We start from the raw sequence: 72,089 nt of genomic DNA, 5'->3' as shown, positions 1-72,089 counted from the left end.
CTGCATCCTTGTTGGCAGGGTTTTTGACGGCCATTGCCCACAGGTATGTACCTCGTACTGTAGCGTTTTGTTAAATTATTTTTATGAATACTATGTACCATGATGAGGAGGCGTGGGTGGTTGCAGATCTGAATGCCCAGCGTCGAGGTCAAATTTCCGAGTGCCCGAGTGTCCGAGGCTCAGAGTTCACGTTTGTTTCATGTTTGTTTTTAACGCAATGGCGACGACGGTTTTGATGTTAGGCCGCTTGTAGTCAAATTGGTTTGCCTTTGTTTGGTCCACATAATGGTCTGTGTAAGGTAAAAAAAAATGAAGAAAAAAAACCAAATCAAAAAACCAAAAAAAAAAAACTCAAGCGGAGCCAAATGAAAAAGGGGAAAAAATTCACAAATTACTCTCATTTCGTTAAAAGGGCACAAAGGCTTCGGCAGCGGCGACGGCGGCGGCAGCAATAATAAAACGACATAATCATCGTCGCCGTCATCTTATCCGTGGTTAAAAAATTAATAATTTAAATTTATGGAAAAAGGAAAGAGAATGAAGCGACGAAGTCATCGCCAAAACAACTTCAAAGCTGTAGTCTATTATAAAGCAACATGACTCAAAACGGACACGACGACGACGAGCTCTCTTTCTGTTTCGTCGGTTTTGTCGGTTTCGTCGCAGATTGGATGTGTCCGTGGCACAGTGGGAGATTTGGCCAGTCTTGCGCGGAAAAAGTCAATACTAATTGTTATTTTGAGTGAGCAAAATCAGCGAACAACACACATACTATGGTGTAACCAGGGGATTGAAATATTCAAAAGATTAAAGCCCTTTCAGTTATGCTACTTTCAAATTTGAATACAATTAGTCAAGTTATGGTCTCTTTAAGTGCAACTTTGGATCACCAAAACCACTGAGTAACAAAAAATTAAGTCATGCATTGCAGATTAGTTGAGAATTTTCGATCGCATGGGTTGTCTAAGTACAAAATAGAAACGAAAACCAACTTTTGGAGGCAAACTTAAATCCTGGCCAAGTTATCGACTCGAAAAGTGCAGTTTATGGCAGCAGCGGCCAATGAAAACAAACCACTGTGCAGTGATGGCCAATAAATAAAGGGAATACTGATTGCACACCTCGGTTGCGGCATTCCCAGGCTCCCACATTGGAACATTGGAACCTTCCTATTTGCGATTAGATACGAGTCTTCAAGTCTGCCTTCGCGGCGTGGACATGGGGTATCTGGCTCCCATGGGCGGCTTATCAACGGGTGTTTTTTTGCGGAAACTTAATGACAAAGTCACACGCTTTGATTTCGCATTAAAACATTAAAAATAACAAAGCTGGTGGATGGCGAAGGGGGAATATAAATTAAAGAAAATGATTAATTGGTTTCGACGAATCAACGTAAGGCTACCAATAGCAATACCAATTTGCTCTGGTTTCATCTTGGGACCCCGTCCTTATCTCAAAAAGAAGCTCGGCTTCTCACACGAGACTGTCCTGAATGGGCAGTTATGAAGGCTTAAGACAGCATACATAATGGGAAATTGGGGGAACCTCTAGACTAATTTTCAGAAGAACATCACAATAAATTAACAAATAAAAGTCGGCCTTCCAAATGGATTTGTCCATACGTGTGTATCCTTATGTACAATCAAATAAAGGCAAATTTTTGTGGCCGTGTTCTTCCTTTTTGGCCTTGTCTCCATGTCTCCGTGTCTCCGTGTCTCCATGTCTCCAGTCTCGGTCCTCGTCCCAGTTTCTCAGTTCCTCTTTCCCTCGGACCAACTTGATTATTCCTCCAATAATACGAATGTGGCCAACGAGCAAAGGAAACAATCTGGCCAACATTTACTGTCGCCGACGTCTCGAGTTGGTCTCCTCCTCCAGTTTTTTGTTTTGGTTCTTTATTTTTTATTTTTTTTTTACCCTGTGCCATATACATACGTAGTATTATTCGCCGGTTTTAGGGACTCCATTAAAATAAGTGCCTAATTTCATTTATCCTTGCTGGTTTGTCCGCTGGTTGGCTCTTTGCTTGATTGACTGGATGGCTGGTAGGATGGCTGACTGATTTTCAGTCTGTCTCTCTGTCTGCCTGTCCATCCGTCCGTCCGTCTGACTGTCTGTCAAGTTATAAGTTACAAAAATCGCCAAAATGGATGCCTTTACGTGAAATCCGGACGCACCACCATCACCATCGCCATCCCCATCGCCATCACCATCAGCACATCACAGATAAGCAAAAAAATGTGGATCGACAAAAAGAGCAACATCCGTTGCATTCGAGGACCTCGTGTGTCTTGGTCACGAGAATATATCAAAGGGGACGCTATGGCTAAATCTGCCTGCTGCCTTCGGGGCTCATAGAATGAATCTTAATGAATTTCGATTCGAAATGTGCAGGAGTCGCCGCTCGACTGCCGGTGGGTGTTACCTTCTGGCAGTAAAGTCCAAAAGTGGCATCTAAAAACCCCAGACACATATGAGTATATATATATGTACATATGTATAATACATATATGTATCTGAATATATGCACATTGGTGGACACAGTTTTTAAGCGCTTTTCTCTGGCTCTTTCATCTCCCCATCATCGTCCAATCCGTGGGCCTTTTGTTGTCCTTCTTATTGTTATAGCTTGGCTTTTTTTAAGTTTTTTTGTTGCTATTTTTTTTTTTTCAACTTTTTTAAGGCACTTCAACCTCGTAAGCGCCGCCGCCGCCGCCGATCGATGATCGTTCCTCACATTCACACGGATCAAACAAAGACACCACGGAATTGAGGAGGACGAGTTGGAACCCTACCAAAAACACGCAAATTGCGAATGAGTATGAGTATGAGGATGTCTGCTAACCATGGCCAGGTCACGCCGTCTCCTTTCTCGTTTTTTGTCCAGTTTTTGGCAACAAACTTTACCAAAATCGTCCACTGCACGCACTGCTCGGGTTACCCAAAAAACCAAACACAAAAACAAAAAAAAGGAAGAAAACAAAAAACAATCAAATTAGAGGCAGAAACTCCGCGAACATTGTATCTGATGGCAAGTCTATCGGTGGAAGGAAATTAAAATGGGATGGGAATATGAGAATCTGCATCGATGGCATTTAAAGTTAAATTCATTATTTACGCCCTGAAAAAAAAGGAGCAGGAAATGTGAGGAAAAAAATAATTAAACGGATTCAAACGGTCTGCAGGAAAGTGTGCCGATGGAATATAGAATATTAAAATATCCTTAGAAATGGTAAATAATACGTAATAAAATAATACATAATATGTGTAACGAAAAACATTAAAAATAAGCTTGTTTATATGATGATCCCCCTTCAATTTGTTGAAGGCTGGTTATTTACGATTTTTTGGTGATATAAAGAAGTGCTGTTCTGTTGAAAATGAAGAAGCATGCCACGATGTTGCAAGCCTTTTGTATACATGTCGGAATTAATGTGACTAGCCATATATACGAGTATGAAGGTACAAAATTGTTTTGTCGGTCGGTCGTGTGTACGAGTGAAATTTGAAGTGTTAATGGCGCGTGAGTCAACGTATTCCTTGAATCAATAAACATACACGAAAAAAACAACAGAAAGATTAGGAAAAGAAATCATTTGCGTTTTATATAAACGAGCTACCGAAACGATTTGTAACGATACATTCCTGCGTGGCAGTAGCAACTGTGTATGAAACAGAATGTCTACATTTGGTCGCAAGTACCGACTACCAAAAATATCTTTAAGTGTCTTGTATTTGTTTACTTCCAGCTAAATGTTTACCCAAAATCGAAATAAAAAATGTGTAGTAGGCATTAAAGTTTTGGACCGCTATTTTTCACGTGGCATATCCCCACACACACACACACTCTCACACACACACAAATCTCCACTAACTCGAAGACAAGTGGAATGGGTGTATCTGGACGTTTGGACGTAAAGTTTGAGGGAAGTGAGACGATTAGAGATACATTCGTGGAGATTCTGGCAACGCCTGGCCGGCCACCACTGTGAAAAGAACCTGGCCAGATTGGCATTTACTGCTGGCACTCGCTCGCATTCACCCGATCAATCCCTGGCCATAAACAAAAGTCCAACACTCCAACATTCGGCTAAAAATACAAATGATGCTGCCCAAATGTACACATCTTAGCAATGCCCACTTTGAACTCGTTTTTTACATATCCACATTTACATAAGGGAAAAATCACAAGCCATTGGAATGTGCAGTTCCCAAACAATAACTAACAAACTGTTAAAATTGCTGCCATGAAATGAATGACATTCATAGGCCGTGTGTGTGTGTTCTTATTGGCTTGGAAAAATCCAAAAGAGATTTTCAAAATCCATCATTGCAACAGGATATGTATGGTTTTGTTATTATTTTCTAGTAAATTTCCACTTTCGAAGTCAAAGTAATTTGTGTGGCACATAAATACCCATTTTGGTTGCTTATTGTTTATTTTTTTCGCAACACTCAAAACCGAAAGAGATGATATTCTCTGTCAGGTGATAAACCGATCAACTTGTTAGCAGAAGGTGTTTCTAGAGTCCCAAGCAAATGCTATTGGTTCTCATGGTTTTCATAATGTTTTTAACATGAATTTTAATGCTTTGTATGTTTCTACCTCTGGAAAGCAGATGAAAAGGGTATATGGTAGTCTAAGGAAAATGTGGAAAAAGCTGATAAGGCTTCATTATGTTGTTGTAGCCTAAATAGTATTTTAAAGTTAATGCAAATTCATTCAGGCCTGCCAATCGGATAAATTTGAAAGAGGTTAGCATATCACGCCTTGAAGCAGGCAACACTTTCTGCAGCACTGGGTATCTTTCAGTCGGGAAACTCCACAGCATTGTTTCTTCTGGCTTTTCATTAGAATTGGGATTTATATTTTTCTTTAAATATTCGTAGGGTGTGGGGGTGGGCCAAAGAAAAATATAAACATATTGGAAAAGATACAAACAGCGTATTCTTTTGCCTGGCAGAACGAATGCGTGCACGTACTACGAGTATAATAAAATCTCATCGGCAATGACTTGAGGTGAATTCGCGTCGAAGAAGGGATATGGCGTACTATATGTACATACATATATCTATCTATGTTCAGATATTTCTTCTACTTTTTTTTTTGTTTGGTCTGGTTTTTGGGGGTGTTGGGGCTATTAGGTAGAGACCGCTATTTGCGGCGTTTTGTTTGCTTATTCATAATTGTTATTAGAGCACATTTTTCATCGTAATTTCTTTCACGCGAAATAGTAAAAAATAAAGACATCTAAAAAGTTCCCCACTGTGTTTTTCTGTTGATATTGTATTGTACGTTGTACGTTGCCGTTCTTCGCCGTACTTCTCCTTCTGCCGTTGATGGTGTTTTGCTTGAGTTGAGTGTGCGGCATTTGGCTGCAAAGGCCTATTAGTGTGCCTTGTTCGTACCGCTCCTATGATTTTATTTTCCACGTACTATGGCAACACATTCCCTATGATTTCGATTTACGCAGACCTTATGTCCATTATACTCCGTCGCCGACCTCGAGCGTTTTTCATTTTTGCTTTTAATTCATTAATGACTTTTGTAAGTGTATCCCTCGCAATTAGTCACCCATATATGCATGCCAGCAATCTCTGCGGTCCACCCGTTTACGATTATACATATACATACTATATAGATATCTGTGTACATATGTATAAATATCCCACCTAGTCGAATCGAATCGATTCACCGGACACACATATAGTATGTAGTACATGCATCTGTATCTGTGCGCAACACCGTGTGCAATTGCCTCAAAACAACAAAAGACAGCAGAGCACAATACCTAATTGTTAAGTATCAACAAAGTATAAATCTAAGATGCAAAGCAAAGCAAAGCAAACCGAAAACCAAACGAAGACGATTTAATTATATGAAATCCACGCATATTCAAAATTGCCTGCCGCGGAATAAAAACAAAATAGACAAAACACATTCAATCCAAAATGTATACAAAAAGTAAGATATTACCATTAATATAGGGCAGCGCGCCGACAGAGACCAAGTGCGAATGATGTGCAACAGATGGCCCCGCCGAATTCTCGCTGCTTGCGTTGGCGACGTTCATGATTTGGTGCACTCGAAGAAAATGTGCCCAACTAGTAACGAGTAACTTTGCCAACTTGCAGTGGCTTTCTTTTAGAAACCTAGCTACTGAACTCTAAAACATTGAAACAATCTAAAACTATATTTAAGATCATCCTTTCGTCTATCTTTGTATCTTTTGATAAATGATATGGATATAGCATCTATAGCTTATTTAATGAATGTAAAAGCAGGAACTCGACTCTTTTTTCCAGTGCAGAACACCAGAAGATGGCGGGTATCAGTGTGGTTTGAGAAAAGTCCGGTAGCTTTCACCGTTCGCATGCATCACTTTGCCACTCCGCCCCAGAAAATATCCCCCATTTCCCCAATGGCCACATCCACATCCACATCCACATCCAGATATCCAGAATATTGTCTGTCTGAATGCGAATGTTTGGATCTGAATGCTGATTCTCCAAAAAAGAACGTCGGCGATATAGAACCGAAAGTACAGAAGCATCGCCAGATCAGCAGGGGAGTACAAGTCGTGCCATCGGTCGGTGAGCACTTAGACACTTGAGTTGTCCAAAGATCCATATCCATGTGTATATGTGTATGCATGGGCATGGGAAGGGTTGTGCGGGGAAATGGATCTGAACTGTTTCATCTTGAAATGTAAAATGTACGAAGCCACAGCAGGTTGTCTTCAGGCCAGAATCGGATGCAGATATAAACATACCCACTCCCGTTTCGATATTTATACACTTTCCGATTGCCCTTCTATTTCCACTTCTCCACCAATAGATGGATCGATTTTTGGGCACACTGGGGATAAATTGTTTGAGAACTGACTGGTTCCTTAAGTTATTTCTACTGATTAAATGGGAAATCACAACAAATCACAGAAGTTAAGGCACGCGATTCGGCTGGAATCCTGCTGTTTTCAGCATTTATATTGTATTTTATCCCTTGCCGATTGTTCATTGATAACATTTCTTTGATGCTGAACATATTACAATTTGTAGACTATAAGCTACATTTAGGAGCCTGGTGATGGTAAAATGATGGTATTTTATAAACACTTTAGTTGTTTTGCTAAGCTGTTGCAGTATTGGTTACAATACAATCATGATTCTTACAAAAGCAGGCATAATCAGCTGTGAAAATGCTGAGATGGATCTTCTGGATCCCTTAAGTTCCATACGCTGTGATTTTTTTTGTTTTTACCCAGACCGTAAAAAGGTGGGAAGGTTGATAAATTGAATTGATTGATCGCGCTAGAAAGCGGCATGAATAACAGCAGTAACAAGCGGTAATCACAGAATAGTTTCCACTGATTTTGTGTTATGGGAAATTTTTCAATATTCCAAAACGAAATTACGGCTCAAATATCATTAATGGTGCGATGGTCATTCCAAAGCATTTTGGGCCTTGCAAGGTTAGCTCCCATGCCAGTTTGCTAACACTTAATCAAGGCACCGACCGCTGTACAGTGGGCAAGGAAGGCCAATAAGTGCACAAATCAACGACTTATTATTCGATTTTACTTCAGCTATTAAGTTGTGTTTTTTTTCAATTGACTTACTGCACTTATTGTCTTATCAAACAATATGCTGCCTACTTAAAAGGGCAAGGGCAAAATATACGAATCGTATGTTTTATTACTTTGGGTAAAACTTCTTGGTTCTTGGAGGTTTTTAAATTTTTCTAATATAATATATATAAATATAAGAACCTAACAAATATTCCTACCATTCCACAGTTTGATATTGGAAGATACAAACGGCAGAAAGACGGGTTCTCCCAAAACTCAATTTTTGCTGGCCATTAAATGTAATGACAACAAGAAAGGAAACTTATATTCCCCTGTAGTTATAAGTCGTATTTCCGTACATATGCTAAATAAAAGCCTATGCCGACTATAGTATTTCGCTATCATTGAAAATTAGCAACTAGTTTTTGGAAATAAAATGCTAGAAAAGAAAACTCTAGTACACTTTTAAATAATATTAAAGTTCATACAAAATGATGTTTCCAAAGTGTAACCCCCTACCGTTTCGTGTTTATTATCACCGCCAGATCTACAGACTCCTGGGGCCAAATTCTACCTGACAAATCTGTTGATATATCAAGCGGACACATTCGTTCGACATTTGACAAAAAGCCTTTGCGGTCGGTCGGTCGGTCGCAGCTGAGTCTTAATCACCTTGTAATAGCTGGTAAGTGCATGACTTCCAACATTTTTATCTGGATTTCCGACACGTCCCCATCATCTGCTGTGCATTTTCTCAACCGACAAGCCAACAACCAATTCACTGTGACTCTGTCGGGTTTTTAATTATTTTGTCACTAGCTTATCGGCGGGGCCATCGACAAATCTTGACAAAGACATGACATGGAACAATTTGTTCCGAGCGCCGTGCGATTGTGACAAATTATTGACAACAGTATCAGCGGTCTGAGAACGAAGGCGCCACCGCAGACCCGCCATCCAATCCAAATCATGCCGACCATACCAATCCAATCCAATCCCATCCGATCCGATCCGACCCGATCCGACCATCCAGTCAAATAGCCACCGACCAAGCCCGATTCTTGAGGTATAAGCCATCAATCTCAATCTGATAATGACGCCGCTGAAGCGCCAGAGTGCCCGATTGTCGGGCTAAAATACAAAAAAAAATAAACTACAAGAAAAACACACTGACGCACTTTGAGATGAAATCAAAGTCACTCACTCACACACATGTACACGGTCGGGGATCTAGGTTCTGAGATCTAAGTGTTCTATAAGGAGTGATTCCCAAGTCGACTCGTCTGGGATTCCGTCTCCTAGGATGAATTGCCAGTGATGGCAATATTGACCAATATTGGTTGATTTACTATGATTTACTACGAATTTATAAAAATTAATATTTAATAATTCTGTAACTGTAATTATGGTTGTTTTTAATAGTTTACATAATGAGACAACTTAATAACCCATTTCGTGCTCTCGAAAAGAGAGGGAGTCGTCGTCGGGAAAATGGCCATATTTTCAGTACTGGCTGCGATAGCTACTGCAAACCACACAGTACAGGGGCGGGCGATTCTTTACATAATTATTACGTTTTCCCTTGTGCGGGGAAAAAAGTGCTCGCTCATACACATAGAATAAATGGGCGGAGAAGGAGAGTCTGAGTTGCAGACACAATGCCATCACGCCAGTGGCCACCATCCAGGTCCAGGTCTCAGCGTTGTCCAGTCGAAAAGAGTGTGCGCCAAAAGTAGAAAGTAAATGCCGATGACTATGGACTAATCTTAAAAATGACGGGAAAATGTCAGTCACTATCACAGATCAAGCGTAGAAAAAATCATTAATTTAAATTGTGACCATCTACCTCGACATCGACATCGACTTCGACATCGACATCGACCACGGCCCAGAACATCGGCAATGCCAAACAGCTTGGCTACAACATCAATACCAAACGACCGACCGACCGACCAACCAGCCAACCAACCAACCAACCGACCAAAAGACCTACCAACCAGCCAACCACAACTACAAAGGCCAAGAGACGGGGCCACTGAAGACCGTCGATTGCCATATTGTCGAAATCAAATTGACCGACGAGGCTGGTTTTTGGGGCTGAAACCTGGGACTGGCACTGCGATTGTGGCCGAAATGGTGGGTCAGCTTGCTTTTTTTCTTTCTTTCCTTCTTTTTGGAGAAAGGCGAAAGTGTGTGAGTTCAATTTGGTGCGCGAGTGTGATTGTGATTGGCACGTAGTGGTCAGCATGTCCCATGCTGAGTCTTACTTATAAACAAATCTAACAAATCGATGAAAAATCATTTACGCAAGTATATACTACGAGTTATCGTAGTTATCTGCTAAAGCGACAGTCGTGAAAGTCTTACTCAGATAGATGTAAAGCCATTTGGGGGTGAGAAACGGGAAAATGGGCTGATGTAAGGACAGATACAAAAAAAACAGATATACCTAAGAATATTGGACAGAATATAGGATCGGATGTACAGAAATTGATGCCGACCAATGAATAGATATATAGATATAGATACATACTGACGGGTGACGTATATGCAAATGTACGGACGTATAAACGGGTAGATCTTTGTGTACAAATCTTGCAAATCTTCGATCTTGTTCCATTGTGAGTGATACCCAAGACCTACATTGGGTATATAAATGGAATTCTCCTGCAGAGAGATCAACCGGGCTGGGGTCACCCCTCCGTTCTCTACTATCATTAGGAGGAGCGTTAAAATGAGCCAGGTATATACAAATGTACATACGACAAAGCCGAAACTTTGCATTCGATGGAGGAGGGGGAGCGAGCACAACTTGTACAGCTCACAGGGCGCACAAGTTGGAGAAAAAGATTGCGTGGTATGGGTATGAGTTATTGTTCGTGGTGCTTCGGTAATCTGGAGGACTGTGGCGATAAAACATCAAAACAAAATTCCGAAAGAAACGATTAATCTTTTGGTCATTTTCATTTGATTGACGGATGGGAAGTAAATACGAGAATGAGATGGAAATATAAATGAAATATGCGAGATTTCAAGTGAGCCATAGTAAGACATATTGGATCGGATTGGATGTGATGGTATGGTATGGTATGGTATGGGATCGGGTCGTCGTAGATGGCCTGGCAAGACGAATTATACTGGAGCCCAGCAACTAGCACAGATGATCAAAGGGGGTTACGCGTCTGCCAGAAACAAATGCATTTTGGGCAAAGATGCTGAATGGTAGTTACCATTTACCAGTTACCAGTTACCTGATCTTTGAGACAACCGCAACCCAGTTTCTAGGCTGAGTATCGTGTGTATCGTCGATATACTCTTAGATGATCATAAACGAGCATACTCGTATGTATGTGGATTCCACGTAATCCAACCCAAAGCGAACGAAACTAAAACAAATTCAAGTCAAAGAGAAAAGAAAAGGAAAAAGGAACGCCTACCGCGGAAGCAGACGTTTGACTGCCCGAACCCGGCAATTATCAAAATATGTGCATTAATAATGCGTAGGGGAATGAATCAGCTGCCGCCGCGGTGATCTTAGGTGATCTTACCTTACCTCCGATGTGAACTGAAGGAGGTGAGGTGACGACCTCAGGAAAGACACCGAACTATCACTCTGGCTCGGGTTCGGGGTGGACGACGTCACCGCCATAGCCGTCGGATACGCCCAATGCAGATAGCCATCCGAGGGTAGACACTAACAAAAAATACTATAGCCCTTCGATCCTGTTCTGATTTATGGTGGTCTGTGCAAGGAATACTTCCTGAAGCCATATCCGTTTCTTGATGTTGGCCCATTTTGGGCACTCTTTTCAGCAACCTCATTGCACATGTTAAATGACAATGGGGAAAATAATATTTAAAATGCTTCCTTTCTTCGGTTTCTTCAATTCGATCAGCAAGTGAGTTAGTTACTGATCATCCTATGTGAAAGTTGGAGGTACATACCATTGTGTGTCTTAGGTATTGGCCGTTTTTTTTCTCAGTGCAGAAAAACCCGAAGGGCAGACCTTGTCTGTGTCCCTACCTTCTTCGACTAAAAGTTCCACGGTCACGGCCATGGTCACGAAAACGGCTGCGGAAGGCATTTCAATCTAGAGACTCTACCCGCTGTGAATGCGCTAATTAAAAATGTCCTTCGACAGGGACTCACCGCAAATATTGGTGGGCGTGGTCAAATATTGCAAAAAAAAAATAAATAAAACAACTTTAACGAAAACAATAAAAAATAATGTTGTTTTCTTTCGAATACTGAGCAGAGTTCCAAATTATGACCAAATAAAAGGGCATGCATTTGAATTACAAAATGCACTTTTTAGCCATGAAAAATGAGTTAACATCAATCAAATAATGTTATACACCGTTCTGTTGGCTGCAAATCTTTTAATCAAAGTTGAAGAGGAAATTAGTAGACATATCTAGCACAATGTAGAAAAAAGAAACCAAGAGTAATTAGACAAATTCAAGGTTCTGACTTGATTTTTCTTTGTGCACCATTGTACTCTGCGAATTTCAATAAAGTAGTTTTCGTCGTTGATTAAACCTCATTCGTAAGCTCATATGAAACCCATAGTGGCTGCCAACCAGATACAATATTATTAGTCATCGAGTAGCACATAATAATCGAATGCCTTCGAATCGCTAAGGTCCCCTGTCAATTAAAGTTTTTACATACATATTTGTACTGGACGCAGACCACAACCCCCACTGGGTCGTCAGTTTCGCTGTGGTTAGATCATTTACTTGTCCAGTGCTCGTTCGGTCATCAGATGACAGCCTCCACCCCCCACCCTCCAAAAAAAAAAAAAGGAGAAAAAAATATCAAAATCGAAACCAAATCGAAAATCCCAAAGACCGAAAATCAAAGGAAAACGAATTTTTATACGAGTACGAAAGCAGCGAGTCATGCGGGCCAAAAAGTTTCGGAGCTCTCCGTTTGATAATGTGGTAATGATGTAAATGATTAATTTCTTGAATTTCTTGAATAATTCGAAAAATCACGAAAACGTAATGAGAACAAATTATGTGGCGTCCGTCTGAGGCGAGGAGTCTCTGTAGAAGCCCCATTCCACCATTCCAATTCTTATAGCTGTTTGCTTTTGTGGTTTCGCTGGAAGTTCTGGTCAACCGAGAGCAACCGAGAGCAATGTCTTGGGCTGATTACGAATGTAAATTTTTAGAATTAAACACATGTATTTATGGACCGTGACCGTGACTGAGAAGGGAGGGAGTGGGGGGTGGGGGGTGGCTGCACCTGCCAATAAATATATGCAACTTCATAATATGGGTGACAAAAGTCTTACGGTGGCAAGTGCAATGTCTTGAACTTGAGAAAGAGGTCATTATCCACAAAAGACCCCGACTGTCTGTCGGTTTTTCTGTGCAGGGGTTGACAACATGGGCCAAAGTAGAGCTGCTGATTATGTATTCATGCATAAGTTAATATGCCTCGCTGGATGTGTGCACACCCCCTACACCCCCTCCTATTGCCCCTAATGCCGACAGGCTATATAAAGTAGTGGGCTTATGTTTATGCGCCGATCCCGAGCGTGTGGTTCGAATTAAAAGTCGTTGGACGCTCCCGTTGCCGTTTAGTTGGAAATGTTGCGGCGTAAAACGAATGCGCGAACTACTGCGGCATGAAATTAAATCCAACTTGGTACCAAAGTATACCACTCCATATGTATTTGTATCTCAGACGACCAAGACCAAAACGACGACGACGACGACGACGTCGTCGCTATCTTGCATATCCAAGTGGACTGCAGTCCAGATCCGCCAGATATTCAACAGATGCACATGCATGTGTGTCCGAGAAGCCAAAACCAAGCCAAAACCAAACCAAACCGAACCGAAACCGAGACAAAGAAAACTTTTCTCTCCAGTGCCGCACAGTTGTCCAACCGTGCCATCATCATCATGGTGATGGCGATGGCGATGGTGCTGATGATGATGTGGATATGGATGTGGATGTGGATTGTCCATGTGTCCATGTGCATAGAGAGGGCACTTGTTCACTGCCCCAGAAACGAACGGAACGCAATCCGAACGCAAACGCAAACCAAAAACGCTGAAAACTTAGCGCTAAAACGCTGTAACGCTGAAACGAGCCAACGATGATCGCCACATTTTCTTCATTTTTCGCTCGGTTTTTTTCTACTTTACGTGCCCGGCCAACCCTCCTTCTTCTTTTTCTTTTTTTTCTTCTCTTCTTTTTTCCTTATTAATGAGCATCGTGAAAAGTGCGACCAAATGTGACGTTTAAATATTCATGAATCACCAACTATATCGCACAGCCAGTTCCAGTTTCTTCACTCGGGGGTCCAGTTTATCTACCCAACGACTTCCGTCCACCGGACTTCAGACTTCAGACTTCAGACTTTACATATTAGACCAAATTGCCGAAAGCGTTTTCTTTCTGTCCCCCCAGCACTCTCAATTAACTTCACGACTATATTGTCTTTCAGATAAGCTAATAAGGCATTGAGACCCTCTGAAGACAAGGGCTTAAATTCGGGTTCATCACTTTATGTATGTATATTCCGAAACTTGGAAGCTATTTTAGATGAAGCCATCACCCCCAAGCAGTGATAACTTTTCTCATGAACATAGAACAGTAAGCTATCGTTGTCGATATGAATATGACCTGCAATTAACTCTGCATCTTGTCTTAATTTATCAGCAATCTTGACCGATTTGGCTTAAATTGTAAATAAAATGTACCGAGAAGAGGAGGGAGGGAGGGGGCGGGCAAATGTTCTAGATACGAGTATATGCTGCGATTGACAGATTCGTTTACACAGCCAGAGGCTTGACATTTTGATCGCTATCTTATATGCAAAACAAACAGGCCTTTGATTGCATTGAACATTATGCACCCCGACCATAAAGTCGGCTACCCCAAATGCCCCGTGGACGTGGATGTGGATGTTGTTGTGAATATGAATGTGAATGTGAGTATGGATATGAGTGTTGGTGCTGGTGCGGCAGGGCTAATGACTGCGGATTCCGAAAGCGCCCAAATTAAACCATCATAATTTGAGTAATGATTGAAAACCCTAGGGTATTTCGCGCATATACTTACTTGCGTACACACACTTACCTTGTAGCGAATTTTTGTTGTTATATTCATATTTTTCATTTTTTTTTTGTTTTGTTGTTGTTAGTGTTGTTGTTGTAGCGAAGTTGAGTCCTCTGCGTTGGGTTAATTTGCATATGTAAATGTGCGTTGTCCTCGTCGTCGTTTGTCCTCATCGCTGGTTGCACTGCCTTTGAAGTTCCCTGGCTGTGTGCTCGACTTTTCCCTAAATGAATTTCGTAATTTGCATCGCCCAAGTGTTAAATAAGTCGTTTATTGCGCATTAAAGGACAGCCAATTTCCACTAAATTATATTTGCATACCTATATACGTGCGTATATATATATAAGTTAGCCAGGAGCCACCGGCTGGCTAACAAGATGATGATGGATCATGTGCCGCGAAAGTAAACAATATTTTGCATCGTTTAAGAAAGCAAATGACACACCCTAGGCCATTCACCTAATCTGTTACATACCAATACCAATAATGGCGCATGGAATATCTAAATTGAGTAATTAAACAGCGGCGAAGGCATTTCGACTATTGACTTTATAAGTAAGAGGACCACCAACAAAGTCGCATGAGTTCAACAAAAAGTTGTTAGTGGCTAGTTGCTAGTTCATTTCATATATCACGCCAATATCGGTTGGCCAACACCCTTTCCTGGCCTGGTCAGTTGGCACACCGATTGCGTTGGTCTGGTCTGGTCTATTCGATTGTATTCGCCACCGTGTCGCCATCGCAATCGCCATCGCCATCACCATCGCGATGTTGCATCAAATTCGCTGTAATATACTGACGTCTTTTGGTGTTTGCTGCGATTTTCTGGCGATCCACTTGAGTTGCAGTGGGGCACAACTCCCCTGAGTTTTCAGCCGGACACTATGTGGTGGTTGGTTACTCAACCTCTGACGACTTTCCGACTCTCCGACTCTTTGACTTGCCAAATCCCCCCCATTCGAGCAATTAATGCTTTTGGGAAATGTATCCAACAATTTGGACACCCACATGAGCTGACAAAATTCGAAATATATGTATATGTATATGTATATACCATATGTGTGTGTGTGTAGAGTTTGCGGAATCCATCGGAATAGTTGCGAATTGTTCGGCGAGATGCGGAATTAATCATGGCAGTGATTCAGCTCGGTTCTGTCAAACGCAAATGTCACATTGATGAATGATTATCGTAATTAAGCGGATAACGATGCCAGATACTTAACAAGGACTCTGATATTGACTTCCCTGGAATGGTGACATGTGAAACAATCCCCTTGCTGCTCCTGCTCCTGCTTCATCTCCTTCTTCTCAATCAAAGGTCACAGACTGTTCTGCCAAGTCTCTTAAAGCCAGTGGCTTGGCCGAAAAATTCAAGACAACTCAACCCCAACCCCCTTCAAGTTTCATTTGTGAATTAATCTGGGTGCCTTTTCGACTGCATGCATATGTATACAAACTAGAGCGGAACGGGCCGGACATTGATGTCTAAAAGTCGGAATTTGTTGGATGTGCCATTTTACGGGTAAGCAGCTAGCAGCTAGCAGCGAGCAGCAAAGCCATCTGCAAATTAAATTGTAAATTTTCAATGCTCCTGGGACAAATTTCAATCTTTTATGTGTGTGTGCTACACGTCTGCGGCGAAGGCAGCACAACACGGAGGTTTCCAAATATGCCAGCCACGAGATACTACGACAGCCTTGCTCGTTTTGAGGTGCCACTGCCACTGCCAGTGGCAGACTTTCGACTTTCCACTCTTCAGTGGGTGGGATGCATCCCATCGCATCCCATCGCATCCATCGTATACTCGTATGCATTGTCTCCGCAGATCCAGCCGGGGACTCACTAACGGCATCTGGCGGAGTCGCATTCTCCCGTCCGGATGAGAAACTATACACAAATTAGTACACTGTGAGCAAATGCACCTCCATTCAACGGGCTGCTTGCAAACGCATGCTATAGCTCTTATCTAGTTATCAAATTATCATATTACTGCACTTGACATTAGGGAAAGATATTGCATTAGCTTTTTCTCTCAGTGCAGACATCTGGGCACGACGCCTTGGGTGCATTAGTGCCGGCGACGGAGACGAAGACGGAGACAAGCCAGGCGGATATGCGCGGAGGCTGATGGTGGTGGCCCTATCCCTGCACCTCCAATATGCTCCGCATTTTCGGGTATCCACGGGTGTCAGGGGGGTGGAGGGGGGCGACATGGGGGCCTCTCGACAAATGCCATGCAACGTGCGGGCGCCAATGGCAATAGCATCGGCATCAGCAGCAACAGCAGCAGCAGCAGCAGCATCAGAATATCTCGTTCAGACACAGATGGAGGGGCATGGAAGGGTTGTAAATGTTTATGGTAGTGTCTTGACATTTGACAGTTTGTTTATTTTATTTCGTCACATTTTTGTGATGATTTGTAGGCGGTTTAGCGCCAATTACTCCACCAAACTTTTACAATGCAGACTGGTAAACGGCAGTCTTTAAAAATAACACATTTGGCGCCAATTACCAAATGACCTAGCCACCGCCGAATGTTCTCAAATGTCAGGGGATAAATATCGCTACCTTCAGCTAGCTGCTTCTTTTTTTTGCTTTTGGAATTCACGCAAATATTTAATTGGAGTGCAAAGAAATTGTGGACATTCAATGGGAACAACAAAAGAGTCACCCAAATGGTTGTCTTGGCCAGCCTGTCAAGTCGTCTTAATGGGAATTCCAGCAGTGAAGTTGCCATTTCGCCTAATCCACCTTAATGTGGATAAATATCTCGTGTTTTTTCGGCTGGGGTGCACTTGATCGTGTCAATTTATCTGTCAAACGCGTTGTCGTTTAACTTCTGTGACAGAAACGCGATTACTAACGTTCCATTGTCATCCGTGGAGTGGTGGGGGCAACAAAATGCCTCGATTCCTCGTTGCTGGTGGCGTTGACGAGCCAGTTGGCCTGGCCATTAGAGATTCGATTCAATTCGTAGCCATTCGAGCCAAAGACAAAAATTGGTTGAGGTGACACGGCCGAAACAAAAACGACAACCAAAAAGAAATACCTTCACGGCGTGTTCAAGGCTAATTCTGTCACCTGTCAGCACTGTCGAGAGTCGTAATCGCACTCGAAATCGGGCTAAAATGGTTCGTATATATATGGTATGCGGCATATGGCACTCGTATATGTGTGGCGATTCTTTAAATTGTCACCGTTTGATGACTTTGACGGACCCGGCCCGAACGCAATTGTCTCGATTTTTGAGTGGCAGTATGGAATGCCGACCGAAGTGGTCGACATTTTGGGCGACAAAACAGGCGGTTTGTATGGGGTAATTTAAGAACTCTCCTATATGGACATCTTTACAACTGAAATGTGGGTCGAAAGCAAACTTTATAGTTTATAAATTATAATTAAGAAGCGATTTAAGTGTAAACCAAAACAAAACATACTCAATCAAAAGATCGAAGTAATTTGCGTAACACTTTCAGAACGAAATATAACTAATTAACGTTGAGGCAACATATTCAGCCGATTTCAGAGTTATATACTGACCTCCTTATTGGGACTCACCCTAAGCTGTGAAGAGAAAAGTCCTGGAAGTGCGCAACCCTTAATCACGTTTTCCTTTTATTTTAAAACCAAATGAAATTTATGAGAACGTTTCGTACAGCATTTATTTCAATTTAAGAACCATAAAATATAGTGCCCACCACTAGCTTCGATTCCGGCATACACTTTAACGATCAATCGCGTTTATTTGGCAGCTGCTCACGGAATTTAAAATGGCCTGTATTTTGCTTTCTTCCTTTTTTTTGTTTTTTATCTGAGTAATATGCGGCAGGGCGAGGCCTTGGCAATCTGTGGTCAGTCCGACAATCCAATAAGATAAAAAGCTACTGGAAAAAAAGAAAATAAGAAAAGGACATGCTGCTGCAGGACTCGGTCCTTCGGGCTAACTATGCAGAAACCGAGCTTAACGTTCCGTCCAAGCTTACGACACCCGTGGGAGCAGCCAATAATTTCAAATCAGACATACACACACCCGCACACTCGCACACCCACACACCCACATCCTCCACCGCACACGAACTCATAAACACGTAAGACCCCTGCCTCCCACCACTCGTATATATAATACGTATGTATATATATTTTCCAGATCTCATGAATCAAATGGCACACATCGGGCATCCTTGAATGGGACCCCCTGTTCGTTCGTTCGCATCCGAATGGAAGGATTCTGAATTCTATATTTTATTTAGTCACGTAACGGAGCTCAGAAGTTCTGTAATGCATTCCAGCATGTGGGAGATTTTTCAATTGAAATTGAAATCGGTTTATCAAAAGTTTTCATTCAGCATATTTATACGTTATACCATTGCCAAGTTGTTCACGTACCGCATCCATTTCAATGTATCGATTATGGTGGGGCTTTTATTTCATCCAACCACCTATGATTTCGGTCAAATTCAGCATCAAACTCCGCGTTTTTTAATGTTCGTTAATGTATCCTGGGTTTTAAGATACTAGCAGTAAACTTACCCTCGACTTAATGCAAGAAACAAACAACCATTCCTTTAATTGTTTTTTAAGTTGCTGTATTATTTAATGTTAAGTATATACCTATTTTAAAAGTTGTTGTTTCAGTATATGTTGGACTTATAAATTAAGCATGGCTTGCTTCTTTAATCTTTTGATTTTCGAATTGCAAAGCCGGGGGATCCTTCAAAAAGGACGAGAATTTCAAGTTGTGCTTCTGAAATGGAGCTGCACTGAGTTTTTTGAAGTAGTTTCCCCATCTGCGGCTGCTGATCCATTGGGCTCTTTAAGATTGCGACTTGCCAAAAGCAAGTGAACTCAAGCACATGTATGTACATATGTATGAGTTTGCAGCCGTTCATTGTTGCCCAAGATGGGCAAATATGGTCAAAAAATCATTTGAATGGACGGTGGTCCAGGAGTATCCACAGGTAACCAAGTATCTAGAGGTAACGAGTCATATATTGTCTTCTGTGGCCTTTTGCGGCTGCCGTCCGTTTTGTCGTTACACCTTTTCCCCGAAGCGAAATAAAATAAAATATTTCAAATGACCACGTCTTGGCTATTTTCCGTTACATTATGGTAAAATATTGCCCTGACTTACGGTCGATACAGCCGTCTCGGTTTTCGACTTGGGTTTCAGTTTTTTTTTTTTTTGGCTTTGGTTTGGGTTTTGAGTTTTTGGGCTTTGGGTTTTTGGGAATGGGCAGTCAGTCTGAGCTGAGGTGGTCTCGTGTCCGAAAAGCGGAGCGGTAGAGCGGATCGTTGTCCGGCGGAGGGAAAGCGTGAAGCGTATAAAGTCATAAGGGTTTATGCATGAATTGATTGCATCAGCGTGTGCTGGTGCTGGTGGTAGTTGTAATAACGAAATAAGAATTATATGCCTTGTGTAGCAATTCGCTTTAATAATCTATGAAGTGGATGGGCAGTGGCTTCTTGCCACTTTCGCCTCAAGTGTGGCAAGTGGCAAGAACTTTGTTATACTCCTGCACAATTTTTTCCCCCTTGGTTTTTCCCACCCCTCCGCCCCCTGTCCAGTCTGTCTGTGGCTTTCCATTGTGTGCGCTTCGGTCAGTTTGGAGTTGGGAGTTAGGAGTTCAGAGTTCAGAGTAGCAAGTCCCAGTTGCATTGACATGTGAGATATTTGACATAATTAAATTTTGATACGAGGCCATGGAACTTGAGGGCATTCCGAATGGACAAGTTGGACAGATTTACTCCTTGTTGTTTTCTTATGGCGTCCTTTCTTAAGACAATTCCCAGTCTCACGTACTAAATACCACATACTTCATACTACAGACTACTGCTGCTGGTAAAAAGGAAAAACGACAGCGGCATTCCACTTGTCATTAACCTTGTTATTAAAACACTTTTGTTTATGACCATAACATCTGATGTCCGATGTCCAAAGGGCGTTTCCTCGATGACGGCACGGGGATGGTGGCATGATGGTCAGTGGTCAGTTCGGCAGGGGGACAAGTCGAGCAAATAACTTACGTGCCTCTCATTTGTCTCTTTGTCATTGGATGTCCGAGGATGTGCGGCCAAGTCCGAGGATATTTGACCAGCACGCAAGCATACACTTGGGGAAAAATCAAAACTTGGGGAAATTTATCCGGAAATTCATTAAGCTTCGGAATAACCTAAAAAAGTGGGAGAGTACAAATTTGCACAGCCTTTTTGGTACTTAACAGATATTTGTGTAAAATTTAAGCTTAATCTCACAACTTTCTTGCGGTGTACCGATGGCAGGGGCCATGTTTACAAGCTCTAGTGCGGGACAGGACAACACCTGGCTCCCCACTCCTGGATCTCAGGACTCTGAGTCCTGTTTACTGCGTCCGCAGTTGGGTCGTGGGCTCTGTGTTCTGGGTTGGGGGCTCTGGTGTTCTGGTGTTATGGGGTTCTGGGGTACTTGGTCCTTGGGACAGGACGTGTGGCCGGCTTCCGTCAGTCGGCGACCATTTGTTTTCCGGTGATCATCGCAATGTAAGCGAAATGAGTTCAATTTGTTAGTGCTGCAGACACACACGTACTAAACACACTAATTTGCGGCATCGCTTCTGGACATATCAGCAATTTGTTTCCAGCAGCTGTCCTCAGCCGAACTTTTACAGGACTTTCGTAAATTTCTGGTCCTGGTCCTGTTCCGGTCAGTCCGGCTCAAACTTGATCCGTCGAGCGTTGACCATATTTCTTCAACTCGACACCCGCCAAGCAAATCGACAAAACCAATAAAACAAAACAATAAAACAATTTTGCGGCCAAAAAGCGAGAGAGCTTTTCTGGCCCGGGAAATACATAGGTGTGTTTTTATTGAGGGGTTGTTGAGGTTATTAAATGAGCACACACACACTGCTCATACATTTTAACCATCCGAGAGATGAGATGATGTGCCGCATGGAATGTGGCTTTCAATTTGTGGCTACCGACTCATTATGGCCCACTGGCAATGATGATTTACCCAGTCTGTCTGTCTGTTGGACTATCTGTCCTATTGTCCATTTGTCGGACAACCACTGAAAGGGTCTTGCTCCAGATAAAAGGAATATTGTCTCCATTGTCGCCCAGTTTCCGAACAATGAATGCTCCATGTCTCGGCTATAGAGCTTGAAATCTGACCCGCTCACGACCAACTTCCAAGTCCAACTTCCAAATCCAAGCCCAGGAGCTTGGGCAACAGAAAAGAAGATGAAGTCGGCTTTAAGCCCTTCATGGACACCCCAGCCACACGAATCGACAACCAAGATCTCTCGAACTCGGCGAAAAGACGATCATGCCAGCAAACTAGGGAATACCCTGTAGGTTTTCATTTCTCTAGATCGTTACAATGAAAAAGAAAAAACTTGTCTTTAAAGCGTATTTCCCTATCTATATTAACTAATGATATGTTGGGTCTTTGTAATAAAACCATTGCAACTTTTTTTGGTACACAACTTGTTGTAATATATAAAGTATTTTTGTAGTTGAACCCAATGAAATGATCGCCTTTACTAAAAAGCAGCAGCCACGTTTCTGCTCTACCCCAAACTCATCAAAGTAATGTCCGCGAACGTAGCGAGTACCAATCTTATCTGCGAAATGCAACAGTTGCAGCAGAAGTCATCCGAATGGTGGTCCCATTTGTTAGTGTCTTGAGCTGGGGATAGTGGATAGTGGATACTCATAATGGAAACGAGCAGGTTCCGCGACAAAGTGTAATATGATGCCACCGTTTTCGCTGGCTTTCGATCAGGACAATGACAAATCAGATATGTAAGTGGGTCTTCACGAATCGGTCTTCGGATCAGTGACAATTCCCTGGGAACGGACAACGATTTGCCCAGCATCCGAGGCCAATGGACTGGATCTGCTGACATTCCCTCTTTATCCCTTGATATCCCTAGCCTTACCTAGTTTTAATGAATTACATTTTAAATGTTATTTGTATACCAATATGAGGCTGAATAAAAAATGACCTTTAAACAAATGCTACCCTTTTTCAACGAACATAATAAAGTGTATGTACCATTTGAGGGCCCAATTCGCCCAGTGTATAAATTATAAGTTGTGCTGCGGCCTTTAATAATTCCGGCACTCGAAATTGCGTAGAAACTCATTAGCGGAGCTGCAGAAAAAAGGGCTCAGGATCAGACAGCGGGCTCAGCTCCTGCTCCAACTCCACCTCCAACTCCAGCTCCAAATTGAATTCGTGTACGATGGGCTTTAGTAGTTGTTTATGCAGGAAAGGCTGGGGAAGGGATATTATTTATGAACCCGATGGGAAATGGGGGCGAATGTGTCGCAATGCCCGCCCACTTGAAAGGCAGGGAAGGGTGCCTGAGAACCCGTAAGCCCAGGAGCCCGGGAAGCAGGATTCCGGATACGGCCAACTCCGCCACCCTCCTTTCCGCCTTTCCGGTGGCACAAGTGGGAATACGGCGAATACCCCGAGCACGGCTGCAATAAACGAAAGTGTTTTCCGATATAAGGAGCGCTTTTAGCCTATAATGTGGTAATCGCTCGCGTAAAAGGCGACAAATCATTTAAGCCCGGCCCAACCCTTTTCTCCATCCAAAACTGGCCAGTGAATGTGAAAGTGGATGTGGATGTGGATTTCTGGAGGCGGTGGAGAATGGCCTGGTCCGAGGATATAAGCAGCTCACCGTAACCGTCACAAGGGTGACAACATCAACATGAAAAGGGGCAAGGACTCTCCACCCTCAGGGATCTCGATGCGGGAAAATGTATATGAGCCAACCCTTTGAGCCTGCCCCGTAGCTGCTAATTTCAATGTGCCTCGATGTTGCGAGTCCTTTGAAATTGGGCATCATCGCTGGTAGCATCACACTCGTTTAATGCACAGCGACAAATAGGCAGTGACTTGATACCTGGACTTCACATATAGGATAAACATTTTACTTATAAATCAGAATTGGTGCAGCTCTTTTTCATGGAATGGATTATTAGACTAGAATTTATTTTTGTGTACCAGTTGAACCAGAGAATCTTTCTAATGTCTCTTTGCCTTTCGTAATATTTAATATTTTTTCAATTTTATAACTTCATAACTTTTTCGCTCAGTGGAGCACCCCAATTGCGATTTCTGCTAAGGGCCAATTCGATTGGGCCATGAATCTTTTCCGCCCGGTGGCCGTGCCAAAACATAAAAGTGGAATTTGTTTTTTATGACATCTTTATTCGTGCTAAATAAATACTAAGAATGCCGGGGGGACATTTGTCGAACCCAATTGACCCTCTCAACCCATTCACCCAAAAAGAAAAAAAAACGAGAAAAAAAAGGAAGAAAAACCCCAACCACATTGATTAGCAAGCCGTTCATGATAAATATACCATTATGCAGTTATCGTAATTGCGGGTTACAAATATCCAATCCATTACCGCACCGAGGTCGGTAGCCACCTTAATGATTTCACTGAATATTATATATATGTGCCCCACATTCATATGTGGCCATCGAAGCCCAGAAGTAAATTATCCGCAACTGGGCCTCCCTTAAGAATTCGAGTCAAGGAGTTTTAGTTCTTTAGCTGTGGGCTTTTATGTTCACCGGCATCATATGCAACATAGATAGATAGTTTATGTGTCCGGTTACCAAAACACTGGTTAAACAACTTTAAGTTTGAATAATTATCGACTTAATATCGACTTAATAAACACTTTAATGCTACAAGCTACAATGTTTGTACTATTAACAACGCTTTAATTTTTAGGATTTGTTCCAATAGTTACATAGTAAGAGTGGTAACTGGCAGTTTACTTGCTATTCCAAAACATGGACTAAGGCAGCTCTGCCGGACCATTGGAACCTTTGATAAGGCACTTATGAAAGGTACCAATGAGCCCGCAGTGCTGCAGTAATCAAAGCTCAGATTGACGGCAGGATTTGCAGTCTTGAGGATTAATGAGAAAAATTCCAGTCAAGCCAATAGGGGACTTCAGGTTTGTCCTGCGGGATCCCATCTTCTTGAGGACATCTAGAAATATTATATTAGTATGTTTGGACCACTCTGAGCACACATATTTTACCTGCTTTTGACTGCACAACGTGAATAAGTCTCTATTAAACTGGCGCTCTCTCAAAACTGTGCCATCGAAATGAAATTCGTTTTACGATAATTTACTCAGCTCCTTTCCGAACGGGAACGACTTTTATACTGAATGGCATCACGAAATATGTTTCAAAGGCTTTGATATTGAACCGCCCACCTACTATGTATTTTTAACATCCCAGTTATATTTGCCTTCTCACGGTGGCCAGGGAACATCTGTCACCATTCTGCGATTGGCAAGACAACAAAAGTGGCCAAAATGAACGCAAAGCCTTGTACTGTATGTCATCGCGGAAATATAAATAAAGTTATCCCAGTGAAGCGATGGAATTCGCCTTTGAGCCTTCGAGTTTATGAATTTTCGATTAATCAACGCCTGAATTTCGTGCGTTTAAGCGCGGCAGAAGTACCGATGACATATCTGACAGGAAGAAAGATTGTGTAAAGTGCCGGCCTGGCTGTTTCGACAATTTCATTAATGGTAATTTGCATGTTCAACAAAGGTTGTGAAATAAATAGCGACAAGAAATCAGGAACAGGCGTAAGAGCCATGTAAATTGTATCTGCCGCCCTCTGGTAATTGTTCCCGGTATCCGCCCCTCCGGGAATCAGATGGGTCGACGAGTCCTTCGCATTCGCAATCGCATTTGTATACTCGTATACGTATTCGGGTGGGCTGGTCCTGGGACACGCCCGTAAATGTCGTCGAGAAGGAGGTTGTTTTGCCGGGTGTTTCAAATAAGCGAGGAGTAGCGAGCACACCGAGCACACCGAGCACCGAGGTCCCAAGTCCCAAGTCCCATGTGAGCAGTGAAGTTTTTTAATCAAGCCTCCTGTCAAGTGTTTGCAAAACAAATATCGCGCTTATCCATCAATCAAAACACGCAATATGGCAGCGGCAGCGTGACTTTCCACAACTAAGCGAGGCACATCTACTACGTCCAGGCAACAGGAACGGCAGCTCCGGCCCAGAAAAGCAAGTGGTTCTGCCACTTGCTTGCCCTTCACTCCACTCCACTCCATCCCCATCTCCAAGTCCAACTCCAACTCCATCTCCATTGCCGACGACCAAGTGCCAAACCAAATGGAACGGAGCGGAACAATAAAGCGACACTGTCAAACATTTGCATACACGACACCAGCAACACCAGCAACATCAGCAACAGCAACAGCAGCAACAGGAACAACATCAGCAACAGGAACAACATCGGGATATCACGAGGGGAATCCCCATTTGGAGTTGCAGTACGGGCTCTATTTCGCCTCCCCCCGGAATCGAAACACTCTCACGCAGATTTAGCCCTGTGATGCTACGGCTAACAAAAAAATAAACCAGAAAAAATATGAAAACAAAAAAAGGAATGTGGCACACACTCCGGCAGACAAAGGTAATAATACGGGAACGGCAGTGGAAGCTGGAAGTTGGGGTATTGGCATTGGCAACTGATTGAATAATTTAATTTAGTTCTCATAAATTTATGATGCCCGGCTGATTGAGTTTTTCCAGGTGCCACAATTTGGCGGTACTGGTGGTGGCAATTATGATTTTATCACGATGCGAGATCTTATATTTATTAGCTAAATTTGAATCTGCATGGGAAAATCGGGGAATGGGAAAGTCATTTTACATGTGTATAACGTTTATACACAACATTTCAGGGATATTATTAAAGAGTATTTTTTATTTATTAAAATGGTACTCTTGATTTACCAGGTAAATTGGGATGAGGGTGTATAATTTACATAATTTATTGAAGAACTGAATGTGGAAATGTAAAATACTAAAAATCGCTAATAAGAATATACAAATCATACAATCTAAATAACAAAAAGGTTTAACATTGTATAATTTATCTTAATAATAATACTATACTACTTTGTATTACTTAATTTCTGTGTGCTGTATACAAGCATATTTAAAAATTATTTAACATTTTGACAACTTTGTTTCGCCTTTTTGTAGATCTTGTGTCATTAATATGAGATGAAACTGCGACTTTGCTCAACCTGCGAAATGAGCAGAATGAGTTATCACGGCAGCATGATGTCAGGCCTCACTTGTTATTAAAATCCGGAACGGCGCCTCACATCCCCCAGGTTCCCTCCCCCTGCCGTTTTTCAACAAAGTGAAAATTTATTAAACTTCTAAATAGTGTTGACAAAGATGTACGAGAGTATGACAGGCATGACAAATAGTTTACCACTCCCGGTGCCCAAAAAAGCACACAAGGAACACCCCGTAACACCCCGTAACACCCGGGAACACCCGGGAACATCGGTGAATCTCGTGCTCATACTCACACTTTGTCGCTTTGACAGCAGCAATTTAAAGTGATGCCGATGTTGATGCCAGTTTTCCCCCCCAAACCAAGTTCCCATTTTTCGCCGTAGTATTGGGGAGGGGGACTAGGGGTTTTCATTTTGTGCTCGGTTTGGGGTGCCACCAGTGGTGTGGCACTGGTGTGACAAAGTGGCGTGAGATTTTTGGGCCAAGTGGGCGGGACAAAAGAGCCGGGGAGGCGCCACCGGGCCACCAGGCCACCCACTGCGGCAGCAGCCTCAATTTGAACATCATTAAATGAGTTAATGCAATTTAAGACTCTCGACATCTGTACGTATCTGTATCCATATCGGCATCGCCGTCGCCACCCCATCTGCAACTCCTTTACCCATACACACATACACATATTTAACGTATATTTTTGAGCTTCTGGTAAAGGGTGGGCTGCGGTTGGACCCGTGGCCCATGTTGTTGTGGTCACTTTTTCCACATTGTTTTCCTACTGCCAATATGTATTCGTATCTGTACCCGCATCCGTGTCCGTATCGGTATCTGTATCTGAATGTGTATATGTATCTGTATCTGTATCTGTATCTGAATCTGCATCCTTCAAGCAACACATTTTTACACTGGCATTTAAATTTTTTTGATGCTGTTTAATGGGCTTCGAGCAGCAGTTGTAGCAGTAGTAGCCCCCCCAATCCAATAACCACCCACTGGTAACACCATCCCCCAGGAAAATATTGCTTTCCGGCAGCATCCGTTCATCTTCCTGGTTTTTGGGTTAGGGGTTGGATGAGGACCGGGGACCGAGTCAATCTCGCATCATTCTTCACAGCGTTTAAGAATCAATTTCCAACACAATACAACCGACAAGTATCAACAGCACATTTCCCCATTTTTCCCACCACCCCCGCCCGGAAAAACACTTTCCGCAAAGGGGTTTCCGTTTGGCAAATGCAAATGGCATTGTATCAATTTGCGAAAGCGCCGCTTTCTGACAAAGAGTCCTCAAGTGTGTCTTGAATGGGTTTAGGATTATTTTGCCACACAATATCTTTCTTGAAATGATACCAAATGTGGGCTAATTCTATCAAGCGAACTCCATAAAGTGTTTGGTAATTACATTTGAAAATAAATATTCGAAATACTTTGATAAAGTACAAAAATGCTGAAATGAATTTATATTTAGAGAAGAATCACATAAACAATTAGTTTCAATTTACAAATATCGAGGTTTTTCTCACATAACAGGTGCATATCAATTAAAACAAGCCAAGTGCATTTTTCAGAAGATTTTTTTCGTAATTGTTATTGTAATTGTAATTGGGGAACCGGGTCGTTTTTGCCATTTCACTGAAACCAGAGATCGTAGAAATATATTTTGCGAGGGAAACTCGCGCTTTGTAACATAATTGAATGCACCGATTGCGTTACACAATTGCATGCGAACTGCAACCGGCAGGATTTTTGCCGTTGGGGTCGCAAGCTGCATCCAAAAATACATCTGTTCGTGACTAAAAACTGAAATATATCAGAGGGGCCGTCGATTGATTCTACACCCATGTGTCCAAAGAGTCACGGTCTGGAGTAGCCGACCGATGCGGATTCGCTGGAAATAGTGTCCAGTCGACCCGTTTGCAAATATATCTGGCTCAATAATAATCGAATCGGATCGTATGGATCGCAGCACCGCATAGCTGAGAAGACCACCAAGAAGGGGTATGGATGGAACTTTTAGGGGGAATCCGTATCCGTATCCGTATATGTACATATGTATGTACTAGTTTGTAGTCGTAGGGGTCATAAAGTCGAAAGAAACCGCACGCAGTTTGGATTGACCGGTTTATGTATTTATTCAGCCGCTCGACGGCAAACTTCGCATTTGGTGGTCCCGATTCCGATTCCAATTCAGATTCCGAATCCAAATCCGATTCTGATTGTGATACCGATTCCAATTCCGATGGCAAACCCCATGGCATCTAGGCAGAAATATATATTTAAAGTTCGAGTAGTCCGAAACGCACACATGTCGATTTAAACGGAACAACAAAATGTATGTCCGATGTGGATATATGAATGCGACGACACGTCTAAAATCGGCGACTGTGACTAATGGAAAAAAATTCGATATTAAATTGATTGTATTGACAAGATGGGCGGAATGGGAATGCCTTCAAATCATAAATTCATAAGCTATTAACACACAAACAAATTGAAAGTCGCGTTCGATGTCAATTGCTGCTGGTGATTCACGGCTAAAATGGGAATGGGATTGGCAATGGAAATGGGCCCCAGGTCGCCGAGACGTGGCGACACTTTGGTAAAAGCCTTCTGTCACCACGAAATCGCTGAAAAGCATTTGACAACTAATTTCTCGAGGTGTCGACACCTTGCAGAAACGTTTTCCCCCCCTGCCAACACCCAAAAATAAGCCCCCAACCACCCACAAAACCAAACCAAACAAAACAAAACAAAAGGAAAAGAAAAGTGTAGAATAGAAAGGAAAATAATAGAATAGAAACGGAGCGAAACCACCCATTCTCAGTCTGACATCGCATCGCACTCGCACTAACTAAACGCACCGCAATCTAATTGTTGTAGGCAGCATCCACGGTTCTTTAATTGAACACATCAACACCAGCTAAAAATACGATAGATGTGTATGCTGCGAGTAATCGATGATGGCTAAAATGGAGTGGGTGGTGTTCGTTCTGTGGAGCTCGGTAGTTTGGTAGTTTCGTAGTTTGCTAGTTTGGTGGCACTCATGGGGCGGGGGCGCAACTTGCACCATCTCCGACGTAGACTGCTCTTGTGCCTCGTGCTGCAGCACTGAGAGAAATGACTGCCCGAAGGAGCTGCATTTAAATAAAGCAAGGCATTGGTACTAGTGTGTTACAAATTAGTGTATTTTCAAATTAGTTTGGTTATCTTGAATACGAAACCAAGTTGCGCTAAAGTTTAAGCTGTATACTTTTTACTTCATACTTTTTAATTCAGTTCCCTTAAAATGCAGCCAAATGGGGAACTTATTTTGTCAAGTGTAGAGCGACGCAGGCAAATGTGGTGTGCGCGGAAATGTATGACATCGCTGGCAGGAGGAGGGTTAGGATTTGGATTTGGAGTTGCAGTGCGAGATGGTATTGGAGCTGCGATGGAATGGGATGCAATGGGATGCAATGGGATGGGTTAGGAGCTGGAGGATCCCCGATCCGGCCGTGCGTTGTGGTGAACGTGCAGTGCAATAAACTGTTATTTGATGGGAGTTGGGAGTTGGGAGTCGTTGCAGTCCAGATGGTCGACGCTTCGTGCGATTCGATTTACTCCACTGGCTCAGCCGTTTATCTTTGCAGACCGCACTGAAAGAATTGGGGAGGCGTATCGCGGGTCAGGAACATGTCAATATAATTTACATGACATTCGCTCAGGAAGGCAGCTAATTACCTTCCAAGCTTGTGGATATGTACAAAAAGTTCTTTCAAATGGGCATTTGCCAAAGGAGACAAACAACTTGCTTAATATATGAAAAATTATAGTTTTTTCCAACTCGAGACACTATTTATTGGCCATCAATTGCAATCATTTCATATTTATTAGAAGTCAATGTCCTTTCCATTCTTTATTGCTGTACGGGGAAAAAGAACTGTGTTTAGTTGCCCATCGGTTGTTTGTCACTTTCGTTCATTTTTAAATGACAGCAAACGTAAACTTTTGTCGCTCGTGGTGTAAACACACAGCCCAGTATGGGAAAACAAATATTCGTATATCTAAAAGTCACATTGTTGACGTTGTTTTTGTGGATGTCGTCGGTGCTAAAACTGGGTGCTATAATGCACAGAGAGAAAACGGGTAGTCTGTTGAAAGTCGCCTATTTTGCATGTAACTCAAGTTTAAAGTTCGATTGTATTTGCATTTACGCAAAAACCCAAGTGGCAAAAGTCGGGCGCCAGGAACTCGTAATCCTGCGCTCCGCTTCCTTTGCCCCGATAATCGATGCATAATAAATGGCATCACTGTCCCATCGGAGAGATCATTATCAGAAGGCCAGAAAACTACCACTAAACGTCACTTTTTTTAAGATCAAAGTGCTGTTTGCGCGATTTAAGTATGCGCGCACGCATCTTCAATTAAAGCCATCGACGCTGGGATCTTCTTAGTTGGATCTGAAGTTGGAAATTAATCTGCGGCTGCGCTTTGCTGCAACGCGATTCTGCGCCAAAGAGTTGTGGGTCGGACCACCGAACCCGATTCCTCGCCAGCGATTCTTCTCGTGGCCCTGCAGATCGGATCTCGGATCAGCTCAGCTCCACTGACGACAAATTAATTTGGCAGAGGGCGGTCGAGTCGATTCAGAAACTCAATCTGAATCGGAAACTGAAACTGAAACCAAAACCAAAAAATCGCAATCGAACGAAAGGGAAGTCTGGATGGAGAGACAGAGTGGAACCAAATGCACTGCAAGTGGCTGTTGTGGTTGTTGTTGTGCTTGCTGAATGTGTGTGTGTGTGTGTGTTATCTAAATATTGTCATTGTCACAAATTTTTAAAAAGTTACGCTAATGGATTACACGATTTTCGCATTATCGCTTTGTTACCGCGCCGATCGCAATCGCATGCGATCAGCAGCGAGTGCTGATGCTCTGTGGTGAGTGCCCACCGTACAGATGCGATGCATCGGATGCATCATCGGTAGCAGTGAGATGCTTCTGCATCTCCGCATCTCTGCATCTCTTCTCAGCATGGCATTGTATGTAAAACTACCACTACTGCCGCAGGACAAGGACCGCCACCAGCACTTTGCGATATATATTCCTCGTCGGTTCGGATACGTGCCGAAAACCTCCTGGTGCAAACCGCCACTCGAATCGCGTCCAGATTAACGGGGGCCAACTTGAGCAACTTGGCTTTTGGATTACAAGCAGGAAACGCTGCCGCTGCTGCTGCTGCTGCCGCCGACTCGTTTCGGCTTTTAAAAAAATAAAAAGAGAAGACAAAACCAAAAAGGCGAAACAGCGAATATAAAAAAATAAACTGCCCATGAGCATTATGCCAGACACTTTGTCTTTGACAGCACCCAGGTCTTGGCTCCCCAATTCCCGATCCCCCGATCCCCCGATCACCCGATCACCCGATTCCTTGCCAAGTGGAGGTGCGAATCCAGTCCTCTCTTATCAGCGGCAAACAAAAAAAGGAAAAACTAAAAAGTAAAAAGTAACTGGAGAAAAAACACAGCACGTTCCATTGTCGCTCCGCGTCGATCTAATCTGCAAATTGCGGCCACGCCGGCTTGATCTCTCTTTATCGGTTGGGTTTCGGTGGGGATTCGGTGGGGTTCCATGGGGCTTGGAATAGTACACGATCGTAAACTAGCGATGCCGATGCCAATGCCGATGCCCCAATGGAAACCATGTGTCATACAATCTGCGTAATGGTCTTCTAGGACTCGCCTTTCGTGAGATACGAGATGTCAAGTCACTGGGAAACAAGTATTCATGTGGATTGAACTACGTGTATTGGTGAAGAAATGCAAAGTACGGCTAATAGATTGCTAAGAACATAATACTTACATATATTTTCATTATGTATAGGAACTAAACTGCCACTAGTTTTGTTTAATGAGATTAAATGCAAAAAGGAACCTTGTGAGCCATTGCTTTCCAATCTGGTAGTTATTTTTAACTAACTTAGCAAGGGAAGGCTTCCAATCGAAATGACATTACTTAACCCTAAGAAAACCCTTTACTGGCAAAGGATTCGGACTCCATTTAGCACATTTGCCATCAGCGAATAGTTGGCACCATTAAAGTGCAGTTGCTGCCCAGTTTTGGTGGCAATTCTCAAATGGAAAACTTCTACTTGGGATGCCGACATATGGACCGACCTGCCAAATATTGCCCTTTTATGCTAATGAAGTGGTTTAAGTAGCCACGAAGGGGTTAAACCCGCTACTAATCGGTTAAAAGCCAATTGAAGGGCACTGACATGAATCAATTGCCGGGTGGGGGAAACTGTTTAGGATGATTAAATTTGTGATAGAATTGATTTCGGTCAGGCTCGTTTTCTTTGTCGTCTGGCAAAGCCAAGCGAATGCCACGCCCCCTTTTGCGAAAAAAGAAAAAAAACATTCAAAGATGAATAAACCGAGTGGCTTCTCCACTTTAATGTTGCAAAAAAGAGATAGGGAAAAAATGTTAAAAGGGGAAGACGAAAGGCAGGAAATAAAAAGGGAAAACATTTCGCATAAAAAGCAAATACGACGCGGGGTAAAAAACACCAGTAATCACGTGTGTACATAGAGAAGGACACGGCTTGGGAAATGGATGTTGGGATGCTGGGATGCTGCGATGCTGGGCAGGATGCCCCAGGATTTCGGGCAATCCTTTGGAGGAGGGATTATAGGGTGGTTAACGCCACATATACAAATAGGCATAGGTCGCCGGCGTCGTTGTACATTTGTTTCTTTTTTGTGGTCAAATACTTTTGCATGTAAATGTTAATTCATTGATTTTTATAATGCGAATCCGTATCCATCCATGGATAATGCCCACTGCCCACACCACCCCCACCTCCCCCAACATTTTTTGAGTGGCCGGTGGCTGTGCAAACATTACGAATCCAGCAACAACCCAACGGCCCAACAACCCAACATCCAACAAACAAACAAACAAACCAATAAACCAAAGTGGGTGGAGTTCGGTGGGGTAAGGACAAGGCAAGCATTTGGCTTTGATCTTCCTTACTTACTTACGTTTCATCACCAAAGTCGTTGTCAATAAAGGCTAAAGTTAATGGGTAAACACACGGATTCGGCTATTCGAGGACAGGGTTCGGCGAGGACAGTTCGCAGCACAGAGTTCAGAGTTCAGATTGGACTCGGTCTCCGTTTGAGTTCAGTTTCGAGAGTTCCAGTTCGAGTTCGAGTTTGAGGGCCGCAAAAACTAAAAAAACGCCAAACTTCTGCCAAGAGAAACATTGTTGATGCGGTCGACAGTCAAATATTTGTGGCTTAAGCATTTTCCTTTGTACCGTCAGCTAATTTTCCTAAACGGATGCCCACGCCCCCTTATTCCAACAACCCAGATGTTCTCGATTATTTTACGATTTTGTGAACCACTCCTTTTCGAACTGTTACGTATATTTGCAGCTCAAATTAATTCTACCAACTTTTAAGAGAAAACGGCTACTTGAAATACGACTAATTAAAGCCATCAATTGCAGCTTAATCATAAGAATAGATCGAATGTAACTATCTTCATTATTCTACAGATTTTATAGGTAGTAAAATGTAGTGTGAAAGTAAGCCACCTATGATAACTATTTATTAGAGTCCCGCTTTTTTCAGTGGATCAGTGGATTCTAATCAACTTTAGATGCTATCATTTTCGTGTTAGCTATATCATCTGAACTTAATCCCATATTAGTTGTCGCTTTTCCGGATTATGCTTTGTGGGGAGACCAAGTTAAATGAAGTCATATTTGGCTGTCAGGCCGCATTTCGTGGGTCTTGAGGTCGCGTATGCGGTGGTTCGCTTGCCACTCCCCCACACTCATTTCCACCACCCACTTTCGGTCCATTTCCCTGCGGCTTCCGGCATTTTCAGGTAAACCAAATACAAGGCGACCTTACCAACGTTACCAGCCAACGCTTCAACCACACTCACACTTGCATTCACACTCACTCACACACCCACATCCACACTCATACTTATACACACACTCACACTTACCTGGCCGGCAAGCTTAATGAAGCTTGTGTAATTGATTTTATGTTTGTTAAAAACGGCAGAAAAAGAAGCAACGCGCTTGCACTCGGTTTGCCCCGATATTCATGGCATTCAATTTGAATTGAATCGCTCAAAAACATCGCATACACACACAAACACACACACACAGGCCAAACAAAAAAAGCAAAACTTATTTTTACTGAACTCTGGTCAAGCGAAAATGCCCGCAGCGGTCAAAGTGCATGAAGTACCCGGCTGGCAGATGCAAAAATGGAAAAACACAACTTAGGCTCATTCGTCTGGCCAAATGGAGGAGGCTTTCCGAGGACCAAACCCCATTCAGTTGCCATTCCATTCCAGATCCCAGTTTCCAGATCTCAGATCCCAGTGCCAACTGGTTGATGGACTCGCATTAAAAGCAACGAGTTATGAGCGGGAAAAATAGCATTTCATACGGCCATTGCGTCAACGAGAGGATGATGATTTTTTGATTCCTAATCAGGATTTAATGTGAAGCACGGCAATTGATTTAAGTGGTAATGGGCAAAAACATATTGTAAAATGAAGAAAACTTGTAGTTTATATAGAATATAGAAATATACGTGATTAGCTTTATATCGAACCATGTGTGGTATACGAGTATGTTTTCCGATACTTTGAAGGCAAGTTTGTTTAATGAAATACAATAGGAAGCACCCATCCATTTCTCGGCTGCCAGCATGTGGCGATGGATGTATTATTGAAACGGATGCCCGGACAGAAGTGACATTGATGTTGGATGGAATTAGGATCTATTACAGCATTAGCTATCCCCAGTCCCCAAGAAAATAACAGAATATTAAGAACGCAGCTGAATGCAGCCCTTTCGAATTTCGGATGGCTATGGATATGGATATGGATTCGGTTTGGTTTGGTATCGGTTTCTGGCAAAGCCAATTAGCACTTACCCACTACATTTTCGGGCAGGAATCAAAGGCACCGTACTCATCAGTCTATCTATATATACGAGTATGTACATATATATGTATGTATTTGCGTTTGTTGATATAACACACAGCGATCCTTTAGCGACACATCCGAAATACATGACATCCACAATGCGCACAGATCACATTATCGTTATCAGTCGAACCTCGTCCCGGGATCCTAACACATTTCTACATTTGTACATTGCTACTCCGCCGAATGTGTTAATTGCACTTGGCTGTGTTTTTCCTGAAAAGTGATCCTTTTGGCCTCTCGGCCGGCCATTTGTCCCTTTGGCCAGATGAGGTATCCAGATAAAACGGCACTGCCGCCAGCACACATAGCGCAGTAAACCTTGGACGAACCTAAATCTTGGCAAACACAAACAGTAACCCAAAAACCAGAAGAAGAAAAAACACCGACACACAATATTGGGTCGTCTTAGGTTGTAGGTCGTAGGTCGTAGGTCGTTTTGTCGCACTATTGTAAACTGAAATTCAGTAGCATGTTTTCACAACATGTCGCCCAATTTACCCTTTCACGGTTTTTCTATTTATCTTTTACTATTCCACAGTATTTTGTTGTTCTTTTCCTCGTTTCAAAGCTGCAAGCGTGTGGAAATCGAAATGCTGATGGAAATCGAAATTGAAATTGAGATGGAATTGAAAATGGAAATGCATCGTTTGTTGGCACGATTCGGATGCAATTCGATGATAAATTCGTGCATGTTTACGATCACATGTGTTTACATACCTGACAAGTATTCCTTAATGAAAGGATGTCACTCGAATTTTGTGGTGATCACACTATATGAGATTTTGCCTCGAAATTTGTGTTCCCTACTAGAATGAACATCATTTCTCGTCACGAAATTACCTCGTTAGGAGGTGTTTTTGTTTTATTTAGCCAAATGCCAATTTCTCAGATATATCAATATTAGGTATTTGGGTTCCATCATGATACATGTGGCCCTTAAAAGTATTGGTTAGACAGCCTGACCGACGGAACCATGGGGATCGTACACACATCCGATGCCCTTTTATTTCGAGCCCGGTTTGTTTGTAGAGCCGCTCACACTTTTATCCAACGCCGTTTGTTTGACGTGAAGTTCGGCTACCGACTACCGACGGGCATTTCTTCAGTAGCTGTTCTGAGTATTGAGCATTGGTTCCGGAAAGATCAGAGGCGCAGCAGTTGGCCAAGTCTTAACTAGTAGTACGCGTATGTGTGCATTGCGTTTTTATGGTTCTGCTAATTAGCATCCGAGCACAGACGTTCGATATACGAGTGTGTGGGACTTTGAAGGAGGAATCGTGGAGGGCTGCCTCCTTCTCCATCCATCCACTCGTGTCTAAATTGATATTTTCCCAATCCTACAAACTCCGAACTCCGAACTGCGTGTCTTGTTATCTTGTGGCTGGTAGATCATCTCACCTTCCCTCGAACAACAAACACACATCGTATTTAGCCATCCGATGATGCGTATGACAGGCAAACCGCCTTTCGTCATCGAAGGGGATGAATACACACGGAGAACGGGGGGCAGATAATGTCTAATGGCTCGATAAAAGTCCTTGATGGCGATTATGGCAAGGTGGAAATGGAGATGCAGAACGTAGTACCAATTATCTGACTGGTTTGGCATAGAAATTATGTGGCCTCTATTTAGATCACCCTTATATCTTTTACAAGTGAATTATTTGGAGGAACTTTAATAGTCTTTGAATATTTTAAATCATTTGTAACTTCAATACAACTTTCTTTTAAGAAATGTTTGATTTCTCGTTTGTTAATTACTTTTTTTAGGTAAAAAAGGTGTCATATATTGATCTGCAGTTTACTGTAGTTTGCATCCTGCTATTTTCTCAGTGCACGTAACTCCTGATACTGCTGGGGTGGACCCACTGTTGTTGGGGTATATGTTATTGTTTTTGATGTGGCTCCTGCTCCTGCTCCTGCTCCTGTTCCTGCTCCTGCTTCTGCTTCTGCTCCTGCACCAGTTCCTTGAGGATGAGGATGAGGATGCACACACTGAGCGACGGGCAGCCAGCCGTTGATGATGCCGCGCGGCCGTTGCACAGAGTGTGTGGTAGCTGCAATTTGCGCAATGTAATTTAATTAATGACAAAAAAAAAAAGCCAGCGAAATATGCAAATCGCTTTCCACACACACACATGCTGGTACCGTACCATATTAAACCACGCCATGCCACGCCGCAGCAAAACCATGCCCCTCGTGTTGCAGCGTACGCACAAAGGGAGGCAGTCGAGCTGTGGAGCTGTGGAGATGTGGAGCTGTGGAACTGGAGACGGCCAACACCTTTGGCTGCCCCAACTGGCCGGCCACGCTGGCCGGGCTAAATAATGGCTTGGTGGTGCGCGGATGATGGGTGCAGTGGTGCGGTGGTGCTGTGCTGCTGTGGTGCAGTTGGCGCTGTGGATTCAGGGGATTCTGGGGATTCAGGGATGGGGCGCCATTGGCTGCTCGTGGCGCTGGCGCTGATGTTGATTATGTTGTTGACAACGGGCGTTACGCACTTTACGTGACTCACTCCCTGCCTCCGTCCGTCTGTCTGTGTGTGTGTGTGTGTGTGTGTGTGGATATTACGTAAATATTTATATATTGCAGCAGGTAAAATAATATCGACATATGCATATCTATATACATTTAATATATATATATATGTATATCGAAGAACATGCGTGCACTGTATGCCAACGTACATTCATCCGTGCAAATGCACACACATGCCCGCGGGTATTACGCGCCAGTTGCCGGCGTGTTTAAATTGTTGTTCGCAAAATATTTGCATTGCTTCCTTGCCGGCGAGGCGAACGCATGGCAAATAGCCATTTAAGTAATTACTGCACTTAATTTTTAATATTGATTTTTCAAATTTATTAAAACTTAATCAATTGTTTAACCAGATAATGCCCCGTGTGTGTGTGTCTGTGTGTAAAAGCAAACAATCGGCCAGAACTCCATGTTGTTTGCCCCACGACAGGTGTCAAAATCGCCCATGGGCTTTGATTCCAACTCCAACTGTTTGTGCACCGAATGTGGGTGGTATTTAACCATTTATTAACCGAATATTTGCAATTTGTAGCACTTTGGGTAAGATATCAGATGAAAACATGCGTATGAGGTATCATTATACCTGAGTAATGCTCTTGACTGATGCTCCTCGATAAATGAATAATAATATTCAACATACATATGTATGATTAACTACTATATATTTGCATAGCATTTAAAGCCACTCAGATGGCATTGAAATGAGTACAAATCGATGTAGTTTGGCCCTACAACAAAGCTATTAACTGGCTAATTAAGAGGGCTGAGTAAGTGGTCCTAGAACTCAAGTTTCCCGGAGGTCCAGAGCACCCCAGTAGCCTGGCAATGTGACAACATGGAATAGTTGTTCCCAGTTGATTGGGATACTGCCTCCAGGGGCAACTTCGTGTTCTCATGAGATTGTGATGGTGAATTTGATGGTATATGTGAATGTGGTTGTGTGCGAAGACAACCCATCATGTTTCCATGAAATGTAAATTAAAATGTCGAATTTACTGCCCAAGTACTGAGGTCGTTGTTTGTTGTTGTTATTGTTGTTACTGCCGTTGTTGTTCCTTCCAACCGACTGGACAAGTGAGTAGGAACTAAAGAACTAACGAGATTCAATCAGCGGCCACTTAAGCAGCGGTTTCTTGTCATTAAAATTAAGTAGATTTACTTACTCGGAATCAAAGTTAAACCTGACTGCTGTCGTCTGCTGCTGATCGCAAGATTGTTGTTATTTCTCCTTCGTTTGCCTTGTGATACGAGTATGTGTACAATTACCCAAAATCGAAACAAATTTTATGGTTCTCCCAGGCAGTAATTCCATTTACAAAACGATCTATTTACCGATTGCTGGCGCATCTGAAAAAGAAAAAACCCAAACAGAAGCACATGAATGAAAAGTCCCCAAAATCCAATTGCTTCTCTGTCAACTGGAATAGAAACTGAAACGAGCACTTTGATGGAAATTAGGTGGCTTTTTATCCGATCGGGTTCATTAAAGGTGACACTCTCTTTCCAAATATGTTCTTAGAATAATAAATGCTCTTTAAAAGCGGACAAGGCATTAACTTCCAAAGGAAAATGTTAGCTTGCACGTCTTTGAAGACTTTAAGCGCTTTAAGAACTCACACTTAAGCACCGTATTTATGAACTGTCAAATTGTGAATTACAATCGCATTAGGGTAATACCTAATACCTATGCTGCCAATCCTTTAAGCACTTCCTCAGAAGCGTGGTGCACCCCTTGCCAAAAATGTTGATGCGGAAGAGTCGCATGTGTCACTCGGATGTCATATGGATCGCGTGACGAGCATTGGACATTGCGATTTTGGGCCATTTCTGGATTCGCGCCAGTGTGGCCAACGTAAGCAAGTTGATCCTATTTCAAACGTCAAGTTACTCGGCTCGACTGCTCAACTGCTCGACTCCAACTACTTGACTGTCACATCTCAATAACCCTCGAGTGGGTTTCAATTGTCTCCAGAAATAAACGTATTTGCATCCCTTACACACACACACACAGACACACACACACACTTGAGTCTATCCCAATCCCATTTTAAATGTTAATTTTTAACGCATTGTGAATTTTTCTAATATTTCATAAAACCAAAAGTCTACAAAACGGCAACAGAAAAGATTTGCCTACCGCCACAGCGAATATGAAATGCACTTTCTTATAAGTTTCAAATGTGTAAGCTTGAAAGCTAGTTAAAAGTTTTACGGTGGCATAAACATATCATACTTGTGGGTATGCATACATAATTTGTGGCAAAGATTTCCACTGCGCATCCCATGAATATGTGAAAGGGTATTTCAAAGGTTGACAGGCATGAGCAAACCTTTTTTTTTGTTTGCCATTTCCGTTCTGTCTTCTCCACATAACGCCAAGTACTTGAAAAAAGTTACACACCCCCACCCCCACCACAACCCCATAGCATACATCACCTCCCTCAACACCCCGCTGGTGAAGCCAAGCCATCTCCAAAGCCATCTCCAAAGGCTGCCTCGTGACATCATCCAATTGAAAAACTTAAAAGTAAATAGATCCCAAGAGATGAGACCGCACCATTCCATTCCCATTCCCATTCCTTTCCAATTGCCATTGCGTTCCGTTGTCTTTGCTTGACTGTTCTGTTTGTCTCAAGTGACATCGTTGCCAAGGATCATCTCATAATGTGGCAAGCGTTTAGCTTCATCCACCCCTGCACCATCACTCTCCATCAGATTGGAAATGGGAATGGGCATGAAAATGGGTATGGGTATGGGCATGGGTATATGGCTATAGGAATGAGATGGAGATGGAGGTGGAGATTGGGGATTGGCTTAGCTCAGCTCAGCTCGGTTCAGCTCATGTTTTTTCGGTCTCTGAAAACTCAGGGATCCAAATTCTCGAGTTCTTAGCTGGGAGCTGTGAGCTGTGAGTTGTGAGCTCTGCATTCAGAACGCTGAGCACGGAACTCTCGACTCATATCCTTCGCTTCAAACCACTTGACATTTTCACAGTCTCGCATCCATGTCAATTTTGCGGTTTCGGTTTCATACACATCATACACATCCATGTGGATGCGAGTGTGTGTGTGTGTGTGTGTGTGTGTGTGTGTGCACAGGCTCCATTATCCACATGAATGTGGAATTTTGAGCTTGGATTTTGTGGCCGCACACCGACAGAAATGATATCTTAAGCATTCTGTATAATAGTTGGTGAATAATAGTACAACTATGTGCCTGAATCCTAAAACCCAGACTAACTTGCAGTTTGGGCGAATGACTGAAATACTATTTGTACGATTGCATTCAGCTTTCCTTTGGTATGTGAAAGATAGATTAGAATAGGACAATATTGAAACAAACCGAATTTGTTTTTTAATCACCAAACCATTTCTTGGCCATTATAGAGGCACTCGACCGCATTTTGAGCAGGCATAATTAGTCTCTTTAAAGTAAGCCGTGTCCGAGGTGATTGGAAAAAAAATAAGACAGAGAATATTGTGGAAGCGAAGAGCGCGGTGTTAATATCGTTGCGTTGCGTTGCGTGTTTCATAGAATCGTAAATTTGTGCGAGAGGCGAACGAGAATAAGAATGTGAATGTGAGGTTCCTACTGCCGTATACTTAGGGTCTTTCTATTTGGCCACTTCACTTATACTACAGACGATGTATCCGTATCTGTATCTGTATCTGCATATACATATTCGTATCTGTATCTGTATCTGTATCTGTATCTGTATCTTTATCTGTATCGGTGTGCGTGCGCCTGAGTGTGTAATCCGTCCATAAGTGGCCTCAAATGCCTATCCATAATGATGATGATGATGTGGTTGCCGCTGCGACCAATAGTTGGTCATTCATCACGACGATTCGCGGGGGGAGTACGATATGTACAAGTATTCGAGTATTCAAGTATAGGAGTATGCTATGCTATGCTATGGCATGGTATGGTATGGTTTTGGAACCGTAAAGTATGGTTTTGTTATGGTATGCTATAGTTGCGGAGCCGAAAACAATTTATGCCGCATGTCACGCCTTCTCGAGAGTCCGTCGGCATTTCGGATACTCATTTGCGCAAACGGGAGGGACAGACAGACACTTTCGAGGGCGTTGCCCATTATAGATCTCATCAGACCAATACCATATACCATATACCATATACATTTGAATCTGGATCCGTTGAGACAAACAAATTCGTATGTATGTGATCCAAATGAGCTACGCACATCAGTGTTTTCCCCTAAACATAACATTACCTATAACATTACCAAATGATCTCAGATGGGCAGTAACATATCTAAATTGAATGGCATTTAACGAAAATAGCTATTGTGTAAATATTCTCCAAAGGTCTTTTTATCTTTGGATTGCAATAGCGAAATCGCCATAAAACAAATGACTCATATTATATTCACATAAAGTACCTGATTTATTTTCATAGCACTTCATGTAGTGAAAACATGAAAACTATGTATCCGCCCAGAGAAGCAATAAAAAAGCATCTTTGATTACATGTTTCTTCAATTTTGCCGTTGTTTATTTGTTAATAAAAAACTTAAAATCTTGTTGTAATACAGTACACAATCGTCGGGAGGAATTTTCGTTTGCGATAGCAATAACATTTTTCGTTCACCTACGATCTATCAACCTTTTCGATGGATTTTTATAATTTTGTGTTTTTCTTTTTTTAGGGAGCGGGTGAATCTCTTCTTGTTTTTTTTTATTTTTCAACACACGGGATATGTTTCAATAGAATTCGCTTGCTGTGTTAGTACATCCAAGTTATACAATACAATATAGTTTTTTATTGGCTACGAAAAAAATTGTCTTAAAACTATTTAATATATGCATTCATAATATATATTTCGTTATAAATATCAATACTTCGTTGTACACCGATAGAGGGGGCAGGGAAACGGAACCCGTTCCAAAATCCCCGCTTCTGCACTGCCCAGCCTGCTTTTCAGATGACAGACTTTGTTTTTTTTTTTGGATCCGATCCTGGGATCCCACACGCACACTCACACACTCTCTCTCACACACACTCATCCATCTGCACATGCACACTGAGGAACGGATTGAATACTATACACTTAGATGTCGCACTACAGTATACATTATACATTAACCATTATACATAGGTTTTCCAAAAAAAAATCCATATAACACATGTACGAGCAGAAAAAGCTTAGTTTCGGAGCAATTCCAGTTTTCAAAGGGGAGTGGGAGGAGGGGGGTGCTTAGGGGCATTGGGTGTTGGTGGGCACACATATGTACATATGTATGTATGTATGTATGTAGGTGGGTGTTGCGGGGTCGCGCCTGAGGAGGAGTGCCCGCCATTTAATGGTCAAGCTGTGGCACAGCCCCACCACCTAAAGCTCCACTTTTTGCTAATGCTGCACGCCAGCAGACGTATTCTTCTTCTTCTTCTTAAAATACGATTCACAAAAAAAAAAAAAACGGAAACACAAATTTGACTAAGGAAATCATCTAGATATCATCGCCATGGATCAGCAGTCTGCTTGGTTTAGACGGAAATCGGCGCATTTGTGGCCGCCGGCGATTGCTGTTGCGGCTGCTGTTGGTGGTGCTGATGGTGGTGATGGTGGTGGTGGTGACCCAGACCCATGTGGTGACCCAGATGATGGTGCTGCTCCTGATGGTGGTGGCTCAGGGTCAGGTGATGATGAGGCTGGTGCTCCTGCTGGTGCTGCTGCTGCAGCTGGTGATGGTGGTTGTATTGCTGGTGCTGCGTCTTCAGCAGCATGGAGCGGTACATTTCGGAGAGGAGGCTCCACATGGGCGGCGAGTCCTTGGCCAAATCGACGGGGGATCCCGCCGGCAGGAAGGCGGTGGGCGGGGCCTGACTGGTGGCAGCAGCGGCCGCTGCGGCAGCAAACATCTGGGTCTGCAGCAGGCGCAGATGATGGTGCTCCTCGAGGTCCAGAACGGGCAGTGGCAGCATTTGCCGCCGGCTGCTCAGGTAGGCACTGTCGCTGTCCGGATCCAGTTCCATTTTGATGCTCGTCTGCGGTGGATTGGCGCTAGCGCTGGCGGAGGAGCTGGAGGCGGAGGAGGCGGCGGCCGTGGAACAGGCGGAGCTGGAGGCGGTGCTGTCGTGACGCTTCCGCTTGCCCAGCAACTGATCCATGGAGAAGGCATCGCTGGGCGAGCGCTTCTCACGCTCGCGCTCACGCTCCAGGTCATGCTCCTGTTCGGGTTCCTGTTCCTTGTCCGATTCCACGTCATGTTCCTGCTCCTTTTCCGCCTCCTGCTCCCGCTCCTGCTCCTGCTCACGGTCCTGCTCCCGATCCTGCTCCGACTTGCGACGCTTGTGCAGGCTGAAATCCAACGGCTGGTCGGCTCCGCGTTCCTCGTCGGCGGCGATGCTACTACTGCTGGCCAGGCTCAAGCTGCAGTGCATCTCCTCGTCCTGCTCGTGATCGCGTTCGTGATCCTCCTGATCCTCGCTGGAGGCCGCCGGACTGGAGCTATTGGCCTGCATGTCCACGTACACAAAGTCGTTGTCATCCTCGGCATCAGCATCCTGCTCATTGTCCACCGATCCGGAATCGGCATCCTGACAGCCGTTGGAAAGCAGACCCAAGCCATGGAGACCCGCCTGTCCGCCGAACATGACGTACGGATGGTGACCATGATGCGGCGGCGGCGGTGGCAAAAGTCCGGGAAAGGCAACCGGAAGTCGTCCGGCGACAGCGGCCGCTGCCGCAGCAGTTCCGGGCGAGAAAACCGGAAATTGCTGGGCTGTGCGGCCATCGTGCGGCGAGATCTTGCGCCGGATGTGCGGCGAATGGAGCTTGGGATTCGGATTGGCACTATGGCGATTCCTCGAACGCCTCGAGCTGAACACCATATTGCAGCCCTCCACCGTGCACTTGTGCATCTCGCGGAGATGCACGGCCGAGAAGTGAATCTTGAGGGCGCCCTTGTCGCAGAAGGTCTTGAAGCAAATGGAGCACTGCACTCGTTTCTTGCCCGTCGCCGGATTGATGAACTGCCCGGCCAGATTGATGGGCGGCGAGCCCCAGCGACGTGGCTTCAGCGAAGATCCCGACCCGGTGCCTGATCCTGTGCCGGATCCGCTGCCCGATCCTGCGGCCGATCCAGATCCAGAGCCACTCGATCCGCCGGGTGAGCTGGCCGGAGAGGCGGCATTTGGCTGCTGCGGGTGTGTCGGTAGATGGGAGTGCACATGCTGGTGGGAATGTGGGCCATGGCCCAGCAGATAAGCCGGTGACATGAACGGATTCATTATGTGCTCCATGTCGTCTGTGGTGGATTTTGTTTCTATGGTGGCGCTGGCTGTAGCGATGACTGGTGGTGCCTGGGCAAATAAACAAGAAACAGAAACGAATCGTTAGAAGTGTCAATCAGGGAGTGTCAATCAGGAAGTCACTGAATCGGTCAGTCCTAATCGAAAACTACTGCCAGGGTGGCTGGGCAAATCCGATTGCGCAACTTCAACTGGGAATCGGAATCAACCTTATCGCCGAGAGTCAGCAGGGCAATTTGTGGAATGGTCAGTGGTCAGTGGTGTCGGGGACATGGACATTGACTCCTGGACCTGGGACATTGGTCATTGATGCGCAATTAGAGTGCGAAATGCCAAGACAGTCGAACGAGTCATGGGGAGCAAAGTTTATTTTGGGAGTGGGCTCAATTAATCAGTTGGATTACAACGATTAGCGACTCGTAGCTATGAGAAACATTCCGAAATCCCAATTTAAAGGAAAGTCTTTAAAGATGCCAGCTGCTGTATGCTTCAAAAACCAAAACCGATTGCTAATCAAATGGATTATTCATTTATTTCCATGTCACTCGAATAATTATATTCGATACACTTACGATATAGATTAATATCGGAAGCGAATGAATGTACATATGAAATATATATATATATATAGATTTGTGCATTGGAAAGCGCTCTAAGCCAATATCTCATGTGTATGTATTATTGAAATTCCCAAGAGAAAGCTCCCAAGGAGCTTAGCCAACTTTGTGCAAATCCAGCCAGATTTACTGGTAAGACACACACTACTTGCAATAACTCAGACAAACGAACATTTATATCGGTGACACCAATGGCGGCATATCTTTCATCTTCGACCTAATAATACAGTAGAGCAACATAAATATGAAAAGGCCACTATAACCTATGAAAAGTCTTGATTTGAATTATTTTGATTAACAAATATCCCTAATGAGCTTACGCCGTTTTTATGTGATTTTGTATCATTTTGGCTCCAGTTCGGTTGCAGTTTTGCTTTGATCTGCCGAAAAAGTACAGCGTAGCCAAGACCCACTGTACACTTACACTGGCGCAGTGCTGGTGTAAGTGCACATTGCCTCATTTACTTGAGCGAAATCTTTTACAGCTTTTTCGGTTCTTCTGGCCATTAAAATCGCCTCTGACAACGTCGACGGCGACGACAACATGCGGCGATCAGTGTCGGACTTCGACTTTGGATCCGATCCGATCCGATCGGTCGGAGTTAAAGCCAAAGCCAAAGCCAAAGCCAAAACCAAAGCTAAAACCAAAACCAAAAGCAAAGCTAAAGCCAGAGCCAGAGTCAAAAGAGCTAGCTCTTTTTTATTGTGAGCTCCGTTCGCTACCGTAATTGTGAGCAGTCGACTTGACGTAAAAAACAGAAACAAATCAGGGGTAAAAATAAAAAAAAAAATATAGTGAACCGAACCCAGGGGCGTCACAAAGCTGGGGACAATTGCGGTGAGATGCGGATGACGATGGTGATGGTGATGATCGTGTGTGCGATGTCGTGGCTGGCTATCTGGATTCGATCTCCAAAGTCCAACACACATTCGCATTCGCATTCGCTTGCCCAATGCCAGTTAAAAAGTTAAGCCGAAAACCACATACGACTATGGCTCACACATACAGACGCACGTACACACACGCACACATTTGCAGAAAGCCAGGAGATGGTCGCTTTTTATGGGGCTCATTAGTAACGATGACAACAATAGCATTAAAATGAGTGTATGTACACACGGCGAAAATGCGAAAAAGCGAAAGAAAAAAATACACAAAAAGAGCGAAAAGGGGAAAAAAAAAACTTAATTGTCAAGTACTTGGAAGTAATAAGTTTCTGACTAGGTGCCGAAAATATTGTTACCATATTCGTTACCATTCAGGAAATAGAGAATGAACTAAAGACGTTGCAATCATTTTCCAGATCATTATTAGGTAACTATATCATTTGAGTTAAGGGTGCCTCTGTACCTTTGTATCTTCCAAGAATCCTTTAAAAAATAAAATATAGATCTCTCAAAGCTTCGGAGCGGAGCTATATTATATAACCAATGCTATCTAGTTTCTCTCAGTGCATGCGGTCGACAGATCGAGGTGAGTATGCATGTACATGGGTAATTATTTTTGTCAAACGCTTAAAATGTCTTAAGCCACCGATGGCGAGAGGGGGGTGATGTTGGGCAGCTGGGGCAGTACGGGGCAGGGGGTAGCGGGTAGGGGAAAAACCAATCACAACTTTTGATGGCTCTCGGACGAAACGTTTTTTGATTATCGGCAGTGGCAGTAGTGGCAGCAGGGGCAGCAAAATGTTGAAAGTCCCCAAGACAAGAAACGACAAGATTGAAGAATTCCGAGACTTGGGAGACGCTATAGATGGTGGATCCGAGATCGGCGGAGTATGGAGCCGAGATGTGAGCAATCCGGCGACTATAATTGCTGTTGTAGTTGCTGTTAATAGTAGTACATTATAATAAGCAGGAGCCGACGGGCAGAGGGGGCGGGGCGTGCGAGGGGCGTGCAAGGGGCTTGCGATGGTCCGAAGATGACAACTCCGATGGTCCGGACCTCAACGAGACCTCAGAAAAACAGAGCTCGAAAACCGCAGACAAAAATCTTAATTACAACTTTGACATTTCGAGTTTCCCCGAAGACATCACTTTTTTTTTATTCGTCGAAGCTCACGCAGAAAATAGACAAAAATGGAATTACGAACATTGGGAGTAACAAGCTAGTTTCAAATTAGCAAAGTCTGGATATTATAGGAAATAGGAAATTCTATAAAAAACAGCACTAGTTTCCCACGACATTATACTGAAAGTTACTCAATGTCACTAGCCTATTTGATCTGAAGAAGATCGTGCTCTACTGTCAAAAAAATCCTATTAATGCATTCCTTCTTATTAAATAATCCTTTAATTCGTATAGAACCAGGTTTCCTTTTTTGAATATAGTCCACTGATCTCGAAAAATATTCACTGTGTCTTCACTTTGATTGGAATTCTTTGCTTGAAGTGCCGACGGCAAATCAACTTTACTCGAACTATACATACCTTTTGCTAAATTAGCAGCTAGTTGCGGATATTTTATTGTATTTTGGTGTATTGCTGTTTTGTGTTTATTTTTTTGATTTGTTTTAGCTTTTTGTCACTTTGTCACAGGGGTGTCATTGAAAAAAAGGGTTTGTTTCCGAGTCGTTGTTTTGTTTTGATATTGTGTTGCGTAAAAAGTTGTAAAATTCAGTTGGTAGAATTCACTGTTCGGGGAGCTGTGTGCTGCTGCTGCTGTTGTTGTTTTCATGCCCGTGGTGCATTTATTTTTGTTGCATTTTGCTGAGATATTAAAAAAGTTGGTCGTTCACAGTTGACGATGACACACACACACGCACACACACGCTCGTACGCACGCACACTAATGCACTGGGGCGCGCGGCAGAGTGAAGAGTGAACTGGGCGCGGATATGCGGATGCGAATATGTGGAGTGGCAAAGTGGCAAACGAAGTAGCGACGAAGATGCGGATGTGCGGAGAGCAGGGACAGCAGAGATCCACTTCTTCGAATGTCGTGGGTGACACTGATTGTCGATTTGTCGTTTCACCAACGAATTTGTGCGGCGACTGCGACGCCGGCAGCGCAGCGGGCAGAGAGCGAGCGACAAATGCGGCGACACCGACACCGACACACCAACTGACTGACACACACACACACAGCGTATACAAAAACACACACGCACACGCGGGGTGGGTGACATTTGGCTCTCTCTCGCTCGCTCTCCCGCTCGCTCTCGCTCCCTCTCTCTGTCGCTCTTGCACCTGGAAGAGTGTGAGAGAGCGCGCTATTGGAATTGGCCTTCGTCACATTGTCGTCGATGGGTCATTAGGCACTCGCTGGGGTGCGAGCGAGAGATCCGCCCGCACTTGAGGCCATCCCGCTCGCCCAGTCGGCAAAGCAGTGCGCGGCAAGAGTAGCCACCGCTCTCTTACTCTCGCCACAAAAGAGCGGCGGCCAGTGCGTGCGAGCGGTGTGGCACGCTCGTGCGGCTATCTCGCGCCCGCTCGCACACTGTCGTCTGAGTGGACGAAACCGTTTCGTTGGGTTGACACATGCGACATGCGACGTGTGTGTGTGTGGTCAGTGCGGCACACACATTCACACGCACTGCCGCCAGCCAAAGAGAACGCAGCGCTCGCTCTCGCCGCTTGCTGGTATGGGTGCCCTGGTTCGATGGTGTGAGTACATGGCCGGGCACACTTTAGTGTGACAGAGCGAGAGAGAGAGAGAACGAACGCAAGAGCGCAAGAGGGAAAGAGCAACGAGAGTGAAATGGCAATGGCCACAGTATACAGTATACAGTACACAGTACACAGTACGTAATTTGTCGCTGCTGCGACGTCACTTTTTGTCTTGGGCTTCTCCTCTCTGCTTCTCTTCACGAAGGTTCTTTTGAAATTTTTGTCATTTGATGTCTTGTCCACTCGGTGCTGTGCCCTCTCGCCGTCCCTGTCGCACCCGCACAAATGGCCGCATAGAGCGGCTCTCTTTGTTTTGCGATTGCGCTGTGCATGTGTGTGTGTGTTTACTTGTGCGTTTGTGTGGGTGCCAGTGTCGCTGTGTAGGTGTATCTGTGTATGGGTGACACTTTGGCAATGGGGGCGATTCGCTTCGATTTTTTTTCCCTGTCGCCACACAGCACCAATGGAATTCGAGCACTGGTGACAAAGAAGCGTCGCTGCTGCTTCCTCTTTGCACCCCCACCCACACCCCTACCGCAGCCCCTCCCCGCCCCTATCTCCATGACCGCCCCCCACCCCGCACTATGTACCTATGCATGCATGTATTACTTATGTAAATCGCACAGCTTCGGTGTGTAAGTGTCTTATGTGATAGGAGCACCTACACACGTACAACACACACTACATACACAGCTCCTTGTCGTTTCATTGTCCTTTTTATTGCAGAATTAAAATAATTCCCACCCACACACCCTCGCATTATATGTATGTAGGTATTTGCTAGACGTTGGAATGTCCCACATAAGGATACAAACGCACACATGTTTGACCACATTTGTGCTTCAATTTATCCACACAAGCGTCCGTCCGAGAAAAGTTCTTAAAGCGAAGCAGAAGCTTAGAGATCCACGGCATTCATTCCCATTTGCATTAATCACCCAAAAAAATAGAACAATAAGGACCGCATTATTTTGTTGCATACCCACAAGGCGTTAGCAACAATGTTGGACTTCCAGGAAATGGTCAGGACTTCACCATTCATACATATACATATAATAAAAAACACTCTCGGAACATTATATTTGATTAAGTATTACACATAACTGATTGCTGCAATGGTACATGGTACAGGTTTTAACGAACATTTCTCTAAACTTTATTTCGTATTTTTTAAACCAAATCCAGTTCAGCTTTTGCGTCTATTCTACGCCATATTTAAGCACTTCTTTGAGTTTATCTGCTTAAATCCCTTTTTTGAAAACTTGAAAGGCTTCTTAAACAGAATGCATCATTCATAACAACAGTCTTTATTTATCTACCATTTCTTAATGATATGATTTCACACACTATAGGTGCATTGGAAAAATACTTTTTTCTTAAACTTAAGGGCACAATAAATCCATTTAAGTGATGTAGAAATGGTTCAGGAGGTTGACTATAAGTAGATTAGTCATAAAAATCATTTTTCAAAGGAGTTTTTACAGAATGTACCATCAATTTCAATGACAAATGCAGTGCCCTTGCTGTTGCCTTGATTTTATTCAACAAGGTGTCCTCAAATTGCCTGATTTAAGAATAATATCTGATAATATTAATGTGTGGAGTGCCTTTATAATCGATTCCCCAGTGCTGAGTGTCACTTTTCAATTCGGCGCCGCCAACTGGCTTTTGTGAATTGATTGATGTGAGTTCGAAGGTGAAAAGTCAATCCTCAAAGGTGTTTTTTTTTTCCTTTTTTTTTAATTTTGTTTGGAACGAATGGAAATGTCTTGTCGGGGGTCATCTCGATGTCGCCCCCCTTTTTTTTTCATATTGGACAGTGCTAGTCAACACTTTCGTTTTTCCTTTCTCTTCTATTGTGTAGCGAAATGCTTTCATTAATCAAAAATCGGAGAAATAAATGCTCGTTTCTTTCGATTTATTTCGGCCCCCTGCCAGATTTGATAAATAATTGCTATCTTATTATGTCGATTGTCGTTGCTGTCGTTGCTGTCGCCGCTGGAATCAAAATTCAGGGACTCCAGTGACTTCAGCGACTTCAGGGTCCCACAGATCCACTGTCACCGGGCTAAAGTCAAGAATAAGATACTGAATCAGAATCACAATCACCAACACAATCGTTCAGAATCGTTCAGAATCGGGCACAAAGTTCTTTATTAACACGGGGATAGCACGGCACCCTTTGTGCCCGAACACCGAACACCGAAATCGAAACGTAATCGAGGTCCGAGAGCCGAGACGAAATCGATCAATCATTTTTCACACTTTGTCGTCCAGGTTCTCATTCTCGTTCTCATTCTCCAGCCCAGTGCCATTACCATTACCATTCTCCGTCCTCTATCCTCTATCCTCATGCCCATATTCCATCCAGATCGAACCATCAAGTGGAGGCCCTGTGGATTACAAAGATCCAACGACTATATATATATATATATATATCTCATCTCTTTCTCGCCGTACTTGACTTCAGGTCAATAAATCGTTTCAGATTTTTTGTTTCGGTTCTCTTTCCTCTGATTTCTTTAAATACGATTTACGCTGACACAAATGATATTAAAAATCCATTAATAATTTTTGACCCTGCATCGATTTCGATTCCCGATACCCAGCTATACTCTTTTTTTACCCACACACACTCAAAAAAAATAAACGCCCTGAGCCCGAACCAGAAACCCAAGCTAAATATCAACCTGAGTAACCGAGTTTTGATACTCATCTGGAACTGCAAAAGGCCATGGGAAGTTGGTGGCCAGTTTGCTGGCTTTGCTCTCCTCAGTTCAAACAAAGGCGTCACAACATCTCACATTTAATTACATTTTTTTTCCAGATCAGTTTGCTTCCACGCCCCCAAGCTCCCCTCCAAAAATACGAAAAATAACGAAAAAGACAGGACAGCTCATTAGTTTTGGGCGATTTATCCGAGAAAACTCAAGCAACTGTTCATCTAACTGATGATGTGCGGTTGGAAAGTTGGATCTTCAAATGGTTGTTTGTCGAGTGAAGGATTTTCGAAACGAATCAAACTGGCACAGTTAATATAATTATCCTTGGTAAGCGAAAAAACCGGGGCATTATAAATAATGGTTGTATATACATAGCGCATCTGTAAATTGTGAGTCTGTTTTGTGGTTCAGCGTTTTAAATTAATTACTCCTTTTGCTGTTTGAACTTGGGCGATCCTAACCATCTAATAATATCTTTTGAATGTAAATAACTGATCTTGGAAATTGTGGGTCTGTTGAACTCGCTATCGATATAAGTTCGCTTTTGGATCTATTACTTAATATATTATTTAATATATTTGTGAAGTAAAATAATGTCCCTAAATAAGAGTTAAATGTTCACATAACCTGCTAAAGAGTCGATTATAACTGTTCGAAAAAAAGGTCAGTTCTGTTGCGATTTAAGCCGTCGACTGTGTGAATCCTGTGTGAATTAGTCCTTGCTGGGTCAACCCGCATATATAATTCACAGACAGTGCGATTCATTAATGTATATTGAAGTGAGGCGACGACGACGGCGAAGTTGAAGGTGAGGTGGTGCATTTATCGCACAATCCTTCGACAATTCCTCAATGAATGCGTGAAATCCGCGCGGGATGGTCCGCACATGAGACATAATAATAATGGTAGATGGTAAATGGTAAATGGTGAATCGGTGAATCGGTGGCGGTGGCTCTCCTCGGGCCCTTGGATATTGCACAATTGCAAATCCAGGTAGAGTGGGAACCTGGAAATGGGAACTGTGAACTGTGATACGGGGAACTCATAAAGGACACGGGTCGGGCCAGTAGTTTCCATTGTGAGTACTCAATATACTCCCTTTTGCCGACGCGGCGCGGCGGTTGCCATGAATATGGTACATTATGTGCCCAATAATTAAGTGAAAGGGTTACAATGCCTTCATGAGAACTCTGCTAACCGGGTGATAAAACTCTGTTCGGCTTGGAAGGGGTTTCGTTGCGTTGCGTTGCGTTTCGTATCGTCTCGTTTTTGCTTCCAACATGTCGGCGAAATATTTCATAATGGCCGATCATAAAAATCGAGAAGACCATGTACCTGAGTACAAATGCCAGGATGCAGGACAATCAGGACGAGGAGTTTGCTGAATGGGAGTGCCGCCAGCGATGGGAAGGTCGTTCAGTAAGCTCGGCAATGAAATGAAATGAATAAGTAAATAATTGAACTACACAGCTCCGGTCACCCACGAGTCCATAATGAGCTGGCATAATAAAAAGGACCTTCGCAGGCACGAACACATATTGTGTGTCCATAAACCTAAGGGAATTATTGAATCAGACGAGAATGCTTTTGTAGATTTTATGAAAACGTAACTGCCATAAATTGCGTTTTTGAGTTTTAATTTGTCATTAATTTGAGTAAAGAAACAACAATGTTTTGTACTAACTGTATTTGCAGGTATACTTACAGTACTTTAAACAATTTAAGTATATCAGTGACCTTTATACTTTCCCTTGGTCAGTGTCCTGAGTTGAGATTTTGGCCTGACCACAAATGATATCAATATGGTTAGTGTAATTCACCTATTTGGTTGAAATGAATATATCTGACAATGCTTAGCAATTACGCCATAATTACAACAGATACTCGAGCACAATGAAAACGGCAACAAAAGAAGGTTCCTTAGGTAATACTCGGTGATTTTTGGCAATCCATTGTGTAGCCCAAGAAATATATAGAGATATGGGATCGAATCTCATCTGTTGTTTGACTTGGTGGAATATTATGATTTCCCATATTTTCTGCAGATGTTTGACGGAGATTATCCGTTGATAAAAATGGCCGTTCGATCGTATTTCCGCTATTATACAATGCATCCATATTCATACAATGGGCACTGGGATTAGCAATCGATCCTGGCCCACCCACATCTGACGGACTCGAATCCCGAATCCTGCTGGCTGATCCAAGTCGTTTTAGATGCCAGATGACTCTGTCCAGCGAAATATGCTTAGGTCATCGATATGCCCAGCTCGAACCCGCTTTATTATAGAATTACTGGTGTTCTTTTCGTAATTAATAAATATTATTTACAAGCCAGATTAAAACAAATCGTTACCCAATATCTAATAAAGTATACAGTATATTGAGTTTCAAAGTAAAGTTTTAACGTAATAACAACAAAATGGCTAAACCAATTTAATTTTATAAGAAGCAAACATGTAGTAAAGATGTAATACAAATATTATAAAACGCAAATAAATCAAATAGAATACAAACTCAATAAAAAAATAAAAAACATGCCTAGTCAGTTAATTAAAAACTTAAATGAAAACAAGACAAAAGTCGTGAAAGCAGTTCTTTTTTTATACATATTCTTTTATTTTCGAAATATTTTCATTACAAACCCTGAGCAAGCAAAAATCAACGAAAGCTGTCCAGTTGCCATTTTGAATAAATTTGTTTGTTCCTTATTGAAATTGAGCCTTTCCCAAAATCTCAACAGCTTGAATCCTTTCGGGGTATATTTGATATCTGGAATCTGGAATTCATTTAGAGGCATGGGCTTAATACATTTTCCACTCACACAGATGCCGACAAGCCACACCCATACTCATGAGTAAATATCCAGGAGAGACCTCACATCGAGCAATAATTATGCATTTTTTGGGGTAGGTTTTCCGCAGATTTTCTATTCCCTGCTACTGTGTATTGTATCTGTGTGTGTGTGTGTGTTGCTGTGTGCTTATGTGTGTGTGTGTGTGTGTGTGTGTGTGGGTTTGAGGATATGTTTAGTAATTGCCCGTAGGTCGGTACAAACTATTAAAGGACATTAGAGGTTGCACCCTCGCGGGCACATCAATGTATTATGTATGTACGAAACACACAAAGTGATTCAGGGATTCAGTGATTCGGGCACAAGTTTCACCAAGCCCTAACGATGGAAACCAGATGAGATACCATATCCAACTACCATGTACCATCTAACATCTACCATCGAAATGGGTACTGCCACCACAGATGCGGAATATGGTATATGGGATGCGGGATCTGCTGGGGACGCACTCGTCCACTCGACTCTACTATCTGGGGATTATTTGTGTGGTTTACAGTTTTTAATTATGCACCGCGACATGCGGATGCAGTGGTATTATAATGGCCATGGATCCCCAGACCGCAAGTTTCACGAAAAATTCAGGGGAGTGAACTGAACTGAAGTGCTGTGCTGTGCTGTGCTGTGGTGTGGTATGGAACACAAATGGAATGCATCATCCAAATCACTCCCTGCTTTCTGGTTTGCTGCCCAGTCACAGGACTCTCCATTGTGTACGATGTCCTGGGAGAGTGGGACAATTGGGGGATATCTGTACCATGTAAAGGACACAAATGGGTTGAGAAGGGCAGCTTACTTTGAAACCCAGTGCTTCAACTATGGGGTTTTGAATTTGCACAGAAACATGATACAATTTTGACATGCTTTCAATTGGGTTTACACATTTCTAAATATTTTTATGTATATATTAATGTATATTTATGTTTATCGCAGTGCTTGAGAGTTAGAAAGGAGCCTGGAAATCTTGGATTTCTTTGCGCGTTCATAGGATAATAGGTGTCCAAGTATGAATAGTCATATCTTGTTAACTATCTACTTCAGTTGTCATCTACTAATATTTAAGACTTGCATTACTGCTCATTTTCAATAAAACTGGTATCAAATAAGTTTTGAACTCTATTTGTTTAATATCCATGTCAGAAGAGCTCACCTTTCAGTTTCGACTGCAGTTTTCAGCATGGAGTTTGTAATACATATTTCATAACACATTGACTTACTTTTGCAGCCTGGCATATGCATATCAACCACACTACGTAAGTTTCTCAAAACACAAGTAGCTGAACCAACTGACTTGTCGACAGACGTGTATCTTCTGCATCTTCAGATACAGATACAGATACAGATGCATATGCATATTAGAAGGGTCTTATTAGCCTCTACTACTCGAAGATGGGGCGGCGTAATGAAATTAGATTTTGTTCAGGGGGAAAGCGCGGGGGGGGATTTGGTCTAATAGTCGGAAGTGGAACTCCTGGCACACGACAATTTCACCTAGATGGGGACAAGGCTAATTTAAATGAGCGAACAGACGCTTTTCCGCTTTTCCGGCGACCGCTCACTTCCGCTTTTCTTAGTCGACGGGAAAAATTATAACAATTTTGTAACCGAACTCGGGCGCAATTTCCTTTTGGGAATTCATAAGCAGAATATTCAGAATATATATATATATATATATAGAAACAGAGGGGTGGGGGTTTTTTCTGGTTTCTGAGACACAGAGACGACAGAAAGGGTTGCGCTATTCTATTATGTTATTCTACGGCTGTTTCCTACCGCCTGTATCTAATTTGGCCATATTATGAATTTAACCCTTTCGTGTTTGCTGGATATTTAAACAACTGTTTGCACAAAAGTTTAGCCTAGAAGGTCGTCGCTGGCGGCAGTCGTAACGGTAACGTTAACGGTAACGCAGCCTCCTCATAATTTCCCCCCACCACCACCACCCAAACCCCCCAAATTGATTCTACGTAATGCGTAGAGACAACCCATCCCCCATCCCCATCCTCATCCAGTGGCTGGAGCTTAGACCACCACCCCATTTTACTGTCTGGTGATTCAACTTTAGCTTCTGTCTGCCAGAAAGTGAACTTTGCTTTTGGCCTTACTTTTGCTACACTGACAGAAACAAAAACGTAATACAATATGTATTTCATGTCTTAAATGCAATAAATACTTGCTGTTGCAGTCATTGAAAATCGTTGGAAAACTAAATGCAAGCATATACAATTTACCTTGAATTGTATGTAAAAGTGTAAACCATCAACTATACTTGGCTTTCATTATGCAATTTATGTATTTTATTCATTATTTATACCAATAGAATTTGTTTGACATATTTAATGTGTAAGTTTGTATGCTTATACTTTATTTATTGTATGTTTAAGCCTGGTTTCTTGACTACTTTTATAGTACTGTGCTGATATTAAATGGGCAATTAATGATGGATTAACCAAGTAAGATTTTTGGTTCATAACATATAGATAGAATCCAGTTGCAACTATATGGCTTCCAATTATTAAAAAACACTTATGCCAACTTATGCATAAGTTTGTCTAAAGTTTATTAATTAAACGCTTGTGGTTTAGTGTGTGCCAAAAATGTTACATTTATTTTGTTTCGCTGTATTAATGGGTTGACTGCGATTGCCACTGCGATTGCGACCCATTACCGTGGGGTATTCGAGCGGTGTTTTCATTTACTGGGCCTGTGTTCTCTTCGAGCTTCCTTTGTTCTTCGCCGGAGTCCTCCTTTTGCCAGGATGTCTTGGCTGTGGACGAGGACGTGGATGTGGATGTGCATGGTCTGTGGATACCCGATGCTGGATGTGTCGCTGATGCTCCTTTCTGTTGCTCCTGCGTTGCTGTTTGCTCCTTTGGCAGTTCGCGACTTACGACTGCTAATGATGCCTTTTCCAGCAATTTAATTGTTAAACAATGAAAACGCTTTTGATTACAAGAAAAACAACGGGCTTTCGGGCAACCATCTGGGGTTTTGGGTTCCGGGGTTCCGGGGCTCCAGAGTTCGGGCTCCTTTTGTTTTGCTTCGGTTTTGCACCCCAACCCATGCGATTCCATTCATAAGAGGAGGCGGGGAGATATTGTCTTTGCCTCCCGCGGCAATTTCATAACGCAAAGGATGCAGGACGCAGGACGAAGGACGAAGGAGTAACTGGAATGGACCCACGGACGGAAGGATGTTTATTAATTTTTACCTGAGGTTATCTATTTGTCGCGCTATGTTCTGCGTTCGGCCTTTTTTGGGGTTGAACCGCGTCGAGATGCTGGAAAATGCCTAAAAGGGGGAAAAGTGGAATACAACAAAAAAAAAAAATGTATAAACGAAAATATGAAATTATAAAATGGTAGCGTTGCTGGCGTCGTTTTCACTGCCCCGCAATTTTCATGCTCATTAAATAATTTCTACTCATGAAAGTTCCTCCTTTCCTCCAAAGTATCCCCATCCACCATCTGGATTTCCATCCGCTGTTCAGAGGACCAGACCAGAATCAGAAGTATCATAGAAGCATCTTTCTGAATGGGGTCTCGACTCTGCGCTCTGCGGCTCAGAAAGGTGGGCGTTAAAAAGTTTTTATTGAAAGTTGTAATTTAAATTTATTAGGTTTCACATTTTAATTAATGCACACTTCTGCGTCTCAGCCTCGTTGCCGCGTTATGGGCTGGCAAAAAGAAAAAAATAAAAATTATAAACACGGAATCGTGGTGGATATCCTGCAAAGACAAATTCATGGATTTTTCGCCCAAAAAAGTTATAATTATTAAAGCAGGCTTCTCTCAATGCCACTTTAGATACCAAGTTGTATATCTCTGTTGTTTTCTATGTAAAGTAGTTCAGAGTATTTTGGTGTTATTTCAGAAACAAGGTAATGCTAAAACAAATACTGTATCATAAACTATTCAAGTCTTAATAGGTTTTATATAATCCTACTTTTTAAATATTACACACTCCTTAAGTTAGTTAATTATTAAGCAGAAATGGGTGTATCTATTGCGAAACCATGATAAAATAAATCGGTAATTATAAGATCGCGATAATGCAAAGGCGGAATCAGCCGGAAACAGCGGTCTAACTTTCCGAGCAGCCAACAAGTATTTATTAATACAAATTAAGATGTTATCGACTTAAATTGAATTGTGTTTGGCTTGGGGACCACCCCCCAGCAACAAAAACTGAGCCGCTTAATTTACTCGAAGGGAGCAGACGAAGGCAAACAAAAAAAACCAAAAACATAACAAAACAAAAGGGCAGCAAAAAGCGCAGACGCCCATGTAACCAAAAGGGGGGAGGGGCATTCGAGATGATGGGGCGAAGGACACGCGGATCCAATTGCAATTCCCAATGCCAAACAAAGCACAAAACACAGAGCGGAGCGAATTATAATGCGAACACAAAAGTTCACAAATTAGCAAATTTAAGATTCTTTTCGTTGTGGGGGGGATGGTGGGGAAAAAGCCAAACAAACAAGACCAAATAAAGCGCAAACGGACTGAATTCCTTCTGCAAGGACTTGCCGTCCACTTTGCACACACAAATTTACAACTGTTTTCTCGTGTGGAACAGACATAAAAAATGGGGAATAAAAGCACACAAAATACACAGCCAACCAACCGACCAGCCAACCAACAGAAACACCAGTGAGAATTGAACCGCCGACGACGTCTTTGTCCTTGTCATTTTGGCTGTCATTGTGTGGGGGGAAAATGCTGGGGGGAAAAATTCTATGGCGGGTGCGGGGTAGGCGGTTGAGTTTTCCAGGAGCAGTCCAAGTGCCTCAAAAGGCAAGCGGAGAAATAAAAAGGCCATTGAAAAGCCCACCAAAATGAGGGGCGAGCTAAAAAATAAAAAAAAAACAAAAAAAAAACACACACACCAAAATGGGCCAGCAATAATAAACAATTGTGCGATGGAAATCCGCGATTGTAATCCGCAATTTTTACGGCTTTTGGATGGGATGCCCAGATGCCCAGAAGGGGGCTTGCTCTTTGGTCTCTGGATGTTGGATACCGAATTCCGGACTGGCAGAGACCTGGATTCACGTCATTTCCGTCACCAGGCGGCGGCTAACGGTGGGAAACGGTGGCTATCGCCCAAACACCATCTTTATTCATTTTTGAAAACAATCGCATCGCAATCTGTTAACAACGAGCTGTGGTGGCAACAAAAGTAACAGCACATAATGCCGCAGAGCAGAACAGTAGAACAGTAGAGCAGTTGACTGACTAAATGACTGCGGAAAAGGACGAAAAGGACGAGCGGATTTCCCCGCTGCGAAAAGGACAAAGGACAAAGGCACCTGTACAACAAAAGGTGCCCGCTGATCTGGCCAAGCAGCCAAGTAAATCTCCATTTCCACATCCGAACTCGATGCACTGAGAATCGGATGCGAAGGACTGCAAATGGATCGAATGGATGTGTTGTACATATGTATATGTGTGCAATTAACCCCTTTTTTTTTGGAAAAGGGGTCGCACGACAATCCTGAAAACCAATCGGAAGTCAGAGAACGAGAGCGGGGTTAGATATCGGATGCAGCCCCTATTTGCCTCCTATTACAAGCTTGATTCTGCTATCAGCTATCAAATATTTGAATATATCATTTTATCTAGTTGGGAATATAAAATGTATCTATTCAGAATAACAAGCTATCTATTATTCATATGTTTCCTATAACAAGCGTGTTTCGACCGTGAGCAATCGAATATCGAGATGGTTTTACCTGTAATCCAAAACTTGTTAATATTTTATAATACATCAAATAATAAGTTTTGAGTGCAAAATAAGAGAGAACACACAGTTGAATCCTCGGGCGCAATTAATGATGTAATTATCCCGCATTATGCGCTTCACTTAAATAGTAAATATCCTCCCAAAATATTCCCACGCTGATAATGGCACACTAAAATTAAGATAACATTTTCACCTGCGTAGCCCGCATCGCAAATTGTTACACTGACAAATACGCATTTATTAGGCTTATATATACATATATACATCTGAGCCGACATCTCTGTATATCCGAGCTGTTAACAGTCCGCAAAAAATGGGCTTTTGACACGAGAACATCCATTATAAGCGGTACTTAATTGTGTTGTGTTGCGTTGTGTTGTGTTGTGTTCCCCGGCACTAGAAAAAAATAAAGGAAGCATGTGTGCATGGACCACTGGGGGTCACATTGGAAGCGTGTCCTGCCACACTCTCGCACAATGTCCTTTGCCCTCGGAGCCCCAAAGGCCCCTTTTGCCATCGGTCAAGGATAATGGCAACGACATTTCGATGAAAACGCCACCCGTGGGGGAGATACTACTATGTACGCTGCTGTTGGGCAGCCTTTAATTTGCCGCTTAAGTATGGAATTGTTAATGGCTAGACATGGGAAAAGTATTCAAATGTGTGGGAAATTAAATTAAATTGTTAGATTACATCTGAATTGGTGCCCTGTAGGCTGCACATCTTAGAAGAAAGAACAACAGTCTACCCAGTATAATGTTTTATATATGTTTCACACACCATCTTGATCTTTACTACGAATCTGTAAATTGAAATGTGTAAAACCATTACTAAGGTTTTTTCAGTCAAAATCCTTTATTTTATAGAAAATATAGCGAATTTTTTTAGTATAGTTAACTAAAAACCAAATGATAAATCCTTCATTTGCCGCCGATCAATTGGCTGGCAGAGTACTATCCTGTTTCATTCACAAAAAAGTCGGCAAAACAGACTGTACTCTGGTGGACGGACGGACGTATGTGTGCAATTGATGGAGGATTTGTTTCCTGGCCATTTTCGAGCTGTTCAGGACAGATGACGTCGAGTTGAGTGAGTGGCCAAGGGACCGGGACCCAGGCGAATTGAACTGAACCCCCGCAAGAAGCGCGGGATCATAATATGGGAATCAGTTTGGAAAATGTTTCACATAAGTGCCTTTCGTACATAAGGACTCTTTATGAGGACCAAGGCAATTGTGATCGGCGGCGTGCTTGTTGAATAGAGCAAAGAAACAAATCTCCCAGCTCATCATCATCGCTATAATGGTAATGGTAATCATCATCATCCCGGTATCGCAGCCTCCTCAACATTTATTTTTTAGCTGAAGCCAATGTTTATTTAAGCATTGCGGGGTGTGTTTTCATTTTTTCATCTTTTTTTTTCCTTTCTCACTGAGATTGGCAATGGCCGATTTCTATATCACTCCATATTATTCCATATTATTCCCATATAAGGACGACGCCGTCGACGACGACGATGGTTGTGACAGCGCGGCAGGATGACAGCTAGGGCGATGAGGATCCTCGAGAGATTATAAAACTGTTCGTTCACCCTTGCTCTGATTTCGAGTGGCTCAATCTCGCAGCTCTTCGGCACACAAAATGTCTCCCATGCAGGATGTTTCCTCATTTTGTATAGCCCTTTCACCCCCCCTCGAAACTCCCGGCCAACCACCCGATGTTTTGTTGATTCAATTCACATAAGTCCCTGCATTCGTCGTTCATATATTTGATTGCATTCCCTTCTCGAACGCGAAGCAGAACGACTATAACATAACGCGATTAAAGAGGTATATAGCCAGACACATAGCATTGAAACTGAACATGACACCCCCTTTTTGGCCATATAAGATGTTTTATTCAAAGGCTTCAAATTATGAGCCCAAAACTAAATCAAATCGACTAGGGCGCAACCTAAAATAGTATTTTTGTAAAATTAATCTTGTAATCTTTAAAAATTATTAAATGTAATGACATAATTCAAATATTCGAACTGCAAATGACCTTAACTTTTGTCTCGCTTTTGCAAATATCCAGGGTAGCCAGGGTATCCAGGCAAACTTCCCCAGTAGCTTTAAGGTTATGCACGATTTCATTTTTGAATCCATTGAGGCTACTCTCGAATCGCCACTCGTTTCCAGTTTTTCTGGAAGCCCACAAAAGGGATGGGCTGGCAAAGAAAAGGCAGCCCTGAGTCAACTACGGATTAATTAAATACTCATATACGAAAATGTTTGGCTGTATACATCGGCGGACTGAGACTGGTACTGGGATTGGTACTGGGACTGGGGACTGGGACTCCCATGAATGGAGTGGAATGGACATGGTCGTCCTGGCCATGGTCCTGCAACATGGTCCTCCTCCGTGCTCTTGTGTTCTAAAGCGAATGCCATTGTTTTTTATAGCTCAATGCACATCAGTCCGTCGTCCTGCACAATGGCCAACACACACCCAACACACACAGGCAAACACGCAGGCTCAGCCCCAGAGTCCTGCAATTCCCGGAGTCCTGTAGTCCTGGAGTTCTGCTCTTTCTAAGGACACATAGACACACAGCCCCAACACACAAATACACACTCAACCCACTCGGCAATGCACATGAATTCCAATTATGTGTATGATTTGCAGTGTTTGCTAATATTTGCATTCCCCTGTTTACCTTTGGATGCAATTTTGTCAGCTTCTTTCATTGGGGCTTTCGAATGGCATAGTGGTTGGGGTGCATCTTCTATTTAAATTGTTTTTAAAGCGGCGCACAAATGAATTTATAAAGTCGATTAGAATGAAAGCAAGCACAATCCTTATTGCGATTACAGGCTAACGATTTTTGTGCAAACGTATGAAAAGGAAATAAATATAGTAGTAGTACTTTGTTAGTTATAAGTTCTGAGTGTTCCCAACTGAAAATTAATATGCAATGCTTGAGGTGGGTGCACTCTACCCAGAATCCACACGTTTCCGATTCCAGTTAAACATCATGGAAGACACGCGGGACAAAATGCCAACCATCTTAATGCATGGAGTGCGTTCTTTGACCATTGAAAAGGAAGTCACGCGTTTTTTAAGAGAGATAATTGGATATGTGACCACAAACTGGGGCGCATCACGTTGGTCAACTTTAATTGCGGATCATCAGGTCGGTGATGGCTTTTCGGGGCGATCTCGGCTCATATAATATCTAGGGTCGGTTCGAACACAAAAACTAGTTATGGAACACATCCCGTCTGGGTTTGGGTTTAGTTTGGTTTGGTTTGGCGTGACCTGCAATTAAGCGCCTCAGATGTTCTATACAGCTCTTCAAAATGACACGAGTCTCTTTGTCGTCGTCATTTCAGTTTTTAATGGAGCTTTCGGCTCGGGGAGTTCAGACCCTAATTGATCTGGTTCCCATTAATAATGACAGCTCAGAGGGGCTTAAATCTGTTGACCTCCCTCGGCACAGATTTTAATTCAATTAGTTTACAACGTTCGGTGCACTTGCGTTTCTTGCTTCTTGACAAAAGGAATGGATTCTCACTGGCACATAAGCATATAAGTTGAATTTTAATTAAACGATATTTATCATTTAGAAATGGTAATCTATTTGAGGGCGTTCAATTCTACTTCAACTCGTATGTAGCAGTGATTTGGCAACGATTTTAATAGATTTTCCTAGATTTTCTCATACATTTTCGAGGCGGACTTGGGATCGTGATTAATTTGAGAACGGCGGTTGCTTGGCAATGCTTTTTACCTAATGTCTGATGGCCAGGTGGCACTCATCTCCTCAACTCCACAACTCCTCATCTGCAGCCTGCTGCCGCTACCCATTGATGTGAACCTTAATTATAACGCCATCGAGCTGCGTCATCATTTACAAAACGCCACCAACCACAAGACCGAATCAGGGCAGCCATTATTATTATTATTATTATTACTGCTATTGCTATTGCTATTGCCATGGACGGGGCTGTTTAAGTACATAAGCCGGGGAAAATTTCCATACACCCATCCATACCAACCATATATTGCCTTGCCCTTATGTGCGACCCCGTGCGAGGGTTTGATTTCCGTATAGATGTACATTTTTCGCCCCTGTCCCACTCCAGATCATAAAATTGGGTTCAAATCGAGTTTCAACGGAGGTTGGACCACCCTTCAAAAGGGTTGAGATGCGTTCCCAACCAGGAAGAGTCCAGGAATGGCTTCATAGTATTCTATCAATTAATTTAATTGGAGCCAACTTCTAAGTCACATTTTAATAGTTTGCTTAGAGTGTAAAACTTGGATCTAAGGTTAAAAATGAATGCTATTTCGATTGTTTTCCGAACAATAGTTCTTAGTTCGCGGCGTACTTTGAATTCTGCATATTTATTATTACAGCTTTTCATTGCACAGCATACGGTTTTGCTTTTAAGTCATCCGCATATTTGTAGTAGGGCCCATTGTACCTGGCTGATAATCTATGTGTTTTCCTAAATTAAGACAATTATAATTTTGCCAAGTTCGGGCAGCGTGGAGCGGGAAAACAATGCGGAGATCAGAGGGAATGCAGGTGGGATTAACGTGGAAAAGTTGAGATGCGGGGAAATGCTAAAATCGTTCGGTTAACACAACAGATCGGCAAAGAGAAAGAAAAGCCATACGAGCCGAGCATACAAGGGCCATACAATGCCATCGATTTCTGCCGACAACAATGGCACAGTGTTGCGAATGAATAATTAAAATAATAGGTCAAGCGGGTCGAACAAAGGCCAACAATGCCGATATCCTTGCTGATCCTGTTCGAGGCCCTCTGAGATGGTAGCGCCATGCGCTAAGGCTAGGCGCACCGAAACAGGTTGGTTAACCTGGTTATCCTGGCCATCCTGGTTATCCCGGCCATCCTGCCCTATAGTCGTACATATGTACGTACCTACACACTTAGGCCAACTTACCTTCCCCGTAGGGGTTTAACTGCCAAAGACAAAGGACTCGAGGCGAACAAACGCAGCAGGCAAAACAATGCGGCAAAGCGTTAAATACGTACGTTTTCAGCAGCCAAATGGCACAGAGAGGAAGAGAGGGAGAGAGCGAAAAATGAGCAAGTGAGCAAGTGAGCAAGTGAGCAAATGAGCAAAAGGACACGGTAGCAGCGGCAGGACAAAGGACACAAAGGGGCAAATACAACTAATTATCCTATTCACCTATTCACGTGTGTCCCTCCGTGTGCGTGTAATTACTCAGTCTGCATCCTGGTCAGTGCCAGTATCAGTGTGGCACGGCCAAAGGACCTCGATCTGCACTTGTCAACCGCGCAGCTTCGATCTCTAATCCTGCCAGGTCCTTTCACTCTGTGTTCCTGCCGCTGGCCCAATTGCTCCTACTCCTGCTGCTGCTGCTGCTCCTGGTCCCAAACCGAGAAGCCAATTACCGATTTTATCTGGTAACCTGTAAACGGTTGCCCTCTTGCCCTCTGGTCCTCTGGGCCTCTGGTAATTTTTGCGCACAGCGGAGACACTTGGATGACACTCGTCCTTGGATGATCCAAGCGGCATATGGTTGTGATCATCAATCAATCATACAGTGCCTCATCAAGTACCTGTTTCCCAAAGTCGAGCTCCAGCCGTGTCCAAAATCGAGTAGAGAAATGTGGAAAATCAAAAAATCAAAAATACTCGTACGGAATTCTAAAGACAAAGTGCCGAGGTGACCTGGTACTCCCAAGATGAATCGACGGTTTGTTCGCACCCCGTCGATAAGCAGTTAATTATATTTACTCCCATCCTGTTTTTAACCATCCAAAAGGGCGTTGCAACTCGGCGGCTTTGCTTTGTTTCCTGCTGCACATTATTTTCCAAGTATAGTAGTGTATAGTACGCGTGTCTAGTTGCACTTTTTCCCAAGTTTCGGCGCCAAGGAGCATTAATCAATGACAGTCAATACCATCCATCCAGCAATCCATCCATCCATCTATTCGAACTATCCATCCAATCTGTCCGCTCAACACGGCGGCATTCATTGCAACATTACCGTAAAATTTTAGTTTTATCCACATATATACATATATGCATGCCTCTTTTTTCGGCGATCGGAGTGGATCTCTGCGGAGCTCAAAGGGAAACCGTATAAATCATAATTACATTTCCAAATTATTCATCGTCAATCAACATAATGAAATACGTTTTTGGGCTCTCAAACTTAAGTAATCTATTCCACGTGAGCCAGCACTTTCGATCAATCCCGTCTTATTTTCGATCCAGTTGCAAGCCAAAAAAAAAGTGGGAAGTGTCGCAGCATGAGATTAATTACAAAACCCATGAATTTATTCAGTTTTGCCCACTAATCAACGAGGATATGACCAAGCTGTTTTCACGATGATCTGATTTTGGAATCTCGAAACTGGGCGGTTTATGAAATTAAAGTTCATATTAGATTCTTGTGAGGAACCCTCGATTGTATTCGTACCTTATCGATAATACATTTCCGGTAATTACTTATAAAGATCGTTTCAAATTTAACCTCTCAATCTCTGTGGCATTCACAGTTTTATTAAAGAGTATGTTTCCAAAAGTTAATAGAATAATGTGTATATTTTATATATATATGTATATGATATATATTGAAAGCATTACTGATGTTTTCATACTGACTTACAGAATATAAAAAAAAGGCCAGCAAGCTGAAGAGGCAAGAGTTTTTACCCCATTTCCCGTCCATTGGCGCCATACAAACATGCATTTTAAAATAATTAGATTCGAACCCTTCGCCCTGAACCACTCATTTTGGATGAAGGGTATACAACGTACGGAGCGAATAATACGCAATTAAATTGAGGGGTGTGGCCAGTGTCCTCATCCCTTCGCCCAGACGAGTCAACGAAAAATTTCATTAACGAAATCACTGTCGACGCACTCGCACTGGCATTCAAATTCGAATCTACGTCCACATCCACGTCCACGTCCATCGTATGCATACAATGATTTTTAAGAGCCATTTACATTTGAGTAATTTCATTGGGGTGTGTATAGCGCACAGATTTTGATTCAGCCCCTTTCCAATAATCGTCGAGAATGTTTACATAGACCCGTCGAGTTCAAAGAACCTACATATGGGCCATTCTTTTCTCTAGTTAGATTATTCATTTGCCAGCAAATTTGTCGGAAATAACTATGTGTTCACCAAAATCACCCAGCGTTTCAACAGCCTATATCTGGGTTGTCTTCAAATTGGGTTGCCTACTCTAATTTAATAGAAAAAAAATAAATTTTGTAAAACAGAGGTTATTGATCATGATCAAGAATATATATGCTTTATAAAACTGTAATATAAGACAATAGAAATAATATATAAACATAGTAACTCATTCTAAACATAGTACAAAGTCTAGCGAATTGTAGGATACTATCACAGCCTGAAAGTTGGCAATTTAGAATGAGAACAACACATCATCTCGTGGCGCCATCTGTGGACAGATAAGTAAACAACCACTGTGATCAGGAACGAACAGATCGCCACCTATGTTTTGACAATTGAACTTCGCTCAGCCACTAATCGCCATATGAGATTATCTGACATATTAAATTTGCCACAATGACTGATGAAACAAATTAAAGGCTATCATTATTTTGGGTTTGAGGTGACCATTTCCACGAACCCAAACAAATGCAAAAAGAGAAAAACAGGAAAAACAGGAGAAAAAACCATCACACACACAGGATCTGTCTAAAACAATCAAACGTTCTAGGTTACTTCCGCTTAATTAATTTCAAACCCTAAATTCAGCTGTGCCAACAGAGTTTTCCGCTGCCCCAGCTCCCGGATCCCAGCTGGAATGCCCCTGGGCAGTGCACACATTTCCGTAACGCATGGAAATGAGTCCCATCCGGACCAGGGACCAGGATGCCGTATGGAAATTGTTTAACATACAATTTGCGAGTGAAAACTTTTGTCACTGAGCACCCAACTGCCCCACCCACGCACACTTTTCATAATGCGCAAATGAAAATCTAATTATGCAATCTGGTGAAGCCAAATCGGTCGCCAAGTCCCAGAGCGATAAGCAATCAGACATTCCACAAAACCAGTGCCAAAGACCAGTTTAATCGAAAATCCACAGGGGTCAGAGGTCAGGGGTCAGTGGAGTGTCTGAAGTGGCTGAAGTGCGTGCACGGACATTCCTTTATGCAAATTACGTTCAATTGATTGCGCACGAAACAGTTTTTATTTCGATATTCCGCTGTCGCAAATATGTATACATTTTACTTAGATGGGCCACAACAATCGCTTTGATGTCGCTCATGTGAACAGTGCCTGGCATAACATTTTTCTTTCACAATGGGTTACTCAGGCCACAAAAGTTGCTCAAAAGGCCACTGCCTGGTGCCTTAAATAATTTGTGCCACAGCCAAAGTAGGGAACTTTTTGTCCACGAAATGCGTAAGCCTTAAATCTGTAAGCTATTAGAAACAAACTAAAATTTGAAGCAATGCTGTCAAGCTTTTTAATCCGGAAATCTATTAAAGCTCGAGAATTTGTGGAATTTTTAATGCTCGCAGCGCAAAAGGGTATACTAGATTTGTTCACAAGTAAGTAACAGGTTCAAGATGAACAATGAAAGTTGGGATTAAACATGCAGATTCGGGGCAATGCCTACCATCTGAGCAACGGGTATCTGATAGTTGAGGAAGATTGTTTTGTTATTTAATTAGATCAAACTATATTACTGCATACTTTAAGACACCTTTAGTGAGTTCCAATTGCAACATTAACCACATTCCTTTGCCCAATGTACATTTCTAAAATGGGAAAAACTGGCCAATATTTGCGCTCTGCACGACTGGTGGCCAAAAACGTGGAGGGGCAGGGAGGGAGGGGGGCTATTGTATTGGCCTTGTTGCTTCCTAACCGTTAATCGTCCTCAATTGCCTCTAAAAGCAACTTACACACGCTTTTCACGCACAAAAGACGCCGAAAGCGTTCCCTCATTGGCAAAAGCCCACAACAATATTTGTCTTTGACCCTATTATTTACTAAATTACCTTTTCCTTACGGCGAGGGCTTATGAACCCCAAGACAACCCCCCCAAAATACCCCAAAATACCAGACATATGTCGGCCTTTTCGGGGGTGTGAGCTGTGCAAGTGGAGCAAAGTGGAGTCGCAAGGCACTCGATAAGCCACTCGCCAGCATCTGCAGGTGAAATTATTTATTTTGCTCGGGTTAATCCACTACAAAAACAACTGAACTGAACTCTACTGAACTCAACTCAACTGCTAAGTTCAACTCTCCGCTAACGAAAACGAAAACCGAAGGGTAATGAAAAGGGGGAAGGGGGAAGGGGGGAAAGCGGGTGGGGAAAAGCGTCGGAAAATTCGAGCTGGCAATCGAGGAAAGCGATGAAAGTGAGCAGCCCCGAGGAGCTAAGCGTATGTGTACAAAGTGATTATAATTTCTTTAAGTGATTTCAGCCTTACCTTGAGGTATTTCGGCTTAATTGAAAACATTTCGTTAAATGGCTTCGACGACCGTGTTTGTGGTTGAATGCTCCACACTTTTGAACCACTGTTTGCAGTGATTAGCTTTATAAAGCACTCATTGTGCGAATAAAACGAGTCGTATGGGTAATCTCATGGGTGTAGGTCACGGAAATGGTAGTTTTAAAAGGACATAAACGGTTAATGGTTATGTGGGTAGAGTATAACCATAACAATCTACAAATTGTTCCCTTCTCACTTCTATCAATGTGCCTAGTTTAAACAACCGATTGTAGATATTACATGACGAATTTAAAATTATTGTTCAAAACTACTCAGTATTTTGATCAGAACATTCGAAATATTGGTCCAAATATGGAATGTCAAATCTCGTTGAATTCGTAATTAAATTTCCAATCGAACTGTGTTTACCAAAAAAAAAATATTTTTTTTTCATTTTTTTCCAATTTTTGATGATCATTTTTGGGTTTTGGCCGAAAATTGATTTTCTGTGTTTTTGCGATTTAAATATCAGTATTTTGATCAGAACATTCGAAATATTGGTCCAAATATGGAATGTCATATCTCGTTGAATTCGTAATTAAATTTCCAATCAAACTGTGTTTACCAAAAAAATTTAATTTTTTTTTCATTTTTTTCCAATTTTTGATGATCATTTTTGGGTTTTGGCCGAAAATTGATTTTCTGTGTTTTTGCAATTTAAATATCAGTATTTTGATCAGAACATTCGAAATATTGGTCCAAATATGGAATGTCATATCTCGTTGAATTCGTAATTAAATTTCCAATCAAACTGTGTTTACCAAAAAAAAAATATTTTTTTTTCATTTTTTTCCAATTTTTGATGATCATTTTTGGGTTTTGGCCGAAAATTGATTTTCTGTGTTTTTGCGATTTAAATATCAGTATTTTGATCAGAACATTCGAAATATTGGTCCAAATATGGAATGTCATATCTCGTTGAATTCGTAATTAAATTTCCAATCAAACTGTGTTTACCAAAAAAATTTAATTTTTTTTTCAAATTTTTTCCAATTTTTGATGATGACTTTTGGCCGAAAATTGATTTTCTGTGTTTTTGCGATTTAAATATCAGTATTTTGATCAGAACATTCGAAATATTGGTCCAAATATGGAATGTCATATCTCGTTGAATTCGTAATTAAATTTCCAATCAAACTGTGTTTACCAAATAAAAAATTTTTTTTTTTCATTTTTTTCCAATTTTTGATGATCATTTTTGGGTTTTGGCCGAAAATTGATTTTCTGTTTTTTTGCGAATAAAATATCAGTATTTTGATCAGAACTTTCAAAATATTGGGCCAAATATGGAATGTCATATCTCGTTGAATTCGTAATTAAATTTCCAATCGAACTGTGTTTACCAAAAAAAATTTATTTTTTTTTCATTTTTTTCCAATTTTTGATGATGATTTTTGGGTTTTGGCCGAAAATTGATTTTCTGTGTTTTTGCGATTTAAATATCAGTATTTTGATCAAAACATTC

At 42.6% G+C, this 72,089-nt stretch overlaps 1 protein-coding gene across 1 annotated transcript; it reads right to left on the bottom strand.

Moving 5' to 3' along the window:
* Positions 1-42,846: 42,846 nt before the first annotated feature.
* On the bottom strand, positions 42,847-49,088 carry LOC122623805 (protein disconnected). The gene is made up of 2 exons (XM_043803146.1): positions 48,592-49,088; positions 42,847-45,595 (listed from the first exon to the last, which is right to left on the bottom strand). Exon 2 carries the CDS (start codon positions 45,533-45,535, stop codon positions 43,778-43,780), a length of 1,758 nt encoding a protein of 585 aa, XP_043659081.1. The 5' UTR covers positions 45,536-45,595; positions 48,592-49,088; the 3' UTR covers positions 42,847-43,777.
* Positions 49,089-72,089: the final 23,001 nt, after the last annotated feature.

Source organism: Drosophila teissieri, chromosome X, assembly GCF_016746235.2.
Source record: "Drosophila teissieri strain GT53w chromosome X, Prin_Dtei_1.1, whole genome shotgun sequence".
NCBI classification, from domain to species: Eukaryota; Metazoa; Arthropoda; class Insecta; order Diptera; family Drosophilidae; genus Drosophila; species Drosophila teissieri.
The sequence above is the reverse complement of the archived record's forward strand: the minus strand, read 5'-3'. Positions and strand labels throughout refer to the sequence as shown.

What these genes read in the sequence shown, in the direction of transcription:
- LOC122623805 (XM_043803146.1), bottom strand. Translation starts at nt 45,535, where the DNA reads ATGGAGCACATAATGAATCCGTTCATGTCACCGGCTTATCTGCTGGGC.